General features: G+C 42.9%; 1 protein-coding gene across 1 annotated transcript; it reads right to left on the bottom strand.

Moving 5' to 3' along the window:
• Positions 1-51658: 51658 nt before the first annotated feature.
• LOC309384035 (uncharacterized protein) lies at positions 51659-63651 on the bottom strand (the record flags this gene model as incomplete). The annotated part of the gene is made up of 5 exons (XM_081937192.1): positions 63275-63651; positions 61510-61801; positions 58340-58558; positions 57423-57552; positions 51659-51786 (listed from the first exon to the last, which is right to left on the bottom strand). Exons 1-5 carry the CDS (start codon positions 63502-63504, stop codon positions 51659-51661), a joined length of 999 nt encoding a protein of 332 aa, XP_081793318.1. The 5' UTR covers positions 63505-63651.
• Positions 63652-72089: the final 8438 nt, after the last annotated feature.

Below are 72089 nucleotides of genomic sequence, written 5' to 3'. Positions count from 1 at the left end.
GCAACATATCGGTTGATTGACTCTCCCGCCTTCTGGTTCCGCGTGTTGAATTCCTGGCGGCAAACGTGGCGGGAAGGTTTTGGCGCGTAATGAGTTTGCAGAGCCTGTTGCAACGCCGTCCACGATACTGCCTGTATTGGAGTAGGCGCTGTGAGGTCTCTGGCCGTATTGAAGACTTCCTTTCCGCAGTAGCCGAGGAAGATGTTTTTCTTCCTCGCATCGGTGATCCCCGTGTATTCGTTCGCTTCGAGGAAACACTCGAAACGAATCATGAAAGCTTCCCATTCGTCGTTTGCTGGGTCGAAAGGAGCGGGGGGAGCATGCATCGCCATCTTCTCTGTTTGAATTTGCCGCGCTGCGGTGATCTGAGATGGCTGCCGGAATTTCTGCCGAATTCCTGGGCTGGATCAAATCCGGAGATTCTGGAGGTAGCGTTCTTCGTCCTATCTGTCTCTCAATCCCACCTTCGTCGCCAATGTTAGATCTGGGCAACGAGAGACAGACTGCGGACACGAAGTGACTTAACAGCTCTTTATTAATAGTAGTAGTGATCCAGCTTGCTCTGTGGTCGGAGGGTTCCCTTTTTATAGGGATCGGGTACGCCCCTCGACCAATCAGAACGATACCTGTTTCCCGCTGTAGCAGCGGACCAGAGAGGAGACTTACTACGATATATGCTAATATCTAACACTTACTGTGTTAAATTAGCATAACATCTTGAGAGATCTTCTAATCTACTTCTTCTAAGGGAGAAATTAATTTCTAATTCTACCCGCTAACAAGTATAAGTAAACCAGGTATTTGGAATAAACTTTGGAATGATTATTCAAATTTACTGGAATACCACTGATTGTCCTGTGCCACTATGGCCCTTTAGCACTCAATGCTATCCAAATAAACTATGGCTCAGACCAAACTCCGTCTTGTTTCCAGGGATTCCGTTTCATGTAGATCAAATACTCAGCTTCACCTTGACTCTCAAATCCATCTGCATTAGGGATCAACAACAAAAGACACTGTGCTGCCCCAGCAGTATATAGCTAGTGTAGGAATTAAGAACTGACTCCTTTAAGAAACTACCTCATGGGAAATGTAGGCAGAGACTCCCTTATGGGAAATGTAGTTCCATGACATGTGATCACATCTCCGTTTATGATTGGCCACTGGAGCATCTTGCCCACATGCAAAGTTTATAGCCGGGCAGTTTAAATGCTTTTGTGAACCGGAATAGGAGCTTTCTACATCTCCGCTCCGCATGGGGATAAAATCATCCTCTTGTTACACTACGGGATGGGACAGAGCATGGAAAGTCAGAAATATCTGAACACTGTAAGTTTTGCCCTTAAGAATGCCTGATAATAAACTTGATCTGAAAGAGATTCCTAAGCGTGGAGTTAACTGCATGCCCCGAGCAAGCCTAAAACGCTTGAGGCAGAACAGACACAAACATGTTTTTTTCCATTCTGGTGTGTAAATAAAATCTATTGCTATGGGGATAGGAGAAGTCCTTTTCTTTGCAATTATCATAAGAGTAATTCTTAATGTATCCCTCTGGATTTCCATCCTCAAATTATTCCAGGAGAAAACCTGTTTTGAAAACCTGTTCCAAAATCTTCCACTAGGGGCAGGATCTGTCAAATTACCTTCCATCCTCATGAGGTCTGTAAAATGAGGGCCCAGATTGTTGGGGTACTATGCTGACTCTGTAAGCCACTCAGAGAGGGCTGTAAAGCACTATGAAGTGATATGTAGCATTTTTTTCTACTGGTTTGCTTGTGCGTGTTGGACTCACATACACACACAACACTTCTGCACATGTGCAGAAGCCTCTGGGTGGGTGGGCGGAGCTACTATCGGTTCGCCTGATCTGGGCTGAACCAGCAGCAGCCCCCCTCTGCAATACGGGGAGAACCAATCACCCTCAGTTGCTTGATTTGGGTTGCATTAAAGCTCTTCCTTCCCATCCAACAGCTGTCAGGAACTACCACAAAACCTTGACTCCACTGCCTGGTCCTTCGTTGCTTGTGGAATTGAATATCTCCATCATATGGAGGATATCTGACCTTGAACTGAGAAGGCCTCACTGAGGCACCTTGAAAATAAGGGGTTGAGCTCAATAGGTCCCATTGAACCAACACTGGCTGATACCAACTTCAGAGAAGGGGAGAACCCTGTAACACCATGCACCCATTCTTATCACTACAGCTGATCCAGGGAGATACGATGAATAATGGCCTCCATTTCTCTCTAGCTGAGGATTCAGATGACCTATTTCATAGGACAAACACAGCAGGCAAACATGTATGGCTCCATCAAGTTCTTAGATAACAGAAAAAGATTAATGGAACAAGGAAGAATTGTTCAGATAGAGAAATAAAGATTATGAATAGTATTTTCATTATTATAGAATTAATATCAATGTAATGAATATTGTTGTAAACATTATGACTACCAATGATAGGATTCAAATATTTTTGCTACTGGTTCTGTGGGCATGACTTGGCGGGCGTGGCTTGGTGGGCCTGGGAAGGGAAGGATACTGTAAAATCTCCATTCCCTCCCCACTCCAAGGGAAGCTTACTGCAAAATCCCCATTTCCTCAGCTGGGACTCAGGAGGCAGAGAATAGATATGGGGGGGGGGGTCAGTCAGAGGTGGCATTTACTGGTTCTCTGAACTACTCAAAATTTCTGCTACAGGTTCTCCAGAACTGGTCAGAACCTGCTGAATACCACCTCTGATGACTACTATCTTTCAGAACTATTTGTACCCAGACAACACACTGTTTAATTGAAAATGGGATTTTTACATGTTAAAAAATAAAAATAATTTATGGCAAAAAGTTCTTAGACAACCCTGCTTCAGAGTTTAAATTAGCCTGACAACTTGAAAGATCCCCTACCTGTTTTAAAAATCTATGGGAGAAGAAAGTTTGTACTTTGAACCTCATTCCATCTGTCTATCAATAAATCAGTTATTTCATCCTGCGTTGGTATTATTGCCCACACTTACTAGTGTAGAACTGATTGTCATGTGCCCTTTTTGCACTCGTGCTACCCAAACAAGCTATGGCATAGGTCAAACTCCATATTGTTTACATGGGGTGTTTCATGTAGGTCCAATAGCCAACTTCCCCTTGACTCTCATGTCCATCTGCTCTGTGGAATAGCAACAAGAGACACAAACATGGTCAATGAAGCAGTGCGGTTGATATCCTGACTCAGGATCTGGTGGATTTTGGGCTTCTGGAGGGGAGAATCCAGCTTCAACTAAACCCTAGAAAACTAAGTGGATTTGGGGTTTTATCATCTATGGTATTGGATGAGTTTTCACTGCTGCAAACATGCCCAGTGCATAATCTGGGATCCTGTATAACTCCTGATTCCTGCCCAAAGAATAGATGGCAGTTGTAGCCAGGAGACCCTTTGTAGATCTGTGTTTTGTGTGCCAGTTGCACCCATTCCTGGTTCATGAGGGTCTCTTCACAGTTCTTCATGCCCTGGTCACTCCCTGGATGGACCATTGTAATGCTGGCTTCCCAGGGCTGACCTTGAACAGCATTTGGACTTTGAACAGGTGCAAAATGCTCTGCCCACCTCACAGGGTTGTTGTTGTGAGGAAGATAGGAGGAGGAAGATGTGTTGGATATCTTAGCACCTTGCGTTATTTCTGATAAATAATAATATTGGGTTGTAGAAAAACAAATACATATATAAATATCTATGACAAGCATAACACCCAATCATCACCCTATGAGACAAATCCTGCATTTGCAGTGACCCAGAGAGATGATAGGTGCTCCATTGTACACACTCCTCCTCCTCCTCCTCTTCCTCCTGCATGTGGTGTTCATGCCATCAAGCAGAGCATCCAGCTGGACCACCTAGAAAGGTTCCAGATTGGAGACCTGGCTGTGCTCTGGTTCCACTCAGGGAGAGTTTCCATCTGTGGTGATGGAAGAGGAGAGGTCAGCCCAGGGGGCTCTTCTATGTGGGGTACTTCAGGGTTGGCCCTCTCCCCCCCTCTCTATCCCTAAGCATTCTTATAAGTTCAGGAAACATCTAAGACTATCACACAACATTGTCTTCCTTCCTCTCTGCCCAAGATTGAACAATTTTGTACTATTCCATTAAGTCACACCCATCAATCCATCCCCATAATAATCTGAGAGCATGAACAATAGCAGGGACAGGAGAAGATCCCTTAATATCCACTTTGCATGGCCTTGTTTATTTATGGAGCACATTTATCTAGTCATAATGAACAGAACACTTGATACAATTTAATCTTTTGCATTTAAAATATACAATGATAAATACTTGCATGAAAAAAATGAAAAGAGAATTCTGCAAAGTGTACACATATGCTGTCAAAATTAGTTTTATTATTTCTGTATGAATTTTCTTTGCCACAGTAACACAACTTGACATTCTTTTCAAAGATTCTTCATTAAAACAAATAAAGGGACAAAAGTCCTGCTGGAAATCAACACCCATTTTTTTCCCAAAATCAATCTGTATTACCAAGTTGAGAAGACAGTCTCATTGGGAACAAGTGGCTTTCATGAAAAATAAAAGTCTCATTGGGAACAAGTGGCTTTCATGAAAAATAAAAGTCTCATTGGGAACCAGTGGCTTTCATGAAAAATAAAATAGGCGACTCTTGCAGACTCTTTATTTATTATTATTTTATGTTGCCCTACACAAGGTGACTCGGGGCAGCTAAAAATATATTGTCAACAGTCATATCGGTTGAATGTCAGTTTGAAATGGACAAGTCTCACCCTCTTTTCTTCCCTTGTCCGAAATGTTTTTAAATTCTAAGCAAGCCCAAAGTCAAAACAAAAGTTTCCAATCCCTGCATTAGTCAGAGATATTTTTGGGTTTTTTTACATTTTTTCTGTGATTCTGTTTGGACCTCAGTAGGAAAGGGAACATTTGGGGGAGCAGATACAAGCCAAAAGATCAGTTCCCGGGTCAAAAATGCTCACTGGGGACAATTGACCTCCATGAAAAATAAAATAGGGAGTGTTTATTGCTGAACAACAGGTATCCCAAGGATGCTTTCAAGAGGCAACTGGGCTTTTTTCTTTGAAGGTGTTTGCTTCTCATCCAAGAAGCTTCTTCAGCTCTGACTGGATGGTGGGGAATGGGAGGATTTATATTCCTTGCAGACAGCTGGTCATTTGCATCCTTTGAGAGAGTCATTGAGGCCACTTGGGGGTATATCTGTGTCCTCAGGGTCACCCGAGTTGTGCAAATGGGTGTGGAGCTTCTTGGAACTGCTTAAAGGACTGTGTTGTGGACAGGAGATAGATGATGTCATATCCTTCCCCTCTGTTGAGAGAGGACTGTTCAATTTTGACATGTTGAAACCAGCAGTCTGAACTGTCCGAAACGTGGGTGTTGCTCTTTTCAAAAGACTGCCCATTGTCTTTCTTCTTCCTTCTACTCCTCACCATCCAGACAGAGCTGAAGAAGCTTCTTTGATGAGAAGTGAAATGTCTTCAAAGACAAACAAGAAAGTCCAATTTCCTTTTCAAAAAGCACTTTTGGCCCAACCAAAATCTGGATGACCTAGAATATCCATAGACACTAGCAGAGAATTCTCAAAGCCTCAAGAGACTATGGAAACGAATATATATGCTCAAAGCCACTGATACCAAACCTAACTACTTAAAACCCTATAGTAAAAATATAAATTAAATAAAGTAACAAAATATCCTGTTTAATATAACAAACATACGTTTAACACCAAGTGTTATTTCCACAGGGAGCACTGAATCTCACTGGGGACAATGGGAAGACATTGGGGGGGAGGTGGAAGGCTAGATGATGGTTGCTAACATCATATATTTTGTAACCAGTTACAGCACTTTATAAGGTGTTATTTAATCAATGTGTTCCTCCATCTCTGTCATTATCTCTTAGAAATATCATGACATAATAAACATACCTCAATATAATTATAAATGTTTTCTATTCTTGCATTACAGATATTTATTCCTTATCATATTTTCCCTACAGTTAAGATGGGACCTCAGTAGGATAATGAATCATTTGGGGAAAAAGATGCAAGCCAAGAGAGCTGCCCCAGCGGCCAAAATGGAGAAGATCTCCACAGCCACCATGGACTTCCCTTTGGTGTTCAGGTAGGTGGGAAGGAAGGAGATCCAAACACTGTAGAGACCAGCATGCTGAAAGTAATGAACTTGGCTTCCTTAAAATTTAATTTTACCATAAAAAAAGAAATACAAGCAGGAAAGTATATAAAGAGTCAGAAGACTATGGAAACAAATATACATAAATACACATTGATACAGCACCTAACTTTTTAAAAGACTAGAATAGCTTATTAAAAGGAATAAAATGGAAACACATACCTTTTGAAATAATGAACTTATCTTTAACAGAAAGCATTTTTCCACATAGGGAACTGGGCCCAGACATAGACAACTGGAAGGCATGGGATAAAAATGCCTGTATTATTGCTGTTGATAGGAGGTTTATTTGTTTATTTATTCATTTACTTATTCATTCAATCTCTATATCTGTGCACCTCAAACAAGCAACTCTTTTTGTAACCAGTTATAGCAATTGATAAGTCATTATTTAATGACTTTGTTCCTGTTTCATGGTCACCATGTTTTAGAAAACTCACAGGATGTGAGTTAATGTGCCTTAAAGATAAATTTAAATCTCTCCCTTGCGTGCATCAGAAAGTTTTGTTCCTTATCATATTTTCCCTACAGTTAAGATGGGGCCTCAGTAGCATAATGAAGCATTTGGGGAAAAAGATGCAAGCCAAGAGACCAGCCCCAGAGGCTAGGATGGAGAAGACCTCCACGGCCACCATGGACTTTCCTTTGGTGCTCAGGTAGGTGGGGAGGAAGCTGATCCAAACACTGCAGAAGACCAGCATGCTGAAAGTTATGAACTTTGCTTCGTTAAAGCTATCGGGCAATTTCCTTCCCAGAAAGGCCACTGTGAAACTCACAAGGGCCAGGAAACCCAGGTAGGCGAGGACAGTGTAAAACATTGAAGCTGAGCCTTCATTACATTCTAAGATGGCCTCTCCTACCAAGGAGTGGAAGTCCAAGTTGGGAAATGGGGGAGAGGTTATCAGCCAGGTGACACAAAGAATTGCTTGGATCATAGGACAGGCAAAGACAATGGAGTTGGTCAGTGGTTTTCCTAAGAGTTTCCTTGCCTTGTTCCCTGGTTTGGTAGCCATGAAGGCCAGAACCACCATGACAGTTTTTGCCAACACAGAGGAAACTGCAAGGGAAAAGAGAATGGCAAAGGTAATTTGTCGGAAGAGACAAGTGAGGTTCCCAGGTTGACCAACGAATAGGAAGGAGCAGAGAAAACAGAGCAGTAGGGAGACCAGGAGGATGTAGGAAAGATCTCGGTTGTTGGCCTTGACAATCGGTGTATCGCGTTGCTTAAGGAAAATTGCCAAAACAGCTAATGTGATCAGAGAAAGGAAGAGAGCCAGAGAAGTTAAAGTGTATCCCAGGGTCTCATGATAGGAGAGGAAGTGGATCTTCTTGGCAATGCATTGGTCCTTGTCCTTGTTGGGATATTGGTCTTCTGGGCAGGGGTCACAGCGAGCTGCATCTGAAATGAAGAGTCTTTGTTCTGGTATTTCATGGGCATCCACAGTGAGTTTTATCCTTCCCACTTAGGGTCTCAGGTGGGACTCCCATCTGTAGAGGCCAACTCAAAAGGAAAGTGGTGGAAGGACCCCTGGTCAACTTGTGTCCCTGAAAAGGACAAACCTTCCTGGTTCAAAATAAGCCTGGGCAGCATTTGTCAGAGGCTGTCATTTCTCCCACTCCAATATTTGGGCACTTGCATTGTTATTTTGGCTTTTTTGTCAGATTGGCACCTTTTTTCCCCCTTTATAGTGGAAGTTGAAGAAGATTGACCTCTCAGTCTGGAATCCTACATTTTGTTGATTACTTACTCATTTGGTGCATTATAAGATCATCAGTAGATGCAAATATGTGCAACAGAGAGTGAGGGGGGGAGGGATGGAGGGAGAGAGAGAGAGAGAGAGAGAGAGAGAGAGAGAGAGAGAGAGAGAGAGAGAGGGAGGAAACAGAGAGATCTGAAAGGCCTGAATGTTTCCAAGGAGACTGATAGTCCTGACAGAAGCAGCACATGACAAGTAACACAACTGTCAGGTTCACCATCCTGTCCTGCCCTTCTGCTGGAAGAGGGGGAGAGGAAGCTTGCTGGCATTTTCACTTGCTTTTGCTTTGACTGTAATTGTTTGGGAATTAGGGAGAGGGACTGTCTTTGGAGATGGAGCAGATCCCCTCCCAGCCGGTTAGCAATAGCACTTAGACTTATATACTGCTTTACACTGCTTTACAGCCCTCTCTAAGCAGTTTACAGAGTCAGCCTCTGGTCCCGAACAATCTGGGTCCTCATTTTACCCACCTTGGAAGGATGGAAGGCTGAGTTAACCTGGAGCCTGGTGAGTTCAAACTGTCAAATTGCAGGCAGCCGGCAGGCAGCAGAAGTAGCCTGTAGTACCACACTCTAACCACTGCCCCACTGTGACTCATTACAGTTTACAGCCTGACTTCAAGGCAGTCATGCCCTAAGAGTGAGCCAGTATCTGCCTAACATCTCAGACTTTCCGTAACAATCTTGCGACATCACATTGGCTGCCAGTGGACTGGTCAGGGGGGCTGGGTTTGGGGAAACGAATGAATGCTGTGTGCTTTTGTGTGGGATTTTTCAGATCTTGCCTTGCTTTTGTGCAATCACTTTCTCTCAGTAAAATTTCTTTTGATTCAACTTAATGGATTCAAGAGCCTTGCTTTCCTGAGAGACTAGCTGAGGGGGGTCCTTACAACAACGTTTGAATACTCAACCACCATTTTGTGTCATTCATTCAGAAAAGTGATCAGAGTCGTCCCCCCATCCCTGGTATGTGACAGGAGGATGGGAAATGGCAGCAAGAAATCAGAAAATGTCTGCCTTGAGTTCACCTTGTGTGAAATTGGGTCAGGAGAGCAATTCTGCCTATCATTCCTAAGATATGGAGAATTAGACAGGGGTTCAGAATGATTTCCATCCGTGTTGTGAAACAGGTTATACCTACAACACATGACCAAGAATCCCTTCATATTTGGGTTTATTCCTTGATCCTGGATGATCTACATTTGATGTACACTCTACCTGTCTGATTAGAAATGGTCCCTTCTGGACAGGGGGCACATTGGTAGCAGCAAACCTCCTTGCCTTCTGGAACACTTTTTTTCTCTCCTGCCCGGCACCTCTTCTTGCCACACCTGGCAAAGGGCACCTTCTAAGACAGAAAAGAGAAATGCTTGAGATGGTCCATTCAATGATCATGCATCATTCAATTTACAAAATAAGAGAATAAGAAGGAACCTTGGAGATCTTCTAGTCCAACCCCCTGCTCAGGCAGGAAACCCTGGTTCTCCTATCTCTTCATAAAAAATTCAAGTGTTGGAGCATTCACAACTTCTGGCTGCAAGTTGTTCCACTAATTCATTGTTCTAATGCTACAACGGACCTTCCTTCCTGTTCTCCTGGGCAAATCATTATGTCTTTCCTGCCATATGCTGGGCTTTCTAAAGTAATAAAGAAGTGTCATCTTGTGCCATGAATCTGGGAAAGCACTGTCATTGCCACAGTTTGCCAAGAGTCTCCTGAGCCACAGCATGTCGAGCAGACCCAGAGCCATAATGTACCCAGATGTCCAAACATTACAGCATGAAGGCTCAGCTATCCCAGCCCAGAAGCATGGTAAGTAGGCCCAGCCACAGCCCTGCTCTTCACCTGCTGCCATCCAGGACTCATCTCTGCTGACCTTCACTATATTTTGCCTCCTGCTATGGATGAGGCATGTCAGGATGAGCCCTTCACAAGGCAGCTACCCAAGTCCTTATTCCCAAGGTCTCCTGAGTGAACCCCCATGAGCGACTTAGGCAGGCCAGGTGTGTGCATCCTCAGCAGTGGGAGGAAGAAGATGGTGAAGGTCAGCTGGAAGTGGTAGAGCATAATCTCCCTTTGAGCTTTTTCTAAAAGAAAGAATCATAATGCTGCAACCAAACAGGAATGATCCAGGGAGTTTCTCTGTTGCCTTCTGGAATTATGCCCTGCATTTCAACCAGGATTCAAGAGGGTTTCAACTAAGATAGAGCCATGGTGCCACAGTTATTAGAATGCACTACTATAGGGAAACTCTGCATTCCACTGCCAGGAGTTTGATCCTGACTGGCTCATTGTTGACTCAGCCTTCCATCCTTCTGAGGCTGGTAAAAGGAGGACCTAAATTGTTGGGGGCAAGAGGCCGACTCTGTAAACTGCTTAGAGAGGACTGTAAAGCACCATGAAGCAGCATATAAATCTAAGTGCAAAGAGAGGGAGGGAGAGAGGGAGGGAGGGGGGAGTGAAGGAAGAAAGAAATGGCCATGGTGGCTCAGTGGCTAGAATGCATTCTGATTCTGCAAAGTGCCAGCAGCTCAATCCTGACCAACTGTCCTTCCAAAGACAGGAAAAGAAATACCCAGATTGTTGGGGGCAATAGGCTGACTCTGTAAACCACTCAGAGAGGGCTGTAAACCACTGTGAAGTGGTACATGAGTTTAAGTGCTAAGTGGGAAGGAAGGAAAGAGGGAAGGAAGGAAGGAAGGAAGGAAGGAAGGAAGGAAGGAAGGAAGGTAGGAAGGAAGGAAGGAAGGAAGGAAGGAAGGAAGGAAGGAAGGAAGGAAGGAAGGAAGGAGCAAGGGAGGGAGGGAGGGAGGGCTGTGCTGCAATAGTGGTTGGAATGCAGTATCTATGGTGACCCTGCCCACTGCCAGGAGTTCAATCCTGACTGGCTCCAGGTTGACTCAGCCTTCCATCCTTCCGAGGTCAGTAAGATGAGAACCCCGATTGTTGGGGGCAATAGGCTGACTCTGTAAACCGCTCAGAGAGGGCTGGAAAGCACCGTGAAGCAGTATATAAGTGCTAGTGCTATTTTTTCCTAATCCCAACCCTCCTTGGTCGTGGCACAAATCAGACTTGAATCCATTTCATGAAAAGAGCTTTCACCATGTCAATTTTTCTGGTTCAATTCATCTTTTTTCCCCCAATGACAAGGAAATTCTGCATTGCTAGGAGAGAATGTATCATTTCCTGGATTTATAACATTTCCTTCTAGCCTACCTTTCTGGCCCAGGTGATTGCACCAGAGTTGATGGTAAAATCCTGGCCTGAGGGAAGCCTAGGATTTTTTTGTCCAACTTTCACAGGGACAAAAGACTGATTGCGGAGGAAAAACCAGTTGAGAAGATCATACTGAACTGTTCCAAGCCCATTTTCTGAGATTGTGACTTCATTTCCAAAGCTGTCATTGAATTGGACATTCTTCAAATGGGCAAGAAGCTGAAAGAAAAAATAGATCCTTAGCAACTGGGGTGATTGGAAATGAGAAACTATGGCTTCTAGCATTCCATGGTGACCATCATTTTAGGAGATAATTGCAAGCCTGTGAATCTGGACATCAGGAGCAGTGTCAAATCACAGAAATGTATCATGGGGCATGAGAGAGTGACCCCCATTGCAAAAAGATTCTACTATGGGGTGTTTGTATCATGGTTTCTTCACCCAATTCCAATAGAATAATTCTTACAAAAGTTTTCATGCAAAATTCCAAATATTGGTGTTTATCTTAGCTGCTGTCATTCTTGGAATGCTGCATAAAGTTTTAGTCACCACATTACAAAAAAGATGTTGAGACTTTGGAAAAAGTTTGGAGATGAGCAACTAAGATTATTAAAGACTTGGAGACTAAAACATATGAAGAACAGTTGCAGGATTTAGGTTTGGCTAGTCTAGAGAAAAGAAGGACTAAAGGGGACATGATAGAAGAATTCCAATATGAGGGGAGCTGCCACAAAGAGGAGGGGGTCAATTTGTTTTCCATAAACACCAGAGGGCAGGGCAAGAAACAATGGATGGAAACAAAACAAGGAGAAAAGCAACCTGATATTAAGGAGAATCTTCCTAAGGATGAGAACAATTAACCAGTGGAACAGGTTGTCTTCAAAAGTAGTAGGCGCTTCGTAACCAGATGTTTTTAAGAAGAGACTGGACAGTCACTTGTCTGAAATGGTACAGGGTCTGCAGCTTGAGCAGGGGGTTGGACTAGAAGACCCCCAGGGACTATTCTGATTAATTGATTGACTGATTGGCTACTTCTACAAATGTTTCCCTTGGCCCCAGGTTTTATAAAGGACAAATGCTATTTAAGGTAGGAGTACAGATAGTTCTTGAGTTATGACCATTCATTTAAAGAGTTTTTGAAGTTACAAAGGCACTGCATAACATGACCTCCTACTATTCCAAAAAGATCTGACCCTTATGTCAGCTCCACAGTAAGTCAAAAATATTTGGGAAAATTTCTGTGCTTCAAAAGGCAAATTTGGAACGTCTTATAACCGCTGATGAGATCACTTTAGTTATAAATCAACTTAAATTAGCTAAGGCTCCAGGGACTGATGGTTTGACTGCAATGTATTATAAAACTTTACAACTGGAAATGATTGAATATCTTACACAACTATTTTGTAATATACAACAAGGAGGTAAAATACCTCCCTCATGGAAAGCGGCTTTTATCTCATTGATACCTAAAGATAAAGAGGGCCCTAAGAAACCAGAGGATTACAGGACGATATCTCTTCTGAACACAGATTATAAAATATTTGCTAAAGTATTAGCCAACAGATTGATGCCGGTTATTCAAGAGATTATTCATCATGATCAAGCAGGATTTATTGAAGGCAGACATATGAAGGAGAATGTAAGGCAACTTATAGATTTAATTGACTATCTTGATAAGAATAAGCAGATCTCTGCAGTGCTGGTTTTCTTGGATGCAGAGAAGGCCTTCGATCGAGTGAATTGGAACTTTCTAACCAAGACTTTGGAAAAGATGGATATGGGACCACGATTGCGGCAGGCGATTGGAGCAATTTATCAGCAACAAAATGCACAACTTATTATTAATGGAAATTTGTCAACAACTTTCGAGATACAAAAAGGCACAAGACAAGGTTGCCCATTATCCCCATTGTTATTTATTTTAACTTTGGAAGTCTTGTTGAACGCAATTCGGGACTCAAAATCCTTAGATGGCATAGCTATCAGGCAAAAGGAATACAGAACTAGAGCATTCGCCGATGATCTGGTTGTTACCCTTTCACATCATTTGAAATCAATAATCCAGATGAAAAATATCATAATAGAATTTGGCATGGTGTCTGGGTTTAGACTAAATCAAAACAAAACGAAAATGATGGTTAAAAACATGACAGAGACTCAAAGAAAGAGACTTGTAAGTTTAGCAGGTTTTGAAATAGTTTCTAAAGTTAAATATTTAGGAATACAAATTTCAGAATCAAACACAAAACTTTTCTCAAATAATTATGAAGTGTTGTGGCAAAAGATACAGAAAGATCTTGAAGTGTGGAAAAAGTTACAATTGTCTTTGCTTGGAAGGATCTCAGCAATTAAAATGAACATTCTACCTAGATTTATCTTTCTATTCCAGATGATTCCGGTGCTCAAGTCAGATAAAACCTTGTTAAATTGGCAAACAACATTAAATAAATTTGTTTGGAAGGAGAAAAAACCGAGAGTAAAGATGAAGATTATGCAAGATACACGTGAAAGAGGCGGCCTCAGACTCCCAAACCTTCGATTGTATTATGAAGCTGCGGTATTAACGCATGTAGCAGATTGGTTCGGGAAAACAAAAATGGAATTGCTCAATATAGAAGGCCATGATCTTGTTCTGGGATGGCATGCATATCTTTTTTATGAAGACAGGGTGGATAAAGTGTTCAACAACCATGTTCTCCGTAGTGCCTTGATGAGAATATGGAAGAAGCACCGGCCCAATTGGGATTATAAAATACCGCTTTGGTTGGATCTTGCAGACACCATGGGGATTATGAATATTAAGTCACTCGGGGGTTGTTTATATAAAGATGTGCTTATTGCTGATGGGGGCGAATGGAAGTTAAAAACTTTGGAACAGCTGTTGGAAGAAGGAATTACTTTAAATTGGTTACATTACATACAGCTTCAGAAGAGATGGGAAGAAGATCGCAGGGTCGGCTTTATGGATAAAGAAGTGGAACTGATTAAGCAGATAAAAGAGACTGGTCCAAAACAAGTTAAAAGAATATATAATGTACTGTTAGAAAGAGACTCAGAAAGTGAATTGGTTAAGGATTGTATGATTAAATGGGCTCAGAATTTTGGTGAAGTGGTTATGTTGGAAACGTGGGAAAAAATATGGGTTCAGAATGTTAAATTTACACAGTCACAGAATTTAAGGGAGAATTTTTATAAAATGTTTTACAGATGGTATTTAGATCCTAAAAAATTATCATGCATGTACCCAAATGTTCAACCAAAATGTTGGAGATGCGGGTGTCTAGATGCTACCTTTTTTCATGTATGGTGGACTTGTAACAAGGTTAAAGCTTTTTGGATAAAAATATGGTGGGTTATGCAGAATGTATTTAAGAAAAGAATACAATTCACTCCACAAATGTTTTTATTGGGTATAGTTAAGGATTTTACCAAAGGGGAAACAAAATTGGCCTTGTATATGGTTACAGCAGCTAGGTTGTTGATTGCACAACATTGGAAAAAAGATTTTTTGCCGACAATTGATCAATGGATTCAGAAGGTGGCGGAGTTCGCTGAAATGGCAAAAATTTCAGCTTTCTTAAAAGCTCAGAAACAGGAGGATTACACACAGGAATGGGCAAAATGGATTGATTATATACAGAATAAATACCAGACTAGGAGTTATTATCTAGCCTTTAGGTAAGAATGTTTAGACCGATAGATGATCAGAGTAAATAGTATATGGGATGTTTGGAATTGTTAGAGTGGTATACAGCGGAAGTCAGGGGGGTGGGTTTGTGTGGGAGGTGGGGGAGGGTTAGGGTGGAGGGTGGGGCAATATATATGTATGAATAAATTAGAAGATGGGACTAATGGAACATTGTTAGGCTAGGAGAAATTTATATTAAGAGTTATAGATGTTAAATTAGCTTAGAAAATGATCGATGTGTTATTATTAATTTAAGAGTAATTTATATAGTTTTTTGTTGGGAGGAGAGGGGTTATGAGTAATCTATTTTAAGATGGGGGGAGGGGAGGGGGTAAAGTGTTTGGTATAATATTTGAATGTGAATTTTTGCGGGGGGGTTGGGGGGGTATAGCATTTGTATGAGATTTATATTGTGTGGAGGGGGGGGTGAAAAGGGGAAAAATTTGTTTGTACAAAACTCTTTTAATAAAAAAAAAATATTTGGGAATGCTTATGATTGGTTGTAGCATTCTGTACTGATCTCCTCTGCTGGCTTCCCAAAGAGATCATACCAGACAAATCCTATTATATATATATAGTTGACAATGTGACTAAATCAGTAGACCAGCCAAAAGCTGTGGACATAATTTACTTGGAATCCAGTAAGGCATTTGATAAAGTAGACCACAACCTACTACTTGCTAAAATGGAAAAAATGTGGATTAGATAGCATCACCACCAGATGTATTAGTAACTGGCTGACCAACCACACTAAACATGTAGTCCTTAATGGAACTGCATCTACATGGAGGGAAGGATGCAGTGGCTCAGGGCTCTGTCTTAAGTATTCTTCTTCACTACCTTAATAAGTGATTTACTTAAGGAGCCATGGTAGTGCAGAGGTTAGAACACAGTATGGCAGGCTGACTCTGCCCATAGTCTGGAGTTTGATTCTGATGAGCTTAAGATTGACTCAGCCTTCCATCCTTCCAAGGTCAGTAAAATGAGGAGCCTGTTGGTCGGGGCAATGTAATGACATTGTAAACCACTCAGAGAGTGCTGTAAAGAACTATGGAGTGATATGTAAGCTGAGTGCTAATGCTAGAAGATGAATTCATCAAATTTGCAGATGGCATCAAGCTGGCAGGAATAGCCAACACTCCAGAAGATTGAATCAAGATTTAGAGGGATCTTGATAGACTTGACCATTGGGCCCTATTTAACAAAATCAAATTCAGGGGTTAGACAAGTAAGGCTCCACACTTAGGCAAGAAAAAACAAATATAGAATAGGTGAAACTTTGCTCAAAAGAAGTATCTGTGAGAGAGATATGAGAGTCCCAATGGACAATTAATTAAATATGAATCAAGAAAGGTAACAGAGTCCTAGGGCTGAATTAATAAAAGGATAGGATCACGTGAAATAATAGCAACACTCTATAATGTCTTGTTAAGAATGCATTTGGAATATTACATCCAGTTCTCGTTGCCATGATATACTGTAAAATGATGTTGAGACTCTAGAAAGGGTGCAGAGAAGAGGAATGAAGATGATTAGGCAACTGGAGGCTAAAACATATAAGGAACGGTTGCAGGAACTGGACATATATAATTTAATGAAAACAAGGATCTAAAGAAGACTGGGTCCATCTATTCCCCAAAGCACCCAAAGGCAGGACAAGGAGCAATGGATGGAAACTAATCAAGGAGAGAACCAACCTAGAACTTAGGAGAAATTTCCTGGCAGTTAGAGCAGTTAATCAATGGAATGACTTTCCTCCAGAAGTTGTGGGTGCTCCATCACTGAAGGTTTTAAGAAGAGACAGGACAGCCACTTGTCTGAAATGGTATAGGTTTTCCTACTTGAGCAGTGGGTTGGACTAGAGGACCTCCAAGGTCCCTTTTATTCTGATACTCAAAAAGTACTGAATGTAGCATCTGTGTCTGGTCACCTGCGGTGCAGAGTCTCTGACTTACATGTGACATAGTCAGGCGAAAGCAACACCTGGACGGCATTTGTCCCTCCATGACCGAGAAGCAACTCAGGTTAAGCCCTGATGAAGGTCAGAAACCATTTTGCACAAGGGCCCTTTTGTGGGAGCTGAGATTCACAGAGGCTCCTTTCGGCCAGCAAGCTAAGCAGCACAACAAATACTAAATTAAACAAATGGTCTCTGCTCACACAGGATGCTAAACTATTAAAAATAAAATGAAAAATAAAATGTCCTGCTAGAGATTGGATTCAGGCTACATTCTGAAAGAAACTTTAGTGGGTCTGCAAAAGTAGCCAGAAGGACCGTTTAGTGACCTGTTGAAACAACACCAAGCACTAAGGAACCCATTTTGTCATCTTCCTCCTCCCTGGAATGATGCTTCAGCCCCTAAAACTCAAGCAACCACTGAAGACCTTGCAAGAAGAACTTTCCATTCTGGAACTTGCTGACAATTTGTACGGTTACCCTTCCCTTTTTTAAAAAATCAAATCATCATACTTATTGTGCTGTAATAATTGCTGATTTTGTTTATCTTCATGGGTGACATGGAATTATTTAAACATCCATGAGGATGTCTAAAAACAAACCTGGATAGAAAGTTTCAGAATTACCTGCCATGACTGCCTATGGGAGATCCTCTTTCCAAGCCTCATCATGGCTGGTCGCCCTAGTGATCCATGCATGTTGTGCAGGGCGTGTGCCACAGCATAAACGGCAGTGTAGATATTGTGACTTTCACCTGTCATGCTCGCTTCAAACATATAAGAAGGCAGACTCTGCAAACTCTCCTTTCCGGTACATTCTCTTTCCCCCTTTGCAAGGATCACTCCTGGTCCATGGAACTTGCAGAGAAAGAGCCTTTCCCACTATAAAGGGAGAAAGACGTCTCCTTGGGGGTTCGAGGGGTCTAAAGACAGGAGCAATTGCCTGAATTCTGGGACGTTATGGCTGTGGTCCTTGAAATGCAAAGCTCCATGGAAGGGGATTAGAAGTCCCAAAGCCTTGGGAGATGCACTGATTTCCCAATGGGAAGTCAGGATCCAAACAGTTCTAAATGGAATCCTAGTGTGTTTTCCAAAATACCTAAGAGCAGTATATATAGTTTTTATAGATTTGGGTTCTCCAAGCAAAATTATCACTTCAGCTTTGAACCAAGTTATGATGAAAGGAATTAATTTAATCCCTGCAATTAAAACATGTTCAGATTTGAAAAGCTGGGTGAAGGCCAGGCAGATCTCCTTCTCCTTCAGCATCGGCATCAGAGTTGAGGTGAAACGTTCTCCATCATCACTTTGAGGGGCTATAAGGCCGACCCAGTTCCACTGGAAGTGCAGGAGCAGCTGGACTAAACCCTCATACTGAGGAAATTCATCGGGATTGATCCGGAAAAAAGAAGGAAAAGCAATTCTGTCTGCCTGAGTGAACTTGAGGAAGTCGAACCCAAGCTGCAGAAAGAGAGAGTCTTGTTTTACAAATGATATTTTTTTCATGACAAGGTCATACTTTACGCTGAATCTTTATTGACATACTACAAGGCATTTCGGGGGAGAAACCTCTGAAGTTGGTTTGCCAAGAGTTGATACGTCCCAGGGATTCTCTGACTCTGCCTAGCTAATTTTGCTCTGACTGATGAAGTTGCTTGGATGAGCAATGAAACATCTCAGATGAACAAAGTTTGGTCCGATTGCCAGGATTCAAGACAGACACTTTGGCCTGGATGATTGAGTCCTCACTGATATATTAACAGAGGGATAGACTCAAGATCATGGTAAGAGTTAGTACACTTTGCAATGCATTAGTAAGACCCCATTTGGAACATTGCATCAGTTTTGGTTGCCATGATGTAAAAAAGATGTGGAGACTCTAGAAAGAGTGCAGAGAAGAGCAACCAGAATGATGAGGGGACTGGAGACTAAAAACATGCGGTGAACGGTTGCTGGGTATGTCTAGTCTAATGAAAAGAAGAACTAGGGGAGACATGATAGCAGTCTTCCAGTATTTGAGGGCCTCCTACATAGAAAATGGAGTCAAACTAGTTTCCAAAGCACCTAAAGGCAAGATGAGAGATAATAGATGGAAACTAACCAAGGAGAGATGCAATCTAGAACTAAGGAGAACTTTCCATGGTTAGAGCAATCAACCAATGGGAGAACTTTCACCCAGAAGTTGCAGGTGTTTCATCACTGAGGTTTTCAAGAAGAGATTGGACAACCATTTATTTGAAATTATGTAGTGTTTCCTACCTGAGCAGGAAAACCTGAAAGATCCCTTCCAACTCTGTTATTCTGTTGTTGTTATTATTATTATTCTATTATGAAGAGGCACCACTGGCATAGTTTGCCTGGCTCTGCATGTGAGAAGCTAAGAGAACAACCATCAACCTGATTCACACAATAAACCACACTGAAGCCTGGTTACAATTAGGCAAGAATTCATCCAGGAAAGCATTTCCCAAATACGTTATCACTTTCGGATGGCAGCATAAAGTAACATAACCTGAGACATAAAATATAAAAATAAATGCCACTCTCGCATGAGTTCTGTGTGTGCTTCTGTTCTGTTCTTACCTGGGGGACCTTGAAGGTGCTGAAGATGGAGGCCATCTGCCTTGAGGGTTGGGAGCTGAGTTCTCCGATGACAGAGAGCAGAGGGTCCTCATTGTCACATTTGTAACCTGGAACCATCTGGCCTCGTGTAGACAGAAGAGAGAAGCTGTTCCAGGAAACCCTCCGAACAAACTCTTTATTGTCATAAATATGGAAGCCGAGGGTGAGGTTGGGAAGCAGAACCAAATCCTGGTTGATGTTTCTTACTGCAAGTCCCAAGGCCCGGAAGAGCTGATAATTCTTGAATGTAACACTATAAAGAAAAAAAAAACATTTGGAAATATTTGGAAATATTACAGGGAACCTTTTGTATGCGGGTGGAGTTTGCCTTTCCTGAGTGTGTGTGTGTTTGTTTGTGTGTGTGTTCTCCTGGACTTTGAAGTGGTGAATCCATTTGTGGTGAGCCATTGGACAAGAACATGCGATTAAGGAGGTTGTGTGGATGGTACTGCCCTGAAACTACAGTCAGTGTGGAGAGAGGTTGAAAAGTACCACATCTGCAACTCTAAGCAGCCATGGCTCATCCATGGGAGAAATATCTAAGGAAGCTTTAGCAGTTTATTTGTCCTTTTGAAAAGGTGTCTCAGCTCTAGGAACCACTGCTGTTCACAGGACTCCACTGGAGGCTACAAGACAGAGTTGCAAAAGAGGATCACAAAAGAGTATTAATTATTCCAGAACACAGTTTGCTCTTTTTTTTTTTTGCTATAAAAAATACTGTAAATGAATCAGCCTTTGGAATTTTCCACCATGACTTTCTATCCAAATCAATGTTATGAGTCAACTTCTTCACCCACACCAGTTTCTAAAATGTAAACACAGTTTCTAACAAGACTTGCTCACTTTATGATGAAACTGATGATTTTCCTGATGAAACTGAAACATGGTAATCTATTTTATTAAAATGGTTCTTTATCTTGCAAAGCACCAAAGCTGCTGAACAGCAGCAGAATCTGCAAACATCACCAGAAGAAGAATTTCTGAAAGGAGTCCCTGAATCCCAAATAAAGCAGATAATCATCTAACACCATCCCCTCCCAGGTGAAACATACCTACTTGTATATAGCGTCTTTGATGGCTCAAGGTCAAATTTCAACTCTCCAACCTCATACATCTTTTCCAGGAGCAAATTGCCCCCAATAATGAGATCACCAGGCCTGTAGTGGTCCTCCATAGTTCGCAAAGGGTTTCTTGGTACACATACAGTCTGCATTTCATTGTGAGTTGTTGAAGGCAGGAGCCAAAAGAGAAGCAGCAGGAGAGGAAGCCCCTTCATTATTTTCACCTTCCTCCATTGACCAAAAATCAATGCTTGTTGAGAAGCCAAACTTCTGCTGCCTCCCATGCAATATCACCAGGGCTTTAGCACAGAAGAAGCAGACGGTGGCACCTGAGTGGCCTTGGGGGCAAATTAATATCAAGTGTGCTTTCTCTTATCTGGCTTGTTGCAGGAGAAAACATTGAGGCCAGTTAAGATTTGTTGATTGCAAGAAGTTACTTCTTTGCCAAGCAACCTAAGGTGGCATGTCTAGCTCCCCTTGGGAGAGCTCAGACCTTACATCATTTAAGCAAGTTTTGTCTTGAAAGGTATTCTTGGCAGAAATCTATGGAAGATACAAGAAGAATTACTGTTCTTCTGATAATTGCAAGGCTGACTGCCATCTGACCCATTTAGGAATATTCTCTCTTCCTATCCCTGAAGGGGAATACATGTTTGTGTCTTTTGTTGTTGATCCAAGGAGCAGGTGGACCTGAGGGTCAAGGTGCAGGTGGCACTTGGTCTACCTGAAACTGAGCACCTGCATCCAAGATGGAGTTCAGCCTGAGCCAGAGTTTGTTCAGATAGAGGGGGGGAGGGGGATAACCATGGTGTTCAGCTGTAGCCTTGTAAGAGTGGTCAATAATGCAAATGTGTTTCTTGAAGAAATAGATTATTTATTCCTGCTTGGTTAGGGATGATATAGAAGCTCATTTCTCCTCTGCCAGTTAAAAACAGAGAGGTGAAGGCTAACTTAAAATATGTGGAAGTGTTGCCTAGCAACTGGTTACAGCCCAGGAAGTTTGTCTGCTGTCACTTGGTAGGGGAAGAACATCATCAAGCACAATATTCTTCTAGCCTTGTTGCATAGAGTGAGATGGAGGACATGATGCAATATAGCTCTCCTGTTTCTCTACCTCTGAGTCCAGTCGGTGAATATTGAACCTGAAACACGATTTGGGGGATTCCCCAAGGCAGAGCTTGAAGAAGCTTCTTGAATGAGAAGTGAAACTTCTTCAAAGAAAATCCAGGAGGTCCAGTTGCCTCTTGGGAAAAAAAAAGTACCTTTGGTGACAACCCTGACCTGAATGACTGAGAATCTCCATAGACATGTCAGGGTTCCAATTAACACTCCCAACCAAAGGAAACACTGAAGCCAACAAATCCCCAGAATTCCATTTTATTCAAGATGCCATCTTGGCACATCTGGGAAAGCCCAAATCTGAAAGCCCTCAGGTTTCTCCCACCCAAAGGAAAGTCAAAGCTCAATCCCTGCACCCATATTTCCATCATATGGCCCAATCAATAACCATCCCACCCAGAGATGATCCCCTGTCACGCCTCTCCATGTGCAGGCCAAACGTCCTTGACCCCAAGGGAAAGGAATGTTGTTATGGCTATATATCTCTTCTAACTGTGCAAACCCCCTCCTGTTTTCCCACAGCATTGACTGGGGCAGCCCTGATGATTGATTAGATTAAGAGAGTTGGAATAGGATAGGATAGGATAGGATAGGATAGGATAGGATAGGATAGGATAGGATAGGATAGGATAGAATTATTTTATTGGCCAAGTGTGATTGAACACACAAGGAATTTGTCTTTGGTGCAGATGCTCTCAGTGTACATAAAAAGAGAAGATACATTCATCAGGAAACATAAGGTACAACAGTTAATGATAGTCAAAGAGTACAAATAAGCAATTTGAAAACAATCAATATAAATTGTAAGGATACAAGCAACAAAGTTACAGTCCTGCAGTTGTAAGTGGGAGGAGATGGGTGATAGGAATGATGAGAAGACTAATAGTAATAGTAATGCAGCTTTAGTGAATGGTTTGACAGTGGGGAGGGAATTATATGTTTAGCAGAGTGATGGCGTTTGAGAAAAAAAAACTGTTCTTGTGTCTAGTTGTCTTGGTGTGCAGTGCTCTATAATGTCATTTTGAGGGTAGCAGTTGAAGGGACCTTATAGGTCATCTAGTCCAACCCCCCACTCAAGCAGGAGACTCTACACCATTTCTGACAAATGACAGTCCAATCTCTTCTTGAATTTCTCAAGTGATGAAACTCCTACAAGTTCTGAAGGCACATTGTTCCATTAGTTGATTATTTTCACTGTCAGAAAGTTTCTCCTTATTTCTAGGTTGAATCTCTCCTTGGTCAGTTCCCATCCATTATTCCTTCTCTGGCCTTCAGGTGCTTTGGAAAATAGCTTGACCCCCTCCTCTCTGTGGCAGCCCCTCAAATATTGGAAGACTGCTGTCATGTCCCCCCTGGTCCTTCTCTTCATTAGACTAGCCATGCCCAATTCCTGCAACCGTTCATCCTATGTTTTAGTCTCCAGTCCCCTAATCTTCCTGGTTGCTCTCCTCTGCACTTTTTCTAGAGTCTCTGCATCTTTTGTATAGCGTTGTGACCAAAACTGGATGCAGTTCTCTAGGTGTGGTCTTACTAAGCCTTTATACAGTGTATGGAAGCTAAAGATGGCTTCAAGGGCTGACAAGACATTTCCCCCGTCTAGGTTCTTCTCTTTCCTTTTAATTTAATTTATATATGTAGCCATCATGTAGATCCTGTTTTGGTTTGAGGTCAGTTATCATGGCTATGTTGCTCACTTGTAGGTGTTTGTTCTTACTTTTTCGTCTTTTCTTATTTCCACCTGTTTTATATTTATCATACTTTTGATATTTTCCTTATATTTGTTCCAAATGACAACATACAGTATGTCAACAGAAGGAGACTCTGGGAGGGAATTGCCAGCATGGCTGGAGGGAGGAGTCAAGGGTGGGCTGGGCTTGGAGTCATCATTCTGCCATAATCATGACTTCCCCCAGAATCCATGAAACCTTATCTGGGCTTTCCCAGAGGAAGGCAAGGAGGGTGGTGTGATTCTTGTAACGTAGGGGATAAACAATAACGTTCGGCTATTCACAAGTGGTTCTGGTTGCTTGTGCCTGATCTTAATCTCACCAGATTCATCTCTCGTACTCCAAGGGAAGACAAAATGATACCCCGATGGCTGCAGACCCACAGGCAACTGCTAGGCCTGCCCAGGACATGGTGGAAGCCTCAGTCCAGCATCTGCAGGAGATGGAAAAAGGAACCTGACCTTCATGGTACCTGAATCAGTTCAGCAACAAGCTCCAAACATCAGTAGCTAGTCTCCGATCTACTGTTTACTATACCATGATACACAAATTCATTCACCTATTGTTAGAAACTGTCCCCCTCCCCAAGGCTCACTTGGGAACACAGGTTTTGGGAATTTCTGAAAGACTTTATTTCATTTCTTCACTCCATTTCTCTGTCAATCCCAACTATATTGGTGTTTATATATTAAATTGGTTATATATTAAATGGTTATCCAATCTCCTCTTAAAAACTTCCAGTGTTGGAGCATTCACAACTTCTCGAGGCAAAATGTACTTTCAAAGACAAAGTACCATTTAATGCTGAGTTTAATGGCCCCCATTGTGTGGTTGATTGCCCCACCAGTCAGGTTCATCCACTTTGAGTGGCAGACTTCATCTTCCTCCCTTCTTAGGAAGAGCCACCAGCTCCCTATTTTACCTGGTTGTGATACATCAGAAGTCAAAGGAACAAACCATCCACCTGATATAAAGAATAAACTGCATTGAAAGGTGCAGAAAGATGATAAACTTCTATGAAAGTCAGGAAGGAATTCCTTTTTCAGAATTGTATTGATATCTCTTTGTGGTATATAAAAATATGTCTTGACATATAAAATCCATAAATCAATTCAACTATGGGGTGGATTATCAAACTCATATACTTTGATGTGTCATCCCCCCTAACACCATTGTTTTCATCCTTGGGTTCTCCGTGTGCTTCTGTTGTTTTTCTATTCCATACTGTATCCATTGAAGCCCCTTACCCTTACTTCGGGTAATAAGAATGGGAGCAATGTGTTATGTGCTTCTCTCCTTTCTCCGAAGATGGCTCCAGTCAGTGTTGGTTGGAAGAGAGAGATTGAACCCAAACTGCAGATTCTGTAGGTGGCTCAGTGAGGCCTTCTCAGTTCCAGCTCAGAGGTCAACTGTAGGTTGATGATATTCAGTTCTAAAAGCATTGTGTCAACTTCTAAAGTGTTGCCATGACTATTATCAGGTTGGCACTGGAGGGAGGATTCCATGCATACTGGAATATTGCATACTGGTTGCTAAGCTGGCAACCCCCTCGCACCTGCAGACAGTTGCACAGCTTCCTAGGATTCGCAATCTTCTACAGGCAATTCATCCCCTCCTTTGCGAAGATTGATGAACCCCTGACAGTCCTCCTGAAGACAGGGAGCCCAGGAACGAAACCTCATCTGGGACAACCCCTACAGTGGGACCTAACTTCCAAGAGGCGTTTGAAACACTAAAAGAAATGTTTGCAAAGGAGCTGGTGCTGAAGCATCCTGACCCTGAACAGCCCTTTGTGATCCAGACAGATAGCAGCGATGTGGCAGTGGGAACAGTGCTACTCCAAAGAAACAACCAAGCAAACTTACAACCCTGTGCCTACACCTCCCGCAAGGTCACAGACACAGAGAGACAATGGGCCACATGGGAAAAGGAGGCTTTCGCAGTGAGATGGGCACTGCTAACCTGGAGACACCTGTTGGATGGGAGCAAGAAACAGTTTGAAGTTTGGACCAACCACAAAAATCTGGAGGTGCTTAGGACCCCATGGAAACTATCACCCAAACAAGTCCGATGGGCTCAATGCCTTTTGATTTTGTCTTAAAGCACATTCCCGGCAGCAGGAACTTTCTGGCTGATGCCCTTTCCCGCATGCCTCAAACAAATGAGGAGAGCACGTAGTGGATGCCATCATTTCCTCTACTCAAACATCTGCCCAAGTGACCACCAGGAGGCAATGCCATGACCGGCAAGACCAACCTGCAAGTGACCTAACCACAAGACTCAAAACTGAACTGCTATCAGACCCCTAGTTCCAAAACACCCAACACATCTTGATGAAAAGAGATGACCTTGCATGAAAGGGGATGAAACTCTACGTCCCAGAATCCCTAGGTACCCTAGTTCTCCAGAGGAGTCATGATGCCAAACCAGCAGGCACTTTGGGTTCCTAAGCACTTTACTCTTAGCCTGGAGGCAATTCTGGTGGCCTGGCATGAAGAAAGATGTGGATAGGTACATGAAAAGTTGCACCATCTGTTCCACAATGAATGGACGACCGGGAAAACCCCCTGGACTGCTGAAAACAGTAGAAGAGCCAATGAGGCCATGGGAGGAGATTGCAATGGACTTTATAGTAGAGTTGCCAAAAAGTGGGGGAAACACGATGATTTGGACTGTAATAGATCTCTTCTCCAAACAGGCACACTTCATACCCCTGTAGCGGACTACCCTCAGTCGACAAGCTGGCTAAACTGTTCGTGAAGCATATCTACCAACTGCATGGAGTACCTCGAAGAATTATCTCAGACAGAGGGGTCCATTTCATGGCTAAGTTCTGGAGGGAGTTCCTGTGGTCCATTGGGTCATCTCAGGGTTGAGTTCAGCTTTTCATCGGAGCACCAATGGGGCAGCAGAGAGACTGAATGCCATGATAGAGCAGTACCTGAGGTGTTAGGTGAACTATCAGCAGTCCAATTGGGCAGACCTTTTATCTTTTGCTGCAGTCACGTACAATAATGCTGTTCACAGTAGCACTGGACTCACGCCATTCAAAATAGTGAGCGGTATGGACTTTTTCCCAATGCCTGAGTATCCAAGGAATCCCCCCTCCTCAGTTAGCTTGACTGATTGGATGTCGATCCTGAACCTGGGAAAATGTCAAAAAGGCACTGGCTAAAGCGGCACAAACCTATAAAAAACAGGCAGATAAACACCGGGCTCCGCAATGGCCATCCCGGGTGGGGGAGAAGGTTTACCTCTCCACAAAATATTTGAGATTAAAACTGCCTAGCAAGAAACTGGGGCCAAAGTTTATGGGACCATTCCCCATAGTAAAGATCATCAACCCAGTCACAGTGCAATTGAAACTACCTCGATTGTTGGGGAAGATACACCCAGCATTTCATAGTAGCCTCTTAAAACCTGTGATCGGATCCACTCTGAGACCACTACCCCAGGAGTCCTCGAGCCCTATGGTCATAGGGGTCCAAACCCATTATGAAGTTCAACGAAACCTCAATTCACGGTGGCACAGGAGACAATTCCAATACTTAATCAAGGGGAAGGGCTACCCCTTATCAGAGGCATCTTGGGTGAAAAGTAGAAATATCCAGGCTGATCGCCTTATAGCAAAATTCCATGCAGAAAATCCAAGCAAGCCTGGGGGAGGGACTCATGCCTAAGTTATACACCTGTACTCAAATTGTCTTTGCATCACACAGATCGGTTTTGGGAAGTGAGGGGAGCCAAATGTCAACTTCTAAAGCATTGCCATGACTATTATCAAGCTGGCAAGGGAGGGAAAATTCCATGCATGCCTTCGGCAAGAGTAGACTTCTGAAACCTAGTTGGAGAATATGAGTTATGACGCATGACAGAAGAGAAGGGATACAGGGGTAAAGTTCAAACACAATTAAGCAAAAGCAGTTTTGGCTCCACCGGAGCTCAAGCTAGAATGGTGATCCTAATAAATGATTGGATTTCTTTTGAACTTTGTCTCGAGGCTTGTAAATTAATTAGGTCATCTTCTGGGCACTTCACACCAGGAACAGCTCCTGAGGGATTCAGACCAGTGGCATTTCCACCCACCATTGGATGCTGGAGATTGAAACCGGGACATTGACCTGCAGTAAAAGGCTTGTGACTCTGAGCTTCAGGGTTTCTAAAACAAAAAGTAATGACGATCCAACTGAATCAGTCATTGCTATATCAGTCATTGCTGTATCTCCTGACTGCATCCTGGGTTTCAAGCAGAAGTTCTTCACAATCCAAACTCTTTATGGATTGACACAAATTAGACCTCAAATGCGCAACACACAAAGCAGTTTCTTCAACAAATGACTATCATATTTTCTGACTCAACTGACCATTTTTCAAGTTAGAAAGATGTTGTGCATCTGCTGGAGAGAATAAATCTGTCAACTCTGAATCGAACATGGCTGAAAGTGAGTGGGACTGTGGGCAGGGAAAGTGGGGTGGAGCTTTACCAGCCCCCTTGGTAGGTCTCTGGGTGCTGTGTGAGTTGCATAAAAAGCTGACTTTAATTTACATCTGCTTTGCCAGTGTGACTCCGATCAGAAGAACTGGCCTAATGTTACCTCACCCAGCAGCAATGGATTTCTCATCCAGCAACTTCAAGTAGATGTTAAAAAGGAAAGAATATCAAAACCTTTGCCACCCCCATAACAGGGGCCAAAAGTGGAACTCTCACTCCCAATCCACAGGGACAGGTAACTGCCCTATAAAAGGAAAAAGAAACCACAGAATACAGTGCCTCCCACTCCATGGAGTTTATGCAGAGGGATATGATTGTTGATAGTATTGAAGGACACCAAGAGACAATACAGAGATAGGATGGATGCACCACCCCTATCCTGCTCCTGCCAAATTTCATCCAATGGTGCAACCAATTCATCTTTAAGGGGTGGAGGAACAACACTTCCCTCAAGGACGAATCCCTGCTGGCTCCATCTCCACTGCTGGATCTGATCCCAATTAATGGTAGGTTTTCTACCTCTATTCTTGATAAAACTCCTACCACTCTCCTCTCTGTGTTCCTCATGGGTGTTCAGACTCTCCACAGCTCAATATCTCACTTAACATACTAAACCTTTACAAAGACATTCTAGATCATAGCTAGTCTCTTTGAGCAGGAGCTGGGAGCTCAGGAAGACACCAGTGTTGGAAGAAATGTCCATCTGGGTTCAGTCCAAGTGGAGAGAAAGACACTGGAAACATGGAGGCTTCTTGGAAGGATGGTTTAATGGAGCAGACCCATTAAGCACAGGTCCTGGTGCAGCTAAACACATGGAGTGGAGAGTGAGAGATATTTATATCCATTACTCCAGACCTTAAATGCAAACTACTTAATGCAAGAAGCCTTGCAAACAAAATGCATGAATTCCTCCTCTTACTAAACACGGTTGCATTTGACATGATATTTGTCTGTGAGATGTGGTTGAATGCATCCTTCCCAGGCACCATTAACACAACAAGAGTCTATCATGTTTCTCAGTCAGATCATGAAATCCATAGAGAAAATGTCCCTAAAGCTAAAGAAGATTCAAATTACACAGGAGCTTCCTCTTCCAGAGACCATCATCTGTGAACTGTCCTCAAAGGCCACATGTTGCTTCTTACTATGCTGCAGAGCCCCTGATTATGACCTCATTCATGCGAAGAAGCTAACTTCACTACTAACATGGGCAGCCTCCTGCCCACCCCTGCTTATTTTCCTTCCATGACCCTGTGTTTCACCACAGTTTATTGAAATTGGAAACTGTGTCATCCCTTCACCCTGCACATGACCTGCCTCTTGTACCCACTTTGATTGAAGGGGAGCAGCATCTTGAAGTTAAAGGTATTTTAGATTACAGGAAACATAGAGGGAAAGTCCAATACCTCATTGCCTGGAAACATTCTCCCCCTGCCCAGTCTTTATGGGTGGATGCTAAATATGTCCGGGCACCTAAACACTGCCAGATTTTTCATAGAAAATACCCCTACAAACCCTGAAGAACCCTCACTGTTCTTCATGTAATGTACTGTGTGTTTTTGTATAAATTTCCTCTGTATGGCTAAAGCCTTTATTAGGGGAGGGGGAGAGGAATATCAGCTAGCCTGCTGCTAGCTGCTGGAGAAAAGAGGGAGGACATCAGGGAGGAATTTTTCTTTGCAGGTTTGTAACTACGGCCTGGATTTTGTTCTTCAAGGCCATTCTTGCTGGCTCTGGTATATGATAGCCTTAGGTTGCCTAGCTACAAGGCAGTGGTGAAATTCAAATTTTTGTACTACTGGTTCTGTGGCTTAGTGGGCACAGCAGGGGAAGGATAATAATAATAATAATAATAATAATAATAATAATAATAATAATAATAATAATAATAATAATAATAATAATAATAATAATAATTTAATTTGTTAGCCGCTCCCTCTCCACAAGGGACTCGGGGCGGCGTACAATAAAAACATACATAAATACATATAAGCATACACATACATACATACACATACATATACATACACGGACACGGACACGGAGGAGGTAACAATTATATATATCACAATAATAATAATAAAATTAACCATTTAAAATGCCCCATAATAAAATTACAAATTTAAAAGGACTGTCAGGAGGAAAGGATAAACTACGGTTGAGCCAGGCCAGATAATTGAAAAAGGTGGGTCTTGAGCTTTACACGGAAGGAGCGGAGATCGGAAGTAATCCTGATGTCAAGGGGGAGGTCATTCCACAGGGCTGGGCCCATCACAGAGAAGGCCCTGATCCTGGGTGTCGCCCCCCGACACTGTTTAGCGGACGGCACCCGGAGAAGTCCCTCTCTGTGTGAGCGGATTGGTCGCAGGGATGTATGGGGCAGGATGCAATCCCGCAGGTAACTAGGTCCTGTGCCATACTGCAAAATCTCCATTCCCACCACACTCCATTGGAAGGATACTGCAAAATCTCCATTCCCACCCCACTCTAGGGACAGCCAGAGGTGGTATTTGCCAGTTCTCTAAACTACTCAAAATTTGTGCTACCAGTTTTCCAGAACGTGTCAGAATTTCACCAGTGCTACAAGGGGGATTTGGCTGTACAGTTTGTTTCATGTTGCTGTTTTCCCATGCTTTGCTTCAGTACCTGCTTTCAGTTTTATTCCTAATAAAAGTACTTTATTCTAAATCCATGGAGCAAGGATTTTTCCTTCCTAGGAAATGGACAGAAGGAGCCCTGAAATAAGCATAGAGTCCTGTGGTTGTGTAGAAATCTCTACTATTCAATTTTCTTGAAATGAAAGAGTTTAAATCCTCTACCCATGATATTCAGCTATTGTCCCTCATCAATGTGGATTGTTGAATGAACAAGTAACAGCAATAGCGTGTGCAGTATTCTGATCAACTTTTGTGCTATGTCATCTATTGGCGATCCTCTATCAGACCTGTGTGCATCATTCAGTCCAGGCCCCTACATCACATTCAAGTTTCATTTATAAGTATGCGTTCCCACCAAGGTCCAATGATTAAAATGCTGACTGTTCCTCCCCATTCAATAGGCTTCAGATGCTAGGACAGCATTGATTGACAGCATTGCTTGGTCAACCAATTATTGTATAGTTGAATAATGTGAGGGTAAGGATGACACTTGACCTTGAAATGAGAAGTCCTCACTGAGATACCTTGAGAATCAGAGGTTTGGGCTCAGTGCCTCTCCTCCAACCAACACTGAATGGAAAGAGCTACAGAGAACGGAGAGAACCACATAACATCATGCATGCATTCCTATTACCTCAGCCAATCGAGAGGTTTGTCATTTGGTGATGGTGTCTTTCCCACATCAGTTCACAATTCCGAAGACCTGCTTCCCAAGACAAACACAGGAGACAAAGCTTTATGATCCCAACTCATTTTGGAAGCTCTCCTATAGAGTTTAAATTTGCCTAATACAGTGAGAGATTCTTGTGCCGACTTTTAAGTTCTATGGGAAGAGTTAGTGTCTAATTTCATCACCCACCATGTTGGTATCTATAAACCACTTATTACATCCAAGCGTTGGAATGATTGCCCAGATTTACTATGGCACAACCGATTGTCAAGAGCCACCATGCCCCATGAAAACTTATACTATCCAAACAAACTATGGAAGAGACCAAACTTCACCTTGTGTGTACATGTTCATTTTCACATAACTGAAATACCCAACTTCACCTTGATTATCAAGTGCATCTCATCTGTGGAATAATCATAAGAGACACAAACTCATTTTTCTCTATCTGGTGTATTGCTCAGTAAATAGGAAAATTGCTTTTCCTTGCAATTATCAGAAGAACAGTAATTTTAAACATATCCCTATGGATTTCTACCCATAAACATATCCTGAGATAAAACTTGCTATATACTCAGAGTTCTCCCAGTGGAGGTAGGACATGTCCCCTTGCCTTGTGTTGTGCAGGGCCAACTTCAGGGTTGGGTGAGACTTGTCTGCCATTAGTATCCTCTTTGATCATAAACCAAACACAGGTGAGAGGAATTTGCCTTGGGGCCATCCAGGTGGGCACATACTGTCTCTCTTTTGCTAAAGCTCTGCTGAGATTTCAAGGGCTCCCTGCCATTCATCTTCTGCACACACAAAAGAGCCTTTTGATTTTTGATCCAGGAGGAAAGGTAAGAAGAATGACTGGGCTGCCTCTCCTGCTGCTGCTGCTTTTCTGGCTCTTGCCTCCAACATCTGCTAAGAGGATGCAAACTGGGTGTGTGTTGACAAAGACTGGACACACTGCGAGAGACTTTTACAGGCCTGGTGATTTCATTATTGGTGCGAATTTTCCCCTGGGAACTATACATAGATTACACTTCAAATCCTTTAAAAATGACCCATCTTTATTTCTGGAGGATGTTTTGTAAGTTTCAACCTAAAGGGGAAACATGTAAATAATTATTTGATTTGTTCAAGGACTCTTTTCAGAAATATTTGTTCTAGTGATGCTTGCAATGCCCTAGCATAGTTCATTTCTCTGTGCTTTTATCAGTAAAGAACCAAACTCATAAAATATGGTAGAATTCGCAATGTTTCCAGAACTCTTGATCAGGAAGCTAATACACCAGCAAAAAAGTGAGGAAGGACAACACCTTAGAAACTATGCTGGCCTAGTGAAGAAGCCAGACCAGCCAGTCACCTGTTCCGACTGGCTGGTCTGGCATAATTATAACGTTTTCCTCCTGGCATACACACTTTTATTGGTTTTTAGAGGGATTGTCTCTTTTAAATTTAATTTTACAGGATATTGGGATTTTAAGTTTTGTATATTCTGATTTATTTATTTAGCTGTACAGTTTGGCATATTTTTTATCCTATATATATATATATATATATATATATATATATATATATATATATATATATATATGTATATATGTATATATGTATATATGTATATATGTATATATGTATATATGTATATATGTATATATGTATATATGTATATATGTATATATGTATATATGTATATATGTATATATGTATATATGTATATATGTATATATGTATATATGTATATATGTATATATGTATATATGTATATATGTATATATGTATATATGTATATATGTATATATGTATATATGTATATATGTATATATGTATATATGTATATATGTATATATGTATATATTTATTTAATAATTGTAACTTGTTGTATTTTTGCTTCAGACTGTACACCGCCCCGAGTCCCTTTTGGGAGAGGGGGCGGTCTATAAGCGCTAATAAATAAATAAATAAGTTGACTTACAATATTAATTTGGACAGAAACTCCTGATGCAAAACTCAAAGATGAGGTCAACCCATTTACAGTGTGGAGGAGTTGTAAAATATCCACCTGCTTTGGAATCAGAATTGCTCATCAATAATGGGCTTCAGGAAAAGTATGCTGTCACCCCTTATTGTAGTCTTGTGCTCAACAATGGCTTCCAGACCTGAAGAGGCTTCTTCAAGAGGGAAACAAATTAATTAGGGCAGAAGAGAAGCAATTGGGGAGGATTACTGAAGCAAGATGTAGAAGGGAGGGATGATGGAGGGAGATAAAATGATTTGTGATATTGAGAAACAGGATTTTCTCCTTTCTGTCAAGGTCATTAATCAAGGAAAAGACTTAACAATGAAACAATCTCAATTGGATTTGGGACTTCCTGGTACAAAGGACATTCTAAAAAAGACATAACAAACTCCACCAGCACACACAAGCTTTCCTTACAATTTCTGAACAATTTTCTTACTGTAGAGTCGTACCCAAGAATTACCAGCAGTTCATGGCCTTGGTGTTTGCAGTCACAGAGGTCAACACGGATCTGGTTCTCCTCCCCAACATCACCTTTGGCTTCCACATCTATAGCAATGCTCAGTCTGAGATGGAGATTTCCTCAAATAGCCTCTCCCTGCTTTCCACTCGAGGCCAAATGGTTCCAGGTTACAAATGTGAAAGAAAGCACCCTCTGCTCTCTGTCATTGGAGATCTCAATCCTAGTTCCTCAAGGTGGATGGCCTCCATCTTCAGCATCTACAAGGTCCCACAGGTAAGAGGGGCTCTTTGGATAGAGTAACAACAAAGCACACAGAGAAGCCAAAGGGGGGGAGGAGTTTTTTGGAGGGTGGGCATAGATTTAGATTGTTTGTGTCAAGATGTGTTTTTATAGAAGCCAAAAGTGATATATAATGAGATAATTTTGAAATCTGGTACTTGCCAAGAGGAATTCATTCCTAATCTATTTTTCATAAAAGTAGTGTAGTTAGTATATTTTCTGTATTAATTTGACATTCCTTTGGCTTTTGACACATTAATACTAGGCAAAATACATAACCTCTTCTTCCTAATATGTAATCGTTCTTCCTAAGAAGGTCAGAAAATTAAGCTTGGCACTCAAGGTGAGCCAGCCAAATAGGTGGGGCAATAATATACATGATAGTGACCCTTAAAATTTACTCTATCAAGAATCTCACTTTCTCCAGCTAGGCATTGGCTTTGACTTCACTCAGGGAGACAGAATGATTTATCCTTCCTTCTTCTGGATTAATCCCAGTGAATTTGCTCAGTATGAGGGTTTAATCCAGCTGCTCCTGTATTTCCAGTGGAACTGGGTTGGGCTGCTGGCCCCTGACAGTAACATTGGAGAACATTTCATCTCATCTCTGACACCAATGCTCAAGGAGAAGGAGATCTGCCTGGCCTTCACTGATAAGTTGAAATCAAATTTTCTTACTACTCCAATGTTGAAAATATTACATATTTTGGACATTTGGTCTAAAACTGAAGTGATTGTTCTATTTGGAGACCCCAATAGTGTTACAAATGTACAGATAGCAATGGCTGTCCATGAACATTTGAGAAAGACATCATTCTGGAAAGTCTGGGTCTTAACTTCTCATTGGAAACTTAGTGTGCTGAGGAGTCATGACATCTTGAAAGTAGTAAAGCCCTTCCATGGGGCTTTGCATTTTAGGCACCACATAGGGGATGTCTCAGAATTCAGTCATTTCCTCCTGTCTTTAGACCCCATGAAGCCACAAGGGGACATCTTTCTCCTGCTATGTTGGGAAAGGTTGTTTGGCTGCATGATGGACAATCCAGGCAGGATCATTCGAAAGGGGGAGAAAAAATGTACAGGAAAGGAGAATTTACAGGATCTACCTTCTTACATTTTTGAAACAAGAATGGAAGGTGAGAGTTACAATATATACAATGCCATTTATGCTGTGGCACATGCATTGCACACAATATATGGATCTGGAGCACAACCAGCCAGGATGAGGCTTGGAAAGAGGATCTCAAATATTCAGTCATGGCAGGTAATCTTGGTCTTTTTATTTGATCCACAGATCAGATTAATGGCAGGTAGTTGTCTAGGTAAAAACAATGCATTTCTTGTTTGACTGATTAAATATCTATATGTAAAGCGTATCTAAGATAGCAATTATTGAAAACTGTCATTTGAATTAAGTGAGAGGTTTTTGTTGAAAAGGGACAGATGGAGGAAAAAGAGAATTAAACCAAACTGATTGCTCCTAAGAGCAAAGATCTTCCTAGAAGTTCCTGGAAGGACATCAATGGTTGCCTGAGAAGATGCCATTTCTTGTACTGCTTTGTTTGTTGGGTAAAGCTTCTGTCAACCTCAGCATATGCAAAAGAGCCCAACACAGTCCTAATCTGAGTCTCTCTCTTTATCTCTCTCTCTCCACATACCTACCTGCCTACTGTATTTCTCACCTACCTACTTACCTAACTACTCTCTCCCCCCTCCCTATCTACTGTATTTCACTCTCTCTCTCTCTCTCTCTCTCTCTCTCTCTCTCCCTTTACCTACCATCCCACCTACTCTCTTTCTCTCCCTCCCTCCCTTCTCTCTCTCTCTCTCTTTCTATTTCCATCTCTCTATCCCTGTACCTACCTACCTACACACACACACACTCTCCCTCCCTCCCTACCTACTGTATTTCTCTCTCTCTCTCTCTCTCTCTCTCTCTCTCTCCCTTTATCTACCTACCTACCTAACTACTCTTTCTCTCTCTCCCTCCCTCCCTACTGTATTTCTCTCTCTTTCTCTCCCTGTCTATCCCTCTATCTACCTACCTACTTTTTAAAAAATTTGCCTCTTCAAAACCTTGGTGCGTCTTATACTCCAAAAATATGGTAATCCGGTGTTTTTTCTTTCAGATTCTTCCCTATCTGAGGAACATCCAGTTCAACAACAGTGCTGGAGAGGAAGTCTCCATCTCAGAAAGTGGATTGGTTTCTTCTGGTTATGACCTTCTCAACTGGCTTTTCCTTCCCAATCAATCTTTTGTCCCCAAGAAAGTTGGGCAAATGGATTCCACGGCTTCCCCGGGACAAGATTTCACCATTAACTCCGATGTGATCATCTGGGCCACAAAGGTGAGCTGGAAGGAAAAATTGTAAATTCAGCAAAGGATTCATTCACTTCAGGGGATGCATAGCAACCTTTTCACTGGGAAACAGTTTAATTCAGGGATTTGATGAAAAACCTCTTTTGGGTTTAACACATTTCAGATTTGACTTCTGAAATGTCCAAGATGGGGTAAGATTGGGAAGGCCTCCTGCTTGAAACCCAGGATGCCATTAAAGCAGGCAAGAATGATTCCCATGGACAGTTTCCATTCAGTTGGATCCTCACAATTCTTTCTTTCAAAAAAGCTCCATATCACTTTGCATTTTGAGGTCTCATGATCTCCACATCCATTCATGGGTCAGGATGGCCACTGGCCTGAATCTCCCCTGGAGCCTATCACTCTGGTAGGCCCTGGTAAACCATTTCTTTTGAAGACATTCTAAAGATGAAAACAGAAGTGTAGAAATAGATAAATGAAGCACATTCTATGCTTGGGCCACCTACTGTATTTCTCTTCTCTTTTTTTAGAAGGTGCCCTTTGCCAGGTGTGGCATGAAGAGGTGCCAGGCAGGAGAGAGGAGAAGAGTTCCAGAGGGAGAGCAGGTTTGCTGCTACCAATGTGACTCTTGTCCAGAAGGAACCATTTCTAATCAGACAGGTAGGGCATTCAAATGTTGACATCCCAGCCATTCAGTGGGAAAAAGTGATTAATTTTATTATCATTTGTGTTAGAATTTATCTACGTCAATATATTCATATTTTTCAGCAAATCCTCTTATTCATGAATCTAAACTATTATCTCTACAGACCACATTTCTTGTTCTTAGAAATTTAATACATGTTAGTTTGAGGGCACAATTCAAGGGGGATCCCAACTAGACTCTCTACTCCTACTTGTACATCCCATCAGGAAAACCAGCTGTCAATCTTTTTGTGAAAGAATGGGATGTATGATTCCAGCTTTAATTTCTAATGAGGATGAAGGATAGTTCTTCTTTCAGAGCTATCAATCTCCCAGGATATTCAAAGGCTTGTTGGAGAAACAGTAGATCCATCTATCCATGTCTGCTAATCCTTCCCTGCAAAATAATAATAATGAATGATTGGACATGAAGCAGAAAGTAGAGATAATGATCCAGAGAACAGATCCGTTTTTCTCGCTAACATATTCCCAGCATTGTCAATATGGATGGGATGATTTGCCTTTGTTACTTCACCATGAAATTCACAATGAGTCTTGATTTCAGATGCTGCTCATTGTGAACCCTGCCCAGAAGACTAATATCCCAACAAAGACAAGGACCAATGCATTGCCAAGAAGATCCACTTCCTTTCCTATGATGAGACCCTGGGATACACTTTGGTTTCTCTAGCGCTTTTTCTCTGTGTGACCACATCTTCAATCCTGGTGATTTTTCATAAACATCATGATACACCAATCGTCAAGGCCAACAACAGAGATCTCAGCTACATCCTTCTGGTCTCTCTCCTTCTCTGCTTCCTCTGCTCCTTCCTCTTCATTGGTCAACCCAGGAAGCTCACCTGTCTGTTCCGACAAATTACCTTTGGCATTCTCTTTGCCCTTGCAGTTTCCTCTGTGTTGGCAAAAACTGTCATGGTGGTTCTAGCCTTCATGGCCACTAAACCAGGGAACAAGACAAGGAAACTCTTAGGAAAACCACTGACCAACTCCATTGTCATAGCCTGTCCCATGATACAAGCAGTTCTTTGTACCTCCTGGCTAATATCTTCTCCCCCATTTCCTAACTTGGACTTCCACTCCTTGGTAGGAGAGGCCATCTTGGAATGTAACGAAGGATCGGTTTCAATGTTTTACACTGTCCTAGCTTACCTGGGTTTCCTGGCCTTCATCAGTTTCACTGTGGCCTTTATGGCTAGGAAATTGCCTGACAGCTTTAATGAAGCCAAGTTCATTACTTTCAGCATGCTGGTCTTTTGCAGTGTTTGGATCTCCTTCCTCCCCACCTACCTGAGCACCAAAGGGAAGTCCATGGTGGCTGTGGAGATCTTCTCCATTTTGGCCTCTGGGGCTGGTCTCTTGGCTTGCATCTTTTTCCCCAAATGCTACATTATCCTATTTAAGCCAACTCTGAATAGTAGAAAGAATATAATGAGGCCTAAGGATCTTTGATTATATTATGTATTTATGAGACATACTTATATTACCATCTACTTTATACACAGGTAATTCCAACTGGTTTACAACATTAAAAACCACAACATTAAAACCATTAAAATGCCCTACTCCACCCACATTTTTGCAGATATTGACCGGTTTTATTTTGATTTGGAACATTTTTCAATTTGATCTTAATACTAAGAAATGAGAGATGGCCTTGTCCAATTGGAAACCAAGTGGCATGAGTAATCACAGAACATTTATTAATCTGCAATAATCACTCACTTTTTTATTAATGCTTGCTCTCCCATAGATCCAAAGATCAACTTGATAATAAATGTTGATATTATATATTTAGATATTAGTTTCCAAAGGACAGTTTCCCACTTTATTCAATCAAAACGATTTTTAAGAATATGTTGGCATTGTTTCACTATCAGTGTTTTATGCCTATTTCTTTCCATCTTTCTTTCTTGATTTCTGAGGTGTTGCTGAATTCCCTACTAACGGTTTCTTTCAATTGACTATTCAATTGACTCCATTGTTGACCTGAACAGAGGACCTGGTGGTTATTTGCTGTCTCCTTGGTTTCTGTCTCCTTGGTTTACTTGGTTTCTGCCTCCTTTTCAGTTGCTTCTTCTAATCAGGAAGTCTTTCTTTTAGTTTGCTTCTTTCTCTGGTGCCTGGGCTTTGGCTCTGTTTATTCATCCTCTTCCTCACAAGGCCTCACAAACCTTTCTCATTTTATTTTTATTTCATCTTGAGCTCCTTCACTTCATGCTGAATCCTCCTAAGATGCTGACTTGAAGCAAATTCCATGGATGTTTGTGAAGGAACCGTGGTTATTATTGTGGTTGAACAAAGGGACTAGTGAGTTGTGCCAAAACCTCACTAATATCATCAGATTGTAGGAAGAATGAAATATTTTGAAAATATTATATTTCCCCAAAAGGAGAAATGAAGAAACCTGTTTTTAGATGCAGGAAGCAGCCCCCAAGTCTTTCTTAATAGCTCCCCACCTTGCCCAGCAGATAATTGGTGCCCATTAAGAAAGATCGGGCCAGCCTAATGGGCTGGCTGCTAAAGCAAGGTCATGGCAGACACTTGAAAGTAAATCAGGAAGACTGCAATTGTGGGGTCTGTCTGGCAAGAACAAAGAATGCTTATCAACAGGAAATATGCATGTGTAAAGCTTGTAGCAATTATGGATAGTTAGACAACCTGCAGACCTCAATTAAAAGTTGGGGGTGGCCTGTGGCAAATGAAATGTGTATTGGATAACTCCTAGGGCATTCATTAGCCAAGGCTTAGGAATAGGGACAGCTAGAGACCAATAGAACAAATGGTAGAATTATTACTAAAATGTTTATTAGATGAGATTTCTTGTTATCTCACCTTGTCCCACCTTCTCCTTTAGTGAAAATGTATAAAGCTCACTTCATCCTTTGTTCTTGGTTTTTCTTGGCCTTTTGACCAGGAACTCTTTTCCTTGGAGTACTCCAATAAAAAGCAATCAAAAACCTGCCCCTCGTGTCTGGCGTCCATCATTGGCTTCGGCACCAGGCTCAGACCCAAATTGGGGACAACAAAACAAAAAGACCTTCAGCTCCAGGATGAAGAACAGGACATGCTCCTTCAGGACATAATGGGATTAACCCACTACCATTTAGAAGAAGACACAGAGCTCACTCCATTTAACGGGCATTTCAGACATTGTACAACCCTCCTAGCAGCATCTCTAGACTAATAAAATCCACCCACTCATCCAACCATTTTGTCAGCTGCCCCAGAACCACTAACTCTGGTAGTTCTGCTTCATCAATGTTGGAAGAAATGTCCTTCTGGGTCCAGTTCCATGTGGGCAGAAAGAGACTGGAAACATGGAAGCTGCTTGGAAAGATGGTGTAGTGGTGGACAGGGCCACGTGGCTTGAGCTCCTGAAGGGAAAGGGGGGAATCACATGCTTCCAGATGTTGGAGGGAGAAGAAAAGAGAGCAAGATGCTGAAAGTTCCTGATTTTATGCTCTCTCTGGGCTCTGATCTTGATCTTGCATTTGGGTTGGTTATCAGACTCCCATGGAGCCATGCAGGGGCAACTCAGTAGAGTCCAAGTTTGATTGAGCATTGCTTCTTCCCAGGCCCCCTGTGGTGAGATGGGTAAATACTATCATGCCTTAATACCATCACTCTGGAGCTGAAGTGGGGAGATCCTTGTTATGTAGAATAGACTGACCCAGGCCTTTAATGGCCCATTGACAAAGGTGGGGGTTATTAAGAGTGAGTCTGTTTCCTACCTAAAAATATTTCCCCATTTTTTATCCAGGGAAATATAATATTCTGCCTTTTTCAATATTTCCCAAAATATTTCATTTTTCTAGGAGAGGGGTGGGTGCGAACTTCTTCCCTCAATAAATGGACCTTTCTTTCCAATCAGCCTCCAGCCTCCATTTGATCTCCAGCACTTTTCTCCCAGCTAGGAACTGAACCAGATGGATTTTTATTTCCAACACTATGTCCTGACCTTGAACAGAGAAGGCCTCCTGAGGCACCTTGAAGATCAGGGATTTGGGCTCAGTTTGTTTCCTCCAACCAACACCGACCGAAACCAGCTTCAGAAAAAGGAGAAAACCACATATTTCTGTGGACTCAGTCTTCTTATCCTAGTCAGGCCAGAGATATACCGTACTTCATAACACAAACAGAAGCACACTTCACAAGACAAACACAACGTCATGCCTGCAAGCCATCTTCTCTTTTTGGACTTCAGGCCTGCCACACTTTTTACTGTGGGAAAATGGGAGGGGGGATTATATGGAGTTGGGTGATATGTAGCCATAATAAAATTCTTCTTAGAAAGTCAAGGTCATCTTTGTCTCTGCACCTGGCTGGAACTGGATGGGTGGAATCTGTTTTCGTGGCAGTGGGAGATTGGACCATGTAATGAACTTGTGGGGCAGGAACTTGAACTAGGTGGGGAAAACTGGAAGCTTTCAGATGTGCCAACATGGCTCTTTTAACAAATTGCAACTTGGAGGAACTTCTAGCCTTGGAGTGTAATTTGTTTGAGGATGCCATTTGGAACCCTGATGCACAACACACAAACTTGTATAACTTCAGCTAGTTGTTAGACAATATTCCAGTTGGACTGCCTTACATCTTCATGGATCTCTACGGAAAGGAGGTCATGGTTGTCCCAAAGGTGCTTTTTTCCCCAAGAGACAAGTGGACTTTATCTGGCTTTTCTTTGAAGACATTTTGCTTCTCATAAGGACAACAAAGTCCATATTTTGGACAGAGAGGACTACTTAAAAGAGGGGCAAAGAAGCCATCTATATCAAAATTGAACAACAATCTCTCAACAGAGGACGAGGGATATGGCATCATCTATCTCCAATCTATAACACAGTACTTTCAACAGTTCCAACAAGGCTCCACACCAATTTGCACCTCAAAGTGGACGTAAGGGGTGACCGGCCAGAAATCCATCTGACTTTTCAAAGGATTTGAAACATTGGGCATCTCTTGACAGTGGCTGAAAAACCAGAGGAGGATTTTCCTTACACAAAGAACCACTTGGTCAGGTTCCTGCCTTCTTCTCTCTTTAACCATCAGCTGGAAAAAGTCAATGTGATTGTCAACTGTTGGGATAAAAAAATGTTTCATCATTCCTGAAAAGCATTTCTCACTTATAACACTGTGAGGCAAAGCAAATTTATAAAATGTATATAATTAAAATATATAAGCCATTTTGTGCAGCAAAATAATACAATGAAATTCTGAATGTGGGATTAAAATATTGTATGTCGGAATCATTTGGTAAAACTGGAGTTGAAGAAGCCACAATAGAAATGCCCGGAAACAAAGAGAATCTGTGTTGTTGGAAAATAAATGAAATATTTGGTGTTATCCTTAATTGTTCGGACCTCCATCAAGGGACAGTCTCTAATTTCTCAGACATAAAAACCTCTGCTAAGATGATGTCCATCACAGAATGATAGAAGCTTATGATGTCTCATTTGTGGCTTCCAGTCAATCTCTGCAATGTCTGAAGGTCAAGTTTCTTTCAGATTCTTCCCTATTTGAGAAAAGTCCAATTCAACAATAGTGCTGGGGATGAATCTCCTTCTCAGAAAATGGACTGGGATCTGGTGGTTATGATCTTCTCAACTGGGTTCTCCTGCCCAATGGATCTTTTGTCCTCATGAAAGGTGGGCAAATCTCTCCTGGGGCTTCCCCAGGGCAGGATTTCACCATTAACTCTGATGCAATCATCTGGGCCACAAAGGTGAGCTGTAAAGAAATCTTGTAATCCAGAGAAAGATTCATCCTCTCCTGGGGACATCCAACATCCTCCTAACTAGAAAACAGGTCTGCTGAATCAGAGAATGTAGCTGATGTTTCATGAAAAAACAGGTTTGAATGTAACACTTTTGAGGTCTCATTTGTGGTAGATAGATATATTTTATATATTATATGTCACCAATGTCACCCATAAGGCAATTCTGACAGCTTAAAATGACAAAATGATAAATATTACAAAGAATTTGAATTAAACCAGTGGAATTGCTCGTCTTAGAATAGGATAGAATAACAGAGTTGGAAGGGACCTTGAAGGTCTTCTAGACCAACCCCCTGCTTAGGCAGGAAACCCTACACCCCTTCAGACAAATGGATATCCAACATCTTCTTAAAAACTTCCAGTGTTGGAGCATTCACAACTGGAAGCAAGTTGTTCCACTGATTAATTGTTTTAACTGTCAGGAAATTTCTCATTTGTTCTAAGTTGTTTCTCTCCTTGATTAGTTTCTGCCTTTGCTTCTTGTTCTACACTCAGGTGCCTTGGAGAATCATATGTATTTCTTGCCCAAATGGGACCATCGCTAATCAAACAGGCAAGTTGTTCAAGAAGTCCCTCAAAGCTGAATGAGGAGGTCTAGCAAGGCTGGATGGAGAGGGTTGAAGGAGAACTGGAGGGAGCAAATCAGTTGAGCCAAATCAAGATGATGCAATGTAAAGAGTGGCCCATTGAACTCAGCCTTATTTAAGGGTCTTCTGCTTGAATGGGGGTTGGACTAGAAGACCTCCGAGGTCCCTTCCAACTATGTTATTCTTTATTCTGTACATTATTAGCAGCAGTTTTATCAAGATTATGGGGGTAAATTTTCCATGTCTTTTAGGGGAATGGCCAGTCTTAGCCCTAAATGAAGGACTGAGTGAATGAGTGAACCAGCAATCACATATGACCCCCAGATGAAAGGAAGTTGACTCTACAAATCAGAAGAATTGCATTGCTCTTCTGAGTTTTCTGCCTTGCGAGCTTTCTTTGCTAAGAAAAAAGAAACAATTATGACCATCTTGCAAAAGGAGAAGTGATGGGAAAGTTTTAAACAGCTTTTGGTAGCTTCTAGGGTTTCCACAGTAGGCTTTGGAAAGAACCCCAAATAACTTTGGTCGAACTTAATCAACCTAGTTAATTTACTTAATTTACCTAATCAAACTTTATCAGCCTTAATCAACCTGTTCATAGGTCTCAGCAGAACTTTTAGTTTATGGTTCTGACCCATCTTAACTCCATGGACCATCTTCCCCACCTCTCAGCTATTTATGCAGGGTAGTTTCATGCCAAAATCTTTAGTTTCCCTACTAGAATTCCCAGTCCTGCTGTCACATCACATTGAACAAAATTCAACTACCCATCTTTTCCTGAAGGGGTGTGGTATGAGGTTTAAGCTTTATTTTTTGGTGGGTGGGAGTTGTTTGTTCTTTCAGTATTATGAATCTGCCAGGAAATTGTTAGAACTTTTGGAGAAAATCGAAGGCCCCACTATCTATGTCTGCTAAACTTTCCTGAAAAAATCTCTGAAGGTGAACCAGATAATGCACATATAAACAAATTAGCAGGATTGCTGGCTGACAGGACTATTGGTCTTTTGTGGGTTCCAGTAGAAACTGGGGAAAACAACAGTTGGCAATCTGTCTCCCAGTAAAAGCCACAGGAATCATAGAAGTGTCTAAAGACTGGAGGGAGCTTTTATTTTGCTCCACCAAATTGACCAGCTGGAGCTGAATAGATCCTTGTCTCTTCCCAGCGTAACCCCAGGGTCATCCTGAGTGAAGTTTAATTTGCCCTTTATAATGCAATACAGTTAGCACAATGGGTCATTCCATCTTTATCTTTGAGGGTTGGCCATTGCAAAGAGGGGGAAATCATGTTAGATGCTTCTGAACTGCTCAGACAAAGACTTTTGATTTCAGATGCAGCCCACTGTGACCCTTGCCCAGAAGACGAATATCCAAACAAGGAGAAGAATTGCTGTGTTGTGAAGAAGGTGCACTTCCTTGGCTATCAAGATAAATTGGGATATGCTTTAGTTTCTCTCACTATTTTTGTCTTTGTGATCACATCTGCAGTCCTTATGGTTTTCCTTAAACATTGTGACACCCCAATCGTCAAGGCCAACAACCGAGACCTCACCTACATCCTCCTCGTGTCTCTGCTGCTCTGCTTCCTCTGCTCCTTCCTCTTCATTGGTCGACCTGGGAAGCTCACCTGTCTCTTCTGACAAACTTCCTTTGCCATTCTCTTTTCCCTTCTGCTTTCCTCTGTGTTGGCCAAAACTTTCACGGTGGTTCTGGCCTTCATGGCCACAAAGCCAGGGAATATGGAAAATAAACTCTTAGGAAAACCTCTGACCAACTCTATTGTCTCAGTCTGTCCCCTGGTCCAAACAGTTCTTTGTGCAACCTGGCTGGTAACCTTTCCCCCATTTCCCAACTTGGACTTCCACTCCTTGGTAGGAGAGGCCATCTTGGAATGTAATGAATCAAGGCCTTCTCCAAGGTGTGGCCCATCTGGAAGCTCCGCGGAAGGAGATATCAATGGATTTCATTGTTGAATTGCCGGAAAGTCTGGGAAATACCATGATTTGGGTTATGGCAGACCTGTTTTCCTAGCAAGTTCATTTTGTACCCTGTTCCAAAATCCCTTGGGCTAAGGCTTTAGCCAAAATGTTTATTTCATATGTCTACCGGCTGCATGGAGTCCCTGAACACATAATTTCGGATAGAGGGGTCCAGTTCCCCACCTCTTCTGGAAGGAATTTCTCAAGTTAATTGGCTCCGCCCAGGGATTAAGCTCCACCCACCATCCTCAAACTGACAGAACTTGCGAACGGACTAATTCTGTTCTGGAACAGTATCTCCGGTGTTTCATTAATTATCAGCAAGATAACTGGGCTGAACTGTTACCACATGCTGAAGTGACCTACAAGAACTCTGTGCACAGCAGTATCAGCTTGACCCCTTTTAGGGTTGTGTATGGACAGGACTTTGTACCAATTCCTGAATTATCTCAGGAAAAACCGAAAATATTGTCCCTCTCTGAGTGGAGTGACTGGCTCAGCCAAATTTGACCCCTGACCCGCAAAGCATTGGAGGCTGCTCACTGGGCGCACAAGAAACAGGCTGACAAGAAAAGGGCATTGCAGAGAGACTACAAAGTGGGAGATTGAGTGTTTTTGTCCACCACGTTTCTCCAAGCTACCCAGAAATAAAGAAGCTCGGGCCGAAATACGTCGGTCCGTTCCCTATAGTGAAAATTATTAACCCTGTTTCTGTTCGATTGGAGTTACCGAAGCATCTTAACTGGATTTATCTGGTATTTCATGTAAACCTCTTGAAACCAGAACACACTTCTTCTTTCCGTGCGCCCCTACCTCCACCCCCTGCCCCTCTTCTGATTGAGGGGGAACAACATTTTGAGGTTAAGGAAATTTTGGACTCCAGGAAACACAGAAATCGAATCCAGTATCTCGTCTCCTGGAAGCGTTTCCCCCTCTCCCATGCTGAATGGGTTGATAAATCCCACGTCAGGGCTCCTAGACTCTTGCGGAAGTTCTACGCTGCATACCCTGATAAGCCTTGAGCACAAATGAATTTTGCATTTCTTATGTTGTCTTGTTTTATTATTCTGTTTCCTTGCAGGGATGATTTCCTTGCCTGAAGGAGGGCCGGATGTCAGCCTCTGTATTGCTATTGTTTTCGGCTGCCATTGAAACGGGGGGGGGGAGCATGGCATTTGGGAAGGGAAGTTTTAAGTACAGGAGGGAGTTTTGTTCTCACCATCTACTGCGCATGCTGGAGATAGTGGAGGAGCCCGCCAAGGCCAACTGTCCTGCATACCAACCTGATGATGTTTTTTGAAGATGCATCCCACATGACACCTGAGGGATTTTCACATTGGACAAGGGATGGGGTTACCAGGAGGAGGGGGTACGTTGATATCTATGATTACGCGCGCTTTTGCCTCAGATCTTGCTTTGCTTAGCTGCTATCTTTTCATAACCAGTAAAAGTTCTCTTAATTCTGAAACATGGAGTTAAGTGTTTTCTTTCTTGGTTACTGATGGAGGCTGCCGTGACATCCAGGCTGTGGGCAGAGTTTGCCTGCAATACTGCATTCTAATCTCTGTGTCACCAGGTTTCGGGAGCACCTGCACTCAAGTCTGGCCTGCACCATAGTTTGTTCAGTGAGGGCTAAGGAGCAAAGTGCTAGCACAGTAATCTGTTGTAGCCTTGTACAGTTAGTGTGATCAGTAATGCAGGTATTTGTTTGAAAACACTGTTTTATTTATTCTTGCATGGTCACAATTGAAATTAGCTCATTTTTGCTACAGCCCTTAAAAAGTTGTTTTTCGCGAGATGGACATCAAATAAATTCAATAAATAGAGAGGTCATGTGAGGTTAATTTAAACTCTACAGGAGTGTTGCCTAACAACTGGTTAATATCTGAGAAATGTTTCTGCTTTCAGCTGATGGGGGAGGGATACCATCAACCATGGTGTTCCCGACTCTGTGTGTAGGGCAAGATGGGGGACATCTTGCCTTTCCAGATAATTTCAGCCACTATGGGTAAAGATCACTTGGGGGTGAGAGATTCTTCCAATGTAATTTACTGAATCCCCTGCATGGATTACCCCTGTGGCTATGTAAGATAGGCAGAGATGAAGCTGACCACCAGATTGCAAGAACGCAAGCAAGTGGTTAGATAAGAAAGCTCAAACTCATTGGTAGCCTCCTACAGCAATGAACAAGGATACACATTCAATTTTGCAGCTACTAAGATTGTTGGGTGAGCAGGCACAAAAACAGCCAGAGAAGTGATTGAAGCCTGGGAAAGGGGCCCCTCGTCAGTCAACAGGAGTGCTGATTTACCACCAGCCTATCAAGTATTTCGAAGTCAAGGGATGGGCAGTACAAACAAGAGACAGTCAGTGACTTAATAGCCAGACAACAACACAACCCAATAAACATCTAAAAAGTGACATAAAACAGATACCATACAAATACCACTGACAGCACAGCACACACTCTGCTAGAGAGAAGTTCCCTGAAGAAGGCTCCAGCATGAGTCTGAAAACTCAAAAGACAAAACCTCTGGTCCTGGTGACTGACCCAGATTGGGTCCTACAATATGGGTTGACCCTGAAACACCATTCTGGGGACCTTTGAAAGCTTGACATTCTCTCCACTCCTGTTTAAATTCTACATGTCATCACTGGGCTAGGTCATTTCCATTAGAAGTCACATATCAGCAAGCTGCTCTCTTGTGCATGTCAACACAAGGCCAACCAAGTGATCCTGACAAGGTCTCCATTGCCTAGAAGTGGTTGGCATCCAGATGGGGAGGAAAAGGCTCAGTCTCAAACCTTCCAAAGGATGGGTGTCCATCCACAGGGGGGGAGAAAGTGTTTCCTATTTTACATGCTGATTTTGTGAATATTACCTTCACTTACTACTAGATCAAATCACTCTGTATAAATGTCAGCCCTGAAGCCAATTTCCCTGGATTCTGTTGGATATGTTACTTGGAACTCTGACAATACATTTCATTGGGCTCAAATAAAATCACACATTTGCTTAATTACTGTCTTTGCATATATGTTTCAACATCAACACACACCCTCTGAAGCAATGCCTGGCAAGGCAATATCAGCATTGATCCAGAATGACGTCAGTGTCATTGATTGATGTATTAATGTGATTGATTCTCAACTGAATTGCAATTCCCTAAAAGAAGCAGATTCACAGTCTGGGGTTTTTTCTGGTCTCCACTGGAACAATTGGTGGATTCAGTACCCAGGAGATGCTTTGTCCAACTTGTAGTGCTGTTGGAGTTTGCAAATGCCTTTCTTTCTTTCTTTCTTTCTTTCTTTCTTTCTTTCTTTCTTTCTTTCTTTCTTTCTTTCTTTCTTTCCTTCCTTCCTTCCTTCCTTCCTTCCTTCTTTCTTTCTTTCTTTCTTTCCTTTCTTTCTTTCATTTCTTTCTTTCTTCCTTTACTCCATTCCTTTCTGTCTGTCTGTCTGTCTGTCTGTCTTTCTTTCTTTTCTTTCTTTCCTTTCTTTCTTTCCTTTCTTTCTTTCTTTCTTTCATTTCTTTCTTTCTTTCTTCCTTTACTCCATTCCTGTCTGTCTGTCTGTCTGTCTTTCTCTTTCTTTCTTTCTTTCTTTCTTTCTTTCTTTCTTTCTTCCTTCCTTCCTTCCTTCCTTCCTTCCTTCCTTCCTTCCTTCCTTCCTTCCTTCCTTCCTTTTTTTGCTAACTTTTATCTTTTGGAGCCTTGAATACATGTGTTTTCTTGCCTCATAAGACTTGACTTTAAGCCTAATTTGGTTTTCAAAGACTCTTACAGTTAGCCTGTTAAGTTTCTTTTTCTCGAATCCTTTGCCAGAATAGACTGCTGTTTTACAAGATGCTAAGGATGTGTTGATTGCAGAAGAAGAAGATATAGTGAATTCAGAACAAATTACAGCTTGCTTACCTTCAAGTTAAAGCCATGTAATAACTCATGGATATAGAGCTATTAATCCAGTGCAGATTCAAGATAGCTAAGGTCTTTGATTGAAAAAGTGAACTACTGTAGGTGACTACAGAATTCCAGCCACTTTATTAAGCTGAAACATTTCGATTCTGCCAAGCCCAACCACAGGCATTTGAGCAATTGAAGGCAGTTCCTTATTTATGTGCAACAGCAACCACAAATTACTCACTGACCCATGTACATCATGCCTCTTTTCAAAATTCAAATATTTGGATTTTTCCTGCCTCACTTGACAGATCATCAATATTTTTTTAATGATAATAGCAACAAAGCCCAAAGAGGTTTTTAAAAAATACATCTTATTCCATGTAAAACTACATGTAAAACACATACTAAAATCTTATTAAATTCAAAATATTCCGCAATAGTAAATATAAATGTGGTCTATCCCTGCGTTAATTAGAAATTTTTATTTCTTATGATATTTTCTCTGCAATTCAGATGGGGCCTCAGTAGGATAATGTAGCATTTGGGGAAAAAGATACAAGTCAAGAGACCAGTCCCAGAGGCCAAGATGGAGAAGATCTCCACAGCCACCATGGACTTCCCTTTGGTGCTCAGGTAGGTGGGGAGGAAGGAGATCCAAACACTGCAAAAGACCAGCATGCTAAAAGTAATGAACTTTGCTTCATTGAAGCTGTTGGGCAATTTTCTAGCCACAAAGGCGACTATGAAACTGATGAGGGCCAGGAAACCCAAGTAGGCAAGAACAATATAAAACATTGAAGCTGAGCCCTCCTTACATTCCAAGATGGCCTCTCCTACCAAGGAGCGGAAGTCCAAGTTAGGAAATGGGGGAGATGTTCCCAGCCATGTGGCACAAAGAACTGCTTGAATGAGGGGACAGGCTATGATAATGGAGTTGGTCAGCAGCTTTCCTAAGAATATCCTTGCTTTGTTCCCTGGCTTGGTGGCCATGAAGGCCAGAACCACCATGACTGTTTTTGCCAACACAGAGGAAACTGCAAGAGAAAAGAGAATGGCAAAGGTAGTTTGTTGGAAGAGACAGGTGAGCTTCCCAGGTTGACCAATGAAGAGGAAGGAACAGAGGAAGCAAAGCAGGAGGGACACCAGGAGGATGTAGGTGAGATCTCGGTTGTTGGCCTTGACGATTGGAGTATCACGATGTTTAAGGAAAGTTGCCAGTACTGCAGATGTTATCATAGAGAGAGACAGAGTTAAAGATACTAAAGTGTATCCCAGAGGCTCTTGATAGGCAAGGAAGTGGATCTTCTTGGCAATGCAGTGGTCCTTATGCTTGTTGGGGTATTCGTCTTCTGGGCAAGGATCACAGTGGGCTGCATCTGAAATCAAGACTCGTTATCTAAAGGTTTTCAAGCACATCTGCCATGAGTATCATTCATGAATGTCCACTTTCTACTGTGGCCAACCCACAAATATAATGATGGAATGACCCATTGTGCACTTTATGGTGCATCAAAAAGTAATGATGACCTTGCTAGAGATCACTATCTGTTCAATCTGAGCTGACTTGGTCAGTTTGCTTTGGGGGAAAGAATACCCTCTCCAATGACTAGGAAGTTTCTTAATTACTGTATTGAGATTGTCTACTGTAAACCATAACCATGAGTAGTTATGTGTATGTATACTGGAACCCCCAAAGGAATCATAGATATGTCATCCAGAGAGCCTGCTACAGTGGTACCTTGGTACTTAACTGGTTTGAAACTCAGCAAATTTGGTACTCAACACATTTTGATGCAAAAATTTTGTCTCAGTACTCATTGTTTGTTTGGTACTCAACACATAAGCTTGATGTCAGGCCTGCAATTATATTCCTTTTAGAATCTTTGGCCTGCCACACTTTCTATTATTTCATTATGCTGTTTCATTAGTGTACTAATTGGGAGAGGAAATAGAAAGGAGTAGAATTGTAGAATGGGTTGTTGTCATTCCTTTCTAGAAGCCCAAGGTCATCTTTTGTCTCCGCACCTCGACACCTGACCAGAACCAGCGAGGTGGAGATGCCAGCGTGGAAGAAGAAGATTGGACCATGTGATGGATTTATGGGTGTGGGGACAAGATCATTAACTTTCAACTGGGTGGATTCCCTGGAAGCTTTTAGATTTGGGATTTCCACAGATTTACCAACATGTCTGTCTTATTAAAGTCTGTCTTATTAAATTGGAACTTTGATTAAAGTTATGTCTTCAACTCTGATTTAATTCTGCATGATATATGGAACGCTGACACGTGAACCTATCAGTTTCAGTTGCCTTATCGCTCACTACATGGCGGTCGCCTTCCTAAGCTCCTAAGCTTACCATGGAGCGTCCCGACTGGGTAGGAGGTTGCTGCCGGCCCTCATGTCATCGGAGGGCTGAGAATTGGGTAGCCCGACCACCCTGGCTTGTTTTGGGCTCGTTTTAGCCCACCAGGGTTGGTCGGAGAAGAACGGAGAGTGGAAGGAGCGGAGCGGCTGTGAGCAGCTGAGGAGGAAGCCGGGAGGCAATGGCGGCGGTGCGCGCAGCGGCGCGAAGGCGCGAAATTTGAACTGTGTTGCGAAAAAAATGCAAAAAAATGGGAAAAAAGCAAGAGAATGGCACCAAAGAGAACAAGGTTCTCCCTACGACTCCAGAGAAGACAACGAGGCACTGGAGGCTCCGGAGAGGTGAGCAGATCAGGGAGACAGTCAGGAACGGCAAAGGGAGATGGCTGCAGCGTTGGAGGTGTGGAAAGAGCTGCAGCCAGGGACTCCTCTAGGACATTTGGCTGTAGCCTGGCTGCTCCCATGCTCTCAGGAACCTGGAGAACCTGGAGAATGTTCCTATAATTTTTGAGAGCTTCACCCAAATTGCAATGATTACTGAGGCGCCGGATGGGGACCAAGATGAATGTGTTGGGGAACCAGAAGTGAGGAGAGGAACTAAAATAATGGCTGGGGATGGCCTAGAACTTCAGAGGCCACTGGAGGCCCGTTTCAGGGCTATGGATGGGCCTGACTGATTGCCTAGATTAAAAACAGCTGGGCTCAGAATGCCCCCCCCCACCCACTAAGGATCCCACATCTGAAATTATATCTATCCTCAACCACCTTAGACTGTTTCCCATTTTTTATGACATCTCTGCCTTGCTCCACTTTGGGAATATTTGAACATTTCCCCCCCACCCTCTTTCCAAGTACTATCTGGATACTAAAGCCTCCAGCTTTAGTATCCCATTAAGACCTTAGTCCTCCGGCTATTGACTTTTACTACCCGCACCCTTACCCAATTGGGCTTTAATATTCTATCAATTTATTCAAGGTTAGACCTGCTCCGCCTGCGGGAGGCCCCTCTCTCGCAGGTATGGCCCTTGGCTCTTACAAGGGCCTGCCTTGATGACGGGTTTGTGAACCCCGAGAGGTGGAAGAAACGGAAGCTGAGGGGATTTTTAGTCAAATGTTTTACATTGTTTTTAGGGGGTTCCAGGGAGGGGGGGGGGGTGGGTCAGACCAGGAGCGATGTGAGAGCCGGGCCTCCAGGTGTGGTCACGAGCAGAAGGGGCGGAAGGGAGGAGGAGGGGGAGGACACCATTCCTATACAGGGCTCTTTAATCCCAACGGTCGCAGGGAGGGGCAGATACGAGGACAGCTTAAGAACTTACAGTCGGTTGGGAGACCGTGGTTGCTGGTTACACCCGGTCGCTTGTACCAACCCCCGCGTTCTAGGTGGTCAAGAGTTACAGACCCAAGGCCTGAGGCTGTTGTTATGCAATGCGAGGTCCGTTGTTAACAAGGCCCCCCTCATTCACGATCTAATTTTAGAGGGGGAGCCGGACCTCGCGGGAATAACGGAGACCTGGTTGGGCCACGAGGGAGGTCTTCCCCTCGTCGAAATGTGCCCACCAGGCTACCGAGCATTTCACCAGCCCCGGGCCCAGGGAAGGGGAGGTGGGGTGGCAGCAATTATTCGGGAGGACTTAGAGCCGAGGGAGTCTACTGTGCCACAGACGTCCGGATGTGAATCCCTTGTTGTGAAATGGGGGCCTGGGAGACAGTTGGGCCTGCTGATAGTATACCTGGCTCCTCGCTATACATCAGCGGCCCTGCCCAAACTCCTCGAGCTGATCGCATCGGTGGCGGTTGAGACCCCCAAACTTTTAGTGATGGGGGATTTTAACCTGCCATCGATGGGAGAAGCATCAGAGGGGGTTCGGGAGTTCATGGCTTCCATGACAGCCATGGACCTGACTCAAATGATTCAGGGCCCGACACACGAGGGAGGACACACTCTGGACCTTGTTTTTGTCTCTGGCCAGTGGCTGAGTGATCTGGGAGGAGGGGACTTAACCATCACTCCCCTGTCATGGTCAGATCACTCACTCCTTCATCTTGACTTCCCTGGTGCTACCTCTCGCTGCAGGGAGGCGGAACCGGAAAGTTCCAGATGGTTCCGCCCCAGGCGCCTGATGGAACCTGATAGGTTCCAGACGGAGCTTGGGCCACCTCCTGTAACCTTGACCCGCCCCCGGGTAGAGGACCTGGTAGTTGCGTGGAATAATGCAACTGCCGGGGCCTTGAACCGGGTGGCGCCTTTGCGGCCTCTCCGGTGGCAACGATCCACCCTAGCCCCTTGGTTTACCGAGGAGCTAAGGGTGATGAAGTGCCGCAAGAGACGTCTAGAGAGTCGTTGGAGATCCTCTCGCTCCGAATTTGATCGAACACAGGCACGAGCCCATTTAAGGACGTACCTTGTGGCATTGAGAGTGGCCAAACGCCAATATTGTGCCACTCTCATTGCATCCGCGGAAAACCGCCCTGCCACCCTGTTTCAGGTGTCCCCCTCCCTCTTGTTTCAGAGGCCGCGGGAGGCCCCCCTACAGGGCAGGGCAGAGGAATTTGGTAAATATCTGCAGGATAAAATCGCTCAAATCCGGAAAGATTGGGTTCCTGTCAGTGATCCAATGGAGACGTCCATGGCGAGTCTTGAGGTATCGATCTGGGAGGAGTTTGACTTGGTTGCCATCGAGGATTTGGACAGATTGCGTGGACGACTGCGACCCACCACATGTTTATTGGACCCGTGCCCCTCCTGGCTTGTACTGGCATCCTGGGAGGTTACACGAGACTGGCTCCTGGGCCTAGTGAATGCTTCGCTGAGCGAGGGGTCTCTCCCGGCCGCCTTGAAAGAGGCGGTGGTGAGACCCTTGCTCAAGAAGCCTTCCCTGGACCCTTTGGAGCTGGCCAATTATCGTCCTGTCTCCAACCTTCCCTTTTTGGCGAAGGTTGTAGAGAGTGTGGTGGCCTACCAGTTTCCACGACATCTGGAGGAAAATGATTATCTAGACCCGCGCCAGTCCGGCTTCCACCCGGTCACAGCACGGAGACGGCCTTGGTCGCGTTGGTGGATGATCTCTGGAGGGCCAGAGATAGAGGTTGTTCCTCTATCCTGGTCCTATTAGACCTCTCGGCGGCTTTTGATACCATCGACCATGGTATCCTGCTGCGCCGGCTGGAGGGGTTGGGGGTCCGGGGCACCGTTTTGCGGTGGTTCGGCTCCTACCTTTCTGACCGGACGCAGCGTGTGTTGGCAGGAGAAGAGAGGTCGACCCTACGCCCCCTTACTTGTGGGGTGCCACAGGGGTCGGTCCTCTCGCCACTCCTGTTCAACACATATATGAAGCCGCTGGGTGAGATCATCCGTGGTTTCGGGGTGGGATACCATCTGTACGCTGATGATACTCAGCTGTACTTTTCCACCCCGAACCACCCCAACGAGGCCATCGAAGTGATGTCCCGGTGTGTGGAAGCCATACGGATCTGGATGGATGACAACCGACTCAAGCTCAACCCCTCCAAGACGGAGTGGCTGTGGGTACCAGCTCCCCGGTTCAGCCAATTAATTCCATCATTGGCCATTGGGGGCATTCAACTTGCCCCCGTGGAGCGGGCGCGCAATTTGGGCGTCCTCCTGGATGCCCGGCTGTCCATGGATGACCATGTGACAGCCGTGGCAAGGGGGGCGTTCCACCAGGTTCGCCTGGTGCGCCAATTGCGCCCCCTACTGGACCGGGACGCTTTACGCACAGTCACTCATGCGCTGGTGACGTCCCGCTTGGACTACTGTAACGCTCTCTACATGGGGCTTCCCTTGAAATGCACCCGGAGGCTACAGTTGGTCCAGAACGCAGCCGCGCGGGTAATTATGGGGAGTACTAGGTACTCCCATGTGACACCGTTCCTGCGCGAGCTGCACTGGCTTCCTGTGGTCTATCGGGTGCGTTTCAAGGTTTTGATAATAATCTTTAAAGCGCTCCATGGCTCAGGACCTAGTTACTTGCGGGATCGTATTCTGCCCCATACATCCCTGCGACCACTCCGCTCGCACAGAGAGGGCCTCCTCCAGGTGCCGTCCACTAGACAGTGTCGGGGGGCGGCGCCTAGGAGTAGAGCCTTCTCTGTGGCGGGCCCAGCCCTGTGGAATGACCTCCCTCCGGATATTAGGAATACCTCTGACCTCCGCTCCTTTCGTATTAAGCTTAAGACCCACCTATTCCAAGCAGCTGGCCTGGCTCAACTTTGATCTAACCATATCGCTCCTGACGGGTTTTTACTGGGTATTTTAATTATATTTACTTATCTAGGGGTTTTTAAATACTGTATTTTAATTGTTTTATTTATCAGCCGACCTCCTCCTTGTGTATGTCTCGGTATATGTCTCTGCTATATGTTTGTTTTGTCCACATATTTATTTCATATGTTTCATTGTACGCCGCCCCGAGTCCTTCGGGAGAGGGTGCGGCTAAGAAATAAATATTTATTATTATTATTATTATTATCATTCTTAATGGAAAAAAACATTGGTTTGGTACTCATCATTTTTAGTACTCATCACGCCTCCTGGAACCAATTAATGATGAGTACCACTGTATTTCGTTTGTTTGTACATTATATTTTGATTATCTCTGGGTCAATTTCTCTGCTTTGTACTTCACTTCCAGTCTTTTTTATTTTATTTATTTATTTATTTATTTTTTGTAGGGAAGAGTTAAGAGATTGGAATGGGACAACTCACCCACAGCCAACTTTCTGTGGGACAACTTGCCATGGACAGCTCACCATTCAACAATTCAATTTAATTATTTTAAATAATTAAAAAAATATTTTAATTTTTGCCATTCACATTTCATTTTGTCCCTCCTTTGGCATCCTTTCTTTAATTATTCTATTTCACTATTTCTTTGATATTTCTCATCTCACTGTGAGTTGTCCTGTGATGAGTTGGCCATGGTGAGTTGGCCGTGGCCAGTTGTTGATGACCCTAGGAGATTTAGACAGACAGATCTTCTTTCTCAGATAAGTCTAATAATTTCCTGGAAAATAATAATTTTCTCGGAAGACAAAAGAAACACATCTGAAAAGCTTGAAGCACAAACTTCACTTCTTTGGGAAAAGACTGTTAATTTGTTTCCCCAATTTGATTTGACAACAAACAGACTAGTAGGGAACCAATGAATTCTGCCCTCAAATTACCCTGCATTGAATTCTAGTTGAGACTCTGGAAAGAGTGCAGAGAAGAGCAAAAAAGATGATTAGGGGAAAGGAGGCTAAAGCATAGGAAGAATGGTTGCTGGAATTGGGTATGTCTACTTTGATTGAAACAAGGACTAGGGGAGACATGGTAGCAGTCTTCCAATATCTCAGGGGCTGCCACAAAGAAGAGGGAGTCAAGCTATTCTCCAAGGCACCTGAGGGTAGAACAAGAAGCAACGGGTGGAAACTAATCAAGGAGAGAAGCAACTTAGAACTAAGGAGAAATTTCCTGACAGTTAGAACAATTAATCAGTGGAACAGCTTGCCTCCAGAAGTTGTGAATGCCCCAACACTGGAAGTCTTTAAGAAGATGTTGGATAAGCATTTGTCTGAAGTGGATTATGGTATACTGCTTAAGCAGGGGGTTGGACTAGAAGACCTCCAATGTCCCTTCCAATTATGTTATCCTATTCTATTCTAAATTGATGAGAGATGAGAAAGTGACCTGGGGAAAGGGAGAGGAGAGTTTAGATAAATAAACTGATAGGTTCTGCTCAAAAATATGAATACTTTGAACCATGTCAATCTTACCAAAATGACAAGAAAAGCAATAAATATTTTGATCTATTGAATGGATTGCTTAGTTCTGAAAGATGCACATTTAAGGTCTGCTTTACCTGTCTGATTAGAAATTGTCCCTTCTGGACAAGGGTTACATTGGTAGCAGCAAACCTGCTCTCCTTCTGGAACTTTTCTCATCTCTCCTGCCTGACACCTCTTCCTGCCACACCTGGCAAAGGGCACCTTCTGAAAGAGAAAGCAGAAATTCTTAAGATGACTAAGCGATTTGAAAGGGTTTATTTATTGCTCTCCACAATCCTATTTCCATATTCAGAATGTCTTCAAAAGAAGACAGTTCACCAGGGTCTACCAGAAGCCAAGAACAGCTCATGCAGGACTATGGCCAGTGCCACTCCTAATCCACAAATGGATGATGGCAATTGGAACTGGGACCTCCACATACAAAGGAAAGCTTGTAACGCTTCAGCTACAGCTAAGACAAAGAATTTTGAGGATCTGTTTCAACAGGAACAGTCCCTAGAAATCACTGTTTCTGTCTCTGATTACATTTTGAGCTTCAAGCATAAATTCTTCCAAATCTGAAACGTTTGTGCATTGATATAAGTCAGAATTCAAATATGTTACATGCAAAGCAGTTTTTATTCACCCAATAGCCATCATTATTTCCTGAGTCAATAGACCTGTTGTCCAGTTGATAGGATGTTCTGCATCCCCAGGAGAGAATGAATCTTTCCATGAAATTATATCTCCTTACAGTCAGGGGTGAAATTCAGCAGGTTCTGACAGGTTTTGGAGAACCGATAGCGGAAATTTTGAGTAGTTTGGAGAACCGGCAAATTCCACCTCTGGCTGGCCCCAGAGTGGGGAGGGAATGGGGATTTTACAGTATCCTTCCCCTGGAATGGGGTGGGAATGGAGATTTTGCAATATCCTTCCCCTGCCACGCCCACCAAGCCATGCTCACAGAACCAAAGGTATAAAAAAATGAATTTCACCACTGCTTCCAGCTCACCTTTGTGGCCCAGATGATTGCATCTTTGTTAATGGTGAAATCCTGGCCTGAGGGAGCCCTGGGATTGATTTCCCCAACTTTTATGGGGAAAAAAGATTGATTGGGGCAGAGAATCCAGTTGAGAAGATCATATTGAGCTGATCCCAATCCATTTTCTGAGAACGAGACTTCATCTCCAGCACTGTTGTTGAATTGGACCTTCCTCAAGTAGTAAAGAATCTGAAAGAAAAGAGACCTTCAGAAATTGGAATACTTTCCTGAAGGACATCCTGGCTTCTGTCATTCTGTGCTGGCCAACATATTAGGAGATATGTGTATGTCTAAGAAGCAAGAGTTGCCTTGGTGGAGATCTGAGTAATCAGGACTAACAACAAATATTTGACTCTTTCCTTAACAGTACAAAATTGTCCCTGTACACTGGTCATTTGTATGATGGTTTCTTCAAGTCCACTTTTACTGAAACCTAAACATGAAAATTGAAATGCATGCTACAAAATTCATTGTATGGTTTTATTCCTGGGATAATTGGCTATGTACATTTTTAAATGTTTACTTTGGACCAAGGACTTGGGAAATGATTAAATAATTTCTATCAGAACAGTGATAGAATTGGAACTGTTCCAATTTGACTGACTTTCCCTATCTGACAATCAGGTCTGACCGGAGTGTGTGACGGGGGAGGGGGGGAGGGCACGTGAAAGGAAGTGCCTGCCTTGATTTGTCACTTCTCTGCCCATAGAGGTTCAATGTCCAATGTTTAGCCTTTGTCTGACAAACGTCTGATGAATTTCAGACCAGGAACCCCAGTGGACCTGTTCAATTCTCCCCGTGTGTATTGAAGTTGTTTTCACACAATCAAAAGAGAAGCACTACAAATGGCAAACTGAACAAATGTGGTTTTATGCAATTTCTTTCTTTTTGTATATCCAAACTTTTTTGGATGCCCTATTTGGATATGCTGACATTTTCTGGATATACCACTTCTGCCACCATTTTGTCAGGGGTTCTGTTAAATATACCTAAGTGAGTGGGCTCCAAAATCCAAAAGAGCCAACGCAACCACGCAAGTCCCTTGGCATCCATACAAGCACTCAAGGGAGAATACTCACTGCCCACTACTCCATTCTTTCCCACTTCAGCTATAACTCTTTCACTATTCCTACAACTATTGCTTTTTGTGAGTCTTACTGCTGAAGAACAGTTTCTCTACCTGATTCAAGCTGCTTTATTTCCCCAGACAGTCATGCACCAACCACAACACCTAACCCTTAGCTGCCTCTCCACTCAGTTTTATAGCCACTGTCAGGGTTCCAAGTTCCAAGTAACAGACCCAATGTAATCAAAACTCTGAGGATTGGAGTTTCCTCAAAGTAAGACTTTATTAGGAATGTGATATTGGCACAGCTGGTGAAAACTTGACTCTGAAGGGCCTGAAGTTTTCCCCACTCAAATCAAACCCCAAAGTTCTTGCCCCCAGGTCACACGTCCATCACGTAGTTCAGATTACAGTCCAAACTCCAGCTGGCTTTAATCCAGGCATTTCCAGCACCTGGTGAGAAGATCCTTGGCTCCCACGGGAAAGAATGCTGTTTTGGCTACACATCCCACAGCTTTCTATCTCCCCCCTCACAACACAACAGCAGCAACCGGCCTCATTGTGGCAGCCCTAAAGATGCTGCAAAATAGCTTCTGGGCTGATGGCCACCAGTTGCTCTGCTGGTTAGGGAGAGACCTTTAAAAGCTGTTATAGGCAATCTGCCTTCTCATAATAACTTCTCATAGTACAGATATTTAATCAGTAATTCAAGAAATCCATATAGGAAGGGCCTGGGGACTGGATAAAAGCCATAGAAATTACCTGCCAAGACTGGAGATTTGAGATCTTCTTTCCAAACTTATTCACAATTTGTTGGGTTACTGATCCATATCTTGCATGCAACGCATGCGCCACAGCATAAATGGCATTATAGATATTATAACTTTCACCTGTCATGCTGGTCTCAAAGATGTAAGCCGGCACATTCTCTAAATTCTCCTTTCCCGAGCATGTTTTTTTCCCCCTTTTAGGGCTCTCTCCTGGTTTGTGAATCATGCAGCCAAAGAGCCTTTCCCACCATGGAGACAGGAAAAGATCCCCTCGTGGGTTCAAAGGGTCTAAAGACAGGAGGAAGTGGCTGAATTCGGAGACATCTCCAGTGTGATGCCTAAAATGCAAAGCCCCATGGAAGGGCTTTAGAAGTTGCAATATGTTTTTAGATCCCACCACATTCAGTTTCCAATGGGAAGTCAGGATCCAAACTTTCTGAAATGGTGTGTTTCTCATTACTTCATGGCCATACACAGCCACCTGCACGTTTGCACTGCTACTGGAATCTCCAAACAGAATAATCACTTCAGCTTTAGACCAAGTCTTGAAGACATGAAGCAATTTTGACTGTGTAGTAGCAAAGATGTTGGATTTCAACTTTTCAGTGAAGGCCAGGCAGATCTCCTTCTCCTTGAGCATTGGCACCAGAGACGAGATGAAATGTTCTCCCTGGTCATCTTCAGGGGCCAGAAGCCCAACCCAGTTCCACTGGAAATGCAGGAGCAGCTGGACTAAGCCCACATACTGAGGAAATTCACTGGGGTTAATCCGGAAGAAGGAAGGATGAACTGTGCTGTCTTCATGTGAGAACTTAAAGTCAACACCAAGCTGAAAGTGTTTAGGGAGATTTAAGGGGAAATCACTGTGTCCTGTCTTGCCCCATGAGTCAGGTTCAATGACTTTGTGAGTTTTAGGTTGTTCCTTTCTAAGGAAGAACCACAAGTTACATATTTTGTCTAGTTGTGACATGACAGAAGTCTAGGGAACAAATGCATTCAAATTGACTCAAATCAATCTGGCTGAATCAAATTCATTTAAAAAGTTTCACTTTTATGAAGAATAATTTAGGAAAGAATTCCTGTTGTCAAGTGCAGCATTTCAAAAACATATCAGTACCTTTTGGGGTTAAATAAAAATATGTCTTGACAAATAAAGTACAAAAATGAATTCAACTATGGTGTAGATTTGTCTGAGTCACGTACTCTTCAAATATCCACCCCAATGCTTTTGTTTTTATTGTTGGCTTCTGTGTCTGTTTCTGTTGTTTGTCTACACTAAATTGCATCCAATGGAGCCTCCTTACCTTTGGGACTTTGAAGATGCTGAAGATGGAGGCCATCAGCCTTGAGGATTTGGAGTTGAGACCTCCAACGACAGAGAGCAGAGGGTCCTGCCTGTCACATTTGAAACCTGGAATCATTTTCCTTCGAGTGGAGAGCAGGGAGAGGCTGGTTGAGGAAATTGACATCTCAATCTGGAAATTGCTGTAGATATTGAAGCCAAGGGTGATGTTGGGCAGCAGAACCAAATCCTTGTTGATCTCGGAGACTGCAAAGACTAAGGCCATGAAGTGCTGATAGTTCTTGGCTATAAATCTACAGTAGGGAAGAAAAATACCCACGAGAGAAAGCATTACAGGGAAGTGTGTTTACTAGCAGAGGTTGCCTTTTGAATGTACTATGGAGCAGGAAGCCTTCAATTGACTGAACTTGCCTGATTTTTACACAAAGGTCCTTGATTGAACTTGGATGGTTTTGTGAAAACTCAAAAAAGAAACCAGTCTATATCCCAGACCATTTTATACCCCTGTGTCATTCCTCACTTCTTTATTTTGCCTCTGTGTCGGCAAGAAGGACTAGGGGTGCCATGATAGTAGTATTCCAGGATTTGAGGGGCTGCCACAAAGAGGAGAGGCTCAATTTATTTTCCAAAGCTCCAAAAGGTAAGACAAGAAACAATGGATGGGAACTAATCAAGGAGAGAAGCAACCTGGAATTAAGGAGATACTTTCTAACAGTGAGGACTATTAACCAGTGGAACGGAAGTTGCCTTCAGACGTTGTGGGTGCTCCATCACTGGAGGTTTTTAAGAGGAGACTGGACAGCCACATGTCTGAAATGGGGTAGGGTCCTGCTTGTGCAGGGGGCTGGACTAGAAGACCTTCAAGGTCCTTTCCGGTTCTATTCTGAGTAATCCTTCCCAATTGTTGAACATCCAAACCAATGCTGAGCACAAACTGGAGTTGCAGCATACATTCCCTGAAAGCCATTATTCATGAGCTGATTCCAAAAACTGAGTGTTGTCCTTTTTTCACATTGGAAAAGAATTGAGCTTTCATTTCACTTTTCCAGTGGATTTTTAATCTATTATTATAATTATTATTTTTAAAGTAATATTGTAAGTCAATTTTTTAAGGAAACCAACATAATTTCTAAGGTGTTGTCCTGCCTCACTTTTTAGCTGATTTATCACTGTTCTATTGTAGAGTTCTGGAAAGATTGAGAATTATCCCCTATTTTATGAACTTGGCAGGCTATGGAGAAAATCACAAAGATTTGAAGTATGCTAGGATAGAATAAATGCAGGAGAAAAAGCAATGGACAGAAACTAATCCAGGAGGAATTTCCTGACAGTTAGAACAATTAAGCATTGAAATGACTTTCCTCCAGAAGTTGTAGGGACTCCAATACAGGGAGGTTTTAAGAAGAGATTGGACAACCATTAGTCTGAAATGGTATAGGGCTTTCTGCCTGGGTAGGGGGTTGGACTAGAAGACCTCCAAGATCCCTTCCAACTCTGTTATTCTGTTATTCTGCTAACTGAGTTGGGAGGGAGCCTTGGAGGTCTTCTAGCCCAACCCACTGCACAAACAAGAGATCCTACACCATTCCAGACAAGTGGCTGTCCAGTCTCTCCTTAAACCCCTCCAGCGATGGAGGGTCTTAAGGATATTCATGGAGGACATTAGAAACATCCCCAGAACAAGGATTTCTGAAAGTAGGCCCTGAGTCCAAAACAAAGTAAAGAGTTATTTATATATTTCCTCTCCAGATAAAAAAAAAACTTACACAAGTTGAAGATGAAGCAAAGTTGGCCTTTTTTGAAAGTCTGGGATGTTGGATGAAATCATGGTTGTCAGAAGAAAATTCCCACCAATAATGAGTTCACCAGACCTGTAATAGTTCAATTTTTCCTGTATCTGGAAAGGGGTTGTCAGCACACATTCAGCCGGTATCCTCTTAGCAGCAGGTGGGACCAGGATCCAGAAGAGCATCAGCAAGAGAAGAAGCCCAGTCATTATTGTCACTTTCCCTCCTAGATCAGAAATCCAGGTTTGTGCAGAAACTGAATTGCAGATAGCACTGAAAATCTTACAAAAGCTTTAGCACAATGGATGCTGGCTATGCCACCTGGGTGGCCTCAGGACAAATTTATATCAACCATTTTTCCTCTTATCTCTGTTTGGGCTGCGACCAACGAGAAAACTGAGGCTAGCTGAGTCTGACCAAACCCAGGAATTAGCTGTTTGCAAGACATGCTAATATTACCTGTCCTGCTCCCACTTTAAGAACTAAGAGCATATTGTTTAAAGCAGGTTTTATCTTTGAAGGTTTGTGTGGGTAGAAATCCACAGGGGATACATTAAGAATTATTGCTCTTATGATAATTGCAAGGAAAAGCAATTGTCCTCCCTATTTAGCACTAGGTTGTTGTTTTTTAACACACCAGAAGGGTAAAATTATGTATGTGTCTCTTGTTGTCAATTCACAGAACAACTTTACTTTAGAGACAAGGTGAAATTGGGTTTGGGGCCTACAGAAAACTGAGCAACTACATGCAAGATGGAGTTTGGCCTGGGTGTTAATGGGGATGGTGGCACTATGTGTGAATAATAGTATCAATTTTCAATGGGAAAACTGACTTATTTACAACCACATGGCAGGGAAAGGAATTAAAAACTAACTTCTCACATAGATCATAACAATAGGTAGGAAGATCTCCCAAGATGTCAGGCTAATGTGAATTATATAGTGTTGTCTAACAACTAGTTGTAGCCAGAAAATGGAGTCTTCTGTGTTTTTTCTTGTGAGATACTCATGGTAAACCGTTGAACTGGCTGAGATAATAGGAATGAGTATTTCATTTTATGTGATTCTCTCCATTCTCTGAAGGTCTTTCCATTCAATGTTGGTTGGACCCCAAATCCTTCATGCTTTTCATTTCGAGGCCATGTATCATCCATATCCTGAGGACGTTCAATTGTACAACCAGGGTTTGACCACTCAATGCTGTCAATGTTTTTGTTTTCATGGCTGAAGACCATTGGATGGGGAGGAACAGTCTCAATTTTAATCCTAGTAAAATCAAGCACCTATGGATGGTTGCAGAGGTGGCATTCAGCCGGTTCAGACCAGTTTGGGTGAACTGGTAGCAGGGATTTTGAGTAGTTTGGAGAGCTGGCCAATACCACTTCTGGCTGGCCCCACCGTCCCACCTCCATTGTTCCCTGCCCTATATTCCCTTGTTTTTTTTTTAGCTCAGCTGATTCGCATGGCAGAGTGGATTGTCATCCTCAGGTGAGCTTAAACAGCTCAGCTCACAAACACTGACACTGAGATTGGTCACATGTGCAAAGCACGCGCTCATGGAACCTGGCGCTGGTGACGTCTCGTCTGGATTACTGTAATGCTCTTTACATGGGGCTTCCCTTGAGATGCACCCGAGGACTGCAGTTGGTCCAGAACGTGGCCGCGCGGGCAGTGATGGGGAGTACGAGGTACTCCCATGTGACACCTCTCCTGCGCGAGCTGCACTGGCTCCCTGTAGTCTTTCGGGTGCGTTTCAAGGTGTTGATCACTATCTTTAAAGCGCTCCATGGCATAGGACCTAGCTATTTGCGGGATCGTATCCTGCCCCATACATCCCTGCGACCAATTCGCTCTCACAGGGAGGGACTTCTCCGGGTGCCGTCCACCAAGCAATGCCAGAGGGTGGCACTGAGGGGTAGGGCCTTTTCTGTGATGGGCCCAGCCCTCTGGAATGACCTTCCCCCCGACATTAGGACAGCAACCAATCTCCACTCCTTCCGCACAAAACTCAAGACCCACCTATTCCAACTAGCCGGCCTGGCCTGAATTATAGCTATTTTCTAATCCCTCTGGATAAAATTTTAAATTAAGTTTGACTTTGGGTATTTTAATTGTTTTTACTTGCATTTTGCTGTTCTTAATTAATTGATTATTTATTTATTATGTGTTGTACAATGCTTTTTGTATATCTCCTCCTTGTTATTTATTTGTTGTGTAATAAATTGTACGCCGCCCCGAGTCCCTTGGTGGAGAGGGTGCGGCATATAAATTAGATAAATAAATAAATAAATAAATAAATAAATAAATAAATAAATAAATAAATAAAATCCATTTTAAGGCACAACATGCTGCATCTTAACAGAACATACACACTTGGGGGTTTTAGGGGTGTCCTACCCCCACAGTATTTGTTTCCAGAGAGTAATTCATCTGTGTACCAAGTTTGGTTGAAATTGCTTGTTCCAGAGTTATGCTGTAATATACACACCCACAGCCATTTTTATATATATGTATATAGAAGATTACAAATATTTAAAGCTAGGCATGGTTGATGGATATCTGAGTGATCAGGAGCAGCATCAAATCAGAAGAATCTATTCATAGGACATGAGAGACTGACCCCCAAAACCCTAAGATATTTTGTTATCTAGTGTTTTTATCATGGCTTCTTTAATAAATGTTTAATAGAATGCACATATTCCTCAGGTTATCACAGTCCACTTAGTGGCCATTCAAAATTACTACACACACACACCCTCCCAAAAGCCCCTATTGATTCATTCCTGAACAATTTCAGATAGGTGGCTGTCCAATCTTTTCTTAAAGACCTTCAGTGACGGAGCACCCGGAACTTCTGTTCCACTCATTGATTGTCCTCATTGTCAGGAAGTTTCTCCTTAATTCCAAGTTGCTTCTCTCCTTGATTAGTTTCCATTCATCGCTTCTTGCCCTGACTTCAGGTGCTTTGGAGAATACCACTGTGTTGTAACTCAAGGACTACTCTTTACTGCTTTTTGGTAAGTGCTGAATGTGTAAAATAAAGAACTATTCTATTCTATTCTATTCTATTCTATTCTATTCTATTCTATAGCAGCCATGTTTGACCAGATGCCAAGCAGGTCATGTTCCAAAATCTTCCACTAGGGGCAGGATCTGTCAAATTACCTTGCCTTGTCTTGAAAAGAATCATTCTAGGGTTTGTTGGGACTCGGATGTCCTCACTTTTCTCTTTGTTCATGCCTGCAATTCAGCTTCTGCATGAATCTTGGTTTATGGTTTAAGAGGGACAAGAATGACTGGGCTGCCTCTTTTGCTGCTGCTCTTCTGCATCTTGCCTCCAACTACTGCTAAGAGGAGGCAATGTGTGTTGAGGAATTTCTTCAAGCCTAAAGAAGAATGGCACTATTACAGGCCTGATGATCTCATTATTGGTGGGAATTTATCCCTGAGAACTCTTATGGACCCCAGTGTCCCAGACTTTGTAGTGACCAAAACTGGATGCAGTACTCTAGGTGTGGACTTACTAAGACTTTATAGAGTGGTATTAGTGCCTCACTTGACCTGTTAATGCAAAATAGGAATTTGTTGGCTTTTTTGCACCATCCTTCCCCCAACATGGGGAAGAAATGGGGATTTTGCAGCATCCTTCCCCCAGGAGTGGGGAGGGAATAGGGATTTTTCACCATCCTTTCCCCCGGAGTGGGGAGCGAATGGGGATTTTGCAGCATCCTTCCCCCAGGAGTGGGGAGGGAATGGGGATTTTGCACCATCCTTCCCCCAGAAGTGGGGAGGAAACGAAGATTTTGCAGTATCCTTCCCCCAGGAGTGGGGAGGAAATGGGGATTTTGCAGTATCCTTTCCCCAGGAGTGGGGAACGAATGGGGATTTTGTAGCATCCATTCCCCAGGAGTGAGGAGGGAATAGGGATTTTGCACCATCCTTCCCCCAGGAGTTGGGTGGGAATGGGGATTTTGCAGTATCCTTTCACCAGAAGTGGGGAGGAAATGGGATTTTGCACTATCCTTTCCCCAGAAGTGGGGAAGAAATGGGGATTTTGCTGTATCCTTCCCCCAGGAGTGGGGAGAGGACGGGGATTTTGTAGTATCTTTCCCCTGCCATGTCCACAAAGCCATGTTCACAAAACTACACCACACCCGCAAAGCCACACCCAAAAAACCAGTAGTAAATTTATTTGAATCCCACCACTGGTCAGTTTCTCTATCTACGCAGGAGACCTTTGAACCAGCTGGGCTCAAAGGAAAGAATTCATGGTTTTATGTCCTTCTCTCCTTTCTCTGAAGCTGTTCCCGGTCAGTCTGGGTTGAAGGGGAGAAACTGAGCCAAACCCCCTGCTTGTTTTTTTCTTGTTTTTTTTAAAGTTTTATTGAGGTTTACTAGAACATAAACTACTGTGAAAATAAAAGATTTAAAAATGGGGGGAATTGGAGAGAATGTAGGTGATGGTGGTGGTTTGGGGAGGGGAGAAGTCCCAGTAAATAAGTGATTGGACGTTCTGATCAGCACACACTTTGTGACTGTGTGGTGACTTTGTAAGCATTACTGCCCTGTGTCCCCAGAATTCTGGTTTCCCCAGGAGGTTGCCAAGGGGTATTGTATTCAGGTGATCATTTTCTCTGCCGTGGAGGATGGGCCTCAGCAGGAAGTGCCAATGTTTTTGCAGGAAAGCCAAACCCAGAGACCAACCATTGAGAAATCCAGGGCCATTTTTATTTTATTTCATATGAAAATCAGAACTAGAGTTTGCCCAACCATGGCAGAATGGTTGCCACACTGTAAAAAAGATGTTGAGACTCTAGAAAGAGTGCAGAGAAGAGCAACCAGGATGATGAGGGGACTGGAGGCTCAAATTTATGAAGAACGGTTGCAGGAACTGGGCATGGCTAGGCTAGGGAAGAGAAGGACCAGGGGAGACAGGATAGCAGTCTTCCAATACCGTAGAGAGGAGGGGGGTCAAGCTATTTTCCAAAGCACTCAAAGGCCAGACAAGGAATAATGGATGGAAACTGATCAAGGAGTGATTCAATCTGGAATTTTTTCTGACTATGAGAACAATCCACCCATGGAACACGTCACCTTCCGAGCTTGTGGGAGCTTCAGTACTGGAAGCTTTCAGAAAACACTGGACTGCCCTCTGTCAGAAATGGTGTAGGGTCTCCTGCTTGGGCAGGGGGGTTGGTCTAGATGACCTGCAAGGTCCCTTCCAACTCTGTTAATTTGTTAATCAGAATGCAAACAATGGGATAGAATCCTTGCTATGCCATAGTTTTGTGGCTTCGGGTGAAATTATTATTTGTTTGGGGCAAAGTCCTTCCTTCAGTATTTACTCTGATTTTTGATTTTTCAATTTCCAGTTTCCTCATGATCACTATGACATACAGTCAGTGGTGGGTTCCTAACCAGTTTACTACCAGTTTGCTAAGAGGGCAGTTTGTGCACCTGCTGCTCACTTCTTCTATTCTATTCTATTCTATTCTATTCTATTCTATTCTATTCTATTCTATTCTATTCTAGCCATGCCCAGTTCCTGCATCCTTTCATCCTGTTTTAGCCTCCAGTCCCCTAATCAACTTGGTTGCTCTTCTCTGCACTTTTTCTAGAGTCTCAACCTCTTTTTTTTATAGTGTAGTGAACTGAATACAGTATTCCAGGTGTGGTCCTACTAAGGCTTTATAGAGTGTATTAGTACCACACTTGATCTTGATTGTGTCCCTCTGTTAATGCAACATAGGATTGTGTTGGCTTTTTTGACTGCCACTGCACTCTGCTGGCTCATGTAAACCATTGAAACATTGATATGATTGCTCACACCTCTTAGGATGCAGCTGTCTGTCACAGTATCCCATTAGCACCCATTCTATCTGAACATGCTTTCAGGGTTTCAAATAGCATCCAACATTAAATCAGAGTCCAAGGCAAACTATTGCTCAAAGTTCCAATTTATGAAGAGAGCCATGTTGGCACATCTGGGAAAACCCAAATCTGAAGCTTCTCGGTTTCTCCCACCCAGTTGAAAGTTCAAGATCTTGCCCCCACACTCACAAACCCACCACATGGTCCAATCTTCCACTGCCACACTGGCAGTTGCACCCATCCAGTTGCGGTCAGGTGCAGAGACAAATGATGACCTTGGTTTTCTAGAAGGAATTTTGTTATGGCTACATAGCGTCTAACTCCATACAATCCCCCCTCCCATTTTCCCATAATAGAAGAGGCATAGCAGAATAATAGAAAGTGTGGCAGGCCAAAGATCCAAAAGGAACATGGCTGCAGGCCTGACACATGCTGCATCACAGGCCAAACTCTGCTCACTTTCATGTAGATCAAAGCCCCAATTCTCAAGTCCATCTGCTCTGAGGATTAGCAAGAAGAGGCACAAACATGTTTGAACCATCTGCTGTGCAAACAACACCTATTGCTCAATGGGGAGGGCAATTGCTTTTCCTTGCAATTAGAACAGTAATTCTCATTGTATTCCCTGTGGATTTCAACACACAGAAATCTTCCAAGGTAAAACTTGCTTCAAAAAATATGTTCAGAGTTCTCCCAGTGGTGGTTGAGGGGGGGGGGGGGACCTTGCTTGGTCTACCAAAGAGCTCACTCTGAGCTTTGGGGAGATTCAGCTGTCCTTTGTGTCAAAGCCCAAACACAGGTAAGAGAAAGCATGTTTGATATAAGGGTATTTTATTGATTGTTGATCTCATTTCAGAATGAGATAGATGGGAGTGAATAAAGGGATAAATTGCAAGTGAGTTAATACAAAGAGACACTAATCAGATAAATGAACCAGATCAATTTGCCCCGAGACCTTCCATGTGGAGTGACCAATTTCTGCTCTGCTAAAGAATCCACTTGCTAACTACAAGCTTCTGCACAGACCTTGATTTCTCATCCAGGAAAGAAGCTGACAATGTCTGGGCTACCTTCCCAGCTGCTGCTCTTCAGCCTCCTGCTGCCAATCACTGCTAAGAAAATCCAATCTATGTGTGTGTTAAAAGACTCTTTCCAGATTCGGGATGAAAGGGAACATTACTGGCCTGGCGATCTTATTGTTGGTGGAAATTTTCACCTGGAAGCTCTTATCGCTTCCAGAGTTCCAAACTTTCGAAGGGACCCATTCAGGCTCTCTACTCGAGTTTTGTAAGTCTTACCTAGAGGGGGAAAGATGTAGATTGTTGCATTCATTGTTATATTCATTGTTTTGGGTTCTGGGCCTCCTTTGAACAATGCTTGTTCAAGTCAGGTTTAAATCTTTGTCCTTTCCTCAATAAAGAGGAAAACTCAAGAAATAGGCTGTCTTTACATCAAGATGATTATCAACCATAAAAAAGTGGGGAAGGACAACATTATAGAGACTCTGCTGGCCTAGTGAAGGAGTTAATATTAATTTGGACAGAAAGTCATGGTGGAAAACTCAAATAAAAGCTCAGTCCTTCTCCAAGGTGTGGTATTGTAAAAATAAAATCTCAGTATTGTTCATAAATTGACGTCCTATCCCTCCCGCCCACCCCACTCCCCAGTGTCTTCTGCTCGGTAATGGTTACCTGACCTAAAGAAGCTGCTTCAAGAGAGAACTGCTATCAGGGTTCCAGGTTATAGATCTGTACCAAGCAAAACTCCAAGGCAGGTAGGTTCCTCATAGAATAGCTTTATTGGATATATCTTATTGGCACAGATCTGGTGAAAACCGACTCTGAAGGTTCCCACAGATTTCACCAAATTAAAAGTAAAGGTTTGTCACTTCTCAAAACAATCAGTCCCATGGTCCAATCTGGGCACTGTCTGGTTATCTGATGGCATCTCTCCACCTTTCTTTGACCAGGTGTGAGAATGTCCTTGGTTCCCAAGAGGAAGTATTTTGTTTTGGCTATCTTTTGTTTTGCTCAGCTATCTAACCCCCCACTCCCATCCCTCAGCTCCAGTGTGGCAACACTGAAGCTTCCAAAATAGCTTCGGTCAAGTCAGCTTCAGGGTTGACAACCACAATGGATTGGGTGGAAGAGGAGTAATGTTGAAGGATAAAAGTCACTAAGGCAAAGTGAAAAAGAGATAGAAATGATAGAAAGGCATAAAATGGTCAGAGATACAGAGAGAGTTTTTTCTCCTTTCGCTGAAGCAATAGATGTTTAATCAAGGCAGGTTGATTTAAATTCCTCAATGAAACTTGGGATTTGCTGTTGCAAACAAAACCAAAAATACGGCAAAGGAAACTCCACCAGCAGACACTAGTTTCCTTGTAATTTTCAGGCCCCATCCCTGGAGGCTTTTAAGAAGAGATTTGACTGCCACTTCTTTGAAATGGGATAGGGTCTCCTGCTTGAGCAAGGGGCTGAATTAGATCTCCAAGGTCCCTTCCAGCTCTGTTATTCTATGTTCTCTCACTATAGACCCATACTCAAGAATTACCAGTACTTCCTGGCTTTGATGTTTGCAGTTACAGAAGTCAACAAGGATCTGGCTCTCCTCCCCAACATCACATTTGGCTACCACATTTTTGAAAATAGCCAGATTCAGAGAAAGTTTTTCTTCTTCAGCCTCTCCCTGCTGTCCACTCGAGGACAAATGGTTCCAGGTTATAAATGTGACTGGAAGGATACCTTGCTCTCTGTCATTGGAGGTGACAATCCCAAATCTTCAAGGCAGATGGCCTCCATCTTCAGCATCTTCAAGGTCCCACAGGTAAGGGAGGAGGCTCCTCTGGATGCAGTATGGAGTAGACAAGCAACAGAAGCACACACAGAAACTAAAGGCATCGGGGGTGGGCAATGCATTGGGA

Source organism: Natrix helvetica (genome assembly GCF_964273705.1).
Source record: "Natrix helvetica genome assembly, chromosome: 1".
NCBI lineage: Eukaryota > Metazoa > Chordata > Lepidosauria > Squamata > Natricidae > Natrix > Natrix helvetica.
Note: the sequence above shows the minus strand (reverse complement) of the source record. Positions and strands in the feature narration are given on the sequence as shown.